At 35.6% G+C, this 72,089-nt stretch overlaps 3 protein-coding genes across 4 annotated transcripts in view; 1 reads left to right on the top strand and 2 right to left on the bottom strand.

Annotated features, from left to right (window-relative positions):
- Positions 1 to 19, bottom strand: part of LOC131155840 (uncharacterized) — a 915-nt gene extending 896 nt beyond the window's left edge. Inside the window, exon 1 of the mRNA XM_058109287.1 lies at positions 1 to 19. This exon is cut by the window's left edge and continues 896 nt beyond it. Coding sequence (XP_057965270.1) covers positions 1 to 19 — 19 coding nt within the window.
- Positions 20 to 8,557: 8,538 nt separating this feature from the next.
- On the top strand, positions 8,558 to 13,719 carry LOC131155251 (4-hydroxy-3-methylbut-2-enyl diphosphate reductase, chloroplastic). The gene is made up of 10 exons (XM_058108253.1): positions 8,558 to 8,973; positions 9,516 to 9,712; positions 10,747 to 10,926; positions 11,083 to 11,214; positions 11,356 to 11,430; positions 11,526 to 11,631; positions 11,714 to 11,808; positions 12,765 to 12,950; positions 13,051 to 13,137; positions 13,457 to 13,719. Exons 1-10 carry the CDS (start codon positions 8,700 to 8,702, stop codon positions 13,520 to 13,522), a joined length of 1,398 nt encoding a protein of 465 aa, XP_057964236.1. The 5' UTR covers positions 8,558 to 8,699; the 3' UTR covers positions 13,523 to 13,719.
- A 20,417-nt stretch (positions 13,720 to 34,136) lies between these two features.
- On the bottom strand, positions 34,137 to 37,231 carry LOC131155250 (protein DETOXIFICATION 33-like). Of its 2 annotated transcripts, none has more exons than XM_058108251.1 (7): positions 36,775 to 37,231; positions 36,014 to 36,555; positions 35,846 to 35,932; positions 35,688 to 35,744; positions 35,177 to 35,415; positions 34,867 to 35,072; positions 34,137 to 34,461 (listed from the first exon to the last, which is right to left on the bottom strand). In XM_058108251.1, the coding sequence occupies exons 1-7, from the start codon at positions 37,036 to 37,038 to the stop codon at positions 34,369 to 34,371; spliced, it is 1,488 nt and encodes a 495-aa protein (XP_057964234.1). In that variant the 5' UTR covers positions 37,039 to 37,231; the 3' UTR covers positions 34,137 to 34,368. The 2 variants fall into 2 exon arrangements, with proteins under 2 accessions (XP_057964234.1, XP_057964235.1); XM_058108252.1 differs by having other exon boundaries at positions 36,014 to 36,558; positions 36,775 to 36,910.
- Positions 37,232 to 72,089: the final 34,858 nt, after the last annotated feature.

Here is a 72,089-nt window from a genome sequence, read left to right as displayed (position 1 = left end):
ACTTGCAAAACTTAGACATGTTTCGTTTATGCAGGGGAGTTCGCATAGGTTCAGGCCATGAGACATAATCTTTTTTTATTATCTGCATCTGTACTTCAGAACGTAGTATATTCAGAGGTGTATAGGTGGAGAACTTACTGGTTTGTCATCTCATGTTAGGGCTGGCGAGTAGCATTGCATTCTCATGCCTTTTCGCGGACCTGGAGGATTCATTCATCTCCCGGCTATTCCCTTTCCTCTTCAACTCAATGCGACTTCCCCTAGTGTCCATCATCTCTTCCAAGTTGATGTACTTTTGCGCTCTGGCCATCAGCTCCCCCATATCAACCGGTGGGTTTTTCCCTAACGAGTACAGGAAACTTCCAGGTTGGAGAGCTGTGGTCAGGGCTGCCAATGCCACTCCCATGTCAAGATTGCGGACCTCCAGGGTTGCGGCTTTGAAGCGATGCATGAATTTCTTTAGTGTCTCCCTCTCTCCTTGAACCATGCTCATTAGGTAAGTTGTTGTTTTGACAATCCTCCGACTGCTGTGGAAATGGTCGGTGAATAGTTGTTCCATCTTCGAGAAGGAGCCGATTGATCCGGGTTGTAGGGTCCGGTACCAATCTCTAGCGCTACCCTTGAGGGTTGCTGCAAAGGCTCGACACATAATGACATCAGGAGCGCCTTGCAGCTGCATCAGCACCCTGATGGTATCCAAGTGATTGATTGGGTCGGAGAGACCCTCATACCTCTCAAAGGTGGGCATCTTGAATCTGCTGGGCAGTGGGATCTCCATCACTTCTCTCGTGAAGGGTGGCTCCGAGGACCGTAGAGACGCTTCTCCATAGAGGAGGTTAGTCTTGCCCTCTTTCCTCATCTTTTCTATCTGCTCTATCTTTTTGATCCTCTCCTCCAATTCTGAGGATCTTTTTTGTTGGTTGACGTCTACGCTATTCACGTCTTCTATCTTTTTGGTTGGGAAAGTTTTTTTCTCGCTCTCCTTTGTTTCATTTGTTTTCTGGGGTGGATCCAGACTCACCTGTTGTTGAAGTGGGGCCCATGCTTCCTGACTCTTTTGGCGTAAGAGCAAGGTTGAGCATGTCCTCCATTTTCTTTTGGAAGGTGAGGAACTCCTCCCTAGTGACTCCTGATGGATCTGCGGGTGTAGAACGAATTGACTGGGATGACTCTTTTCCAACGGGGCTAGAGCTAAAGTCGTGTGAGGTGGACATTTTTTCACGTTAGAGGGGGGAGCAGGATGAGTGCCTCACTAGAGTGGTTTCCCACAGACGGCACCAACTATTGCGAGGAAAAATCAGTGACGACCAATAGGGGTGCTCCTAGATCTTCGGTGACCTGAAAAGGATAGAAAAACAGAAAGGCTTGGAGGACTCGAGGTGTACTCTGGGGGATCACTCCGATGCCTAAGTAAGAGGGGTGCTTTAGAGAGGCTGAATGCAACAGTAGAATAGGTTGAATCACTTACTTTGGCCTCTTCTCCAGATCCTTTCTTATAGGGGCTCGAGTTGATCCTTGGTTGATTTGTCTTTATTGCGTGGGGGCGTGAATCCCTCCTAGGTCATAAAGTGTTTGCGCCCATCACTTAACTATTCAAGCCGTTGACGTGGATCTCTCCTCCTCTTTATTGGACTAGAGCTGATTGCTCGTCAGAATGTTTGACCCGGAGGAGGCGTGGGCCAGGTGTTGACCTGCTCTTATTGGCTAGATTATTTTGGGCGTGTCAAATAGTTACGAAAAATTACCGGTATCGCACATGACATTATTTGAATATGAATGACTGTGTTATTGCTCCATTATTTATTTTATTGCAATGCGATGTGATTTCTCTTCTAAGATAGGAAAGTTTGAATTAATATTTTAAAGAATGACACCTTTTTTTTTTTGGATTACATAGAAACTCCAGCCACCAACGAGCCCTTCGGATCCCCTGGTGCAACACCAAACCTACAGATCAGAGTCCTCCGTCCCTATGTTTCACTGATCAAGGTAAAGTCCGGATGCGGACACGACTTCTGTGCATCAGTTGGACGTTCGACCAACCCGACCCTCGGGACACATCTCCATTACCATCTACGATTTCCGCTGGCTCACCGAGAACTCTCACCATCCACGGTCCAAAGAATGACACCTTTTCTATCAAGTTTGCTTGCCATCACCTCCTCACCCATTATTATCAGGACTATTGGGTTTTTAGAAATTGAAAACTTAAGTGGCTCAAGAACTCAATTGCATGCCAAAATTGAAAATGTTCTTGTGAAAACTTCTTATGAACATACTACCGACTAGGAGCACAACATTCTCCTCCAGCCTATTAGTATCGTATGTGTCCTATGCGGAGATGTGAAGGAAGATTTGCAGCCATACTCAATACATTTGGTTTGCCTCACCTCTTGGTCTTGAACATTTCTAGCCATCATGGTTGTTCATGAAGCTATCATCTAAGAGAAAAAATGAATCTAAGAAAAATTTTGATCTTCTCTAATAGTAAAAGATTGATAAATGATATCAACAACAAGTGCAGCTCCAAACCCACAAGGGTGGAAATATTATCGTCTGCCCATTGATGCACTTCTGGTAATTCACCGTGCAAACCACAAGTGAAGAATTGAATTCATGACCTTGAGGTCACCAAAGTCACAAATTCGCCCTTATTTAACTTTATATTTATTACACCTAAAATTTTAATTATGAAAACACAACCTTATAATTTTTATAGAATTTAATATTTTCCAAACCAAAAATTACTATTTTCATATGTTATTTATTAAAACTAAAGACTTAGTTCAAAGCGAAAAACTAGTTTAAAGCAGAAAAAAACACATTCAAACATCAATTAAAAATGTTCATAAAAATGTTTATCTAAGCAGTGATTATAATTAAGAATATTGATAAAATAATATTTCTAGCATTTTAATAATTTATGCCAGTATATAACTATGAATATACACTTATATAAACTAATTATTGTTATTAAATGAGAAATTTTATCACAATATCTTCTTTGACATTTGGTTCACATAATCAATTGCATCACTTTTTTATAATCCCATAGTATAATAGTTTCGATGGACGTTACTATGTTGGCATTGTTGCGAATCAAAGAACCATAATAATGTTTCGAGGAGAATCAATTAACAGGTATTTTAAATAAATCATTAGTTATAGTCATATTTTTTATTATCTTTCAGAGGGTCGTTTGGTATCACTGTGAAAATTTATAAACAAAAACCAACAATGAAAACTAAGAATAAAGAATAAAAACTAAAAATCAAAGATAATTAATCTATTTGGTTAATATTTGCATAACTAATAGAAATTAAAATTGATTGAATGTGTAAAGACCCGGAAAATTAAAAAGGATTAAAATAATTTGAAAAATAAATAAATAAATAAAATAACAGATAAATAAATAAAAGAAATGACGTGGGAAAAAAAATTAAATTAAAAAAAATAAAAATTTAAGAAATTAAATTAAATTAAGATAAATTAAATAATTAAATAACTAATTATTAAATTAAATATTATTGTATTGGATTTAAAAATAATAATAATTAAAATAATATATATATATATATATATATATATATATATATATATATAAGTAAGTTAATATATATATATATATATATATATGTAAGTTAAAGTAATATATAATATATATATATATTTATGTAAAGTTAAGAATCTGACAGAAGATAAGAAAGAAGAAAGAAGAAAGAAGAAGAAGGAAGAAGTAGAGCTGCACAATGCCCCCCCCCCCTCTCTGAAAAATTTCCTGTGTTCGTCTCTGTCTCTCTCATTCTCTCAATTTCTTGGCGAGTTTGCGACGGATCGGGAAACGGAAGGTGCCGTTGGAATCCTGGTTCCGCTGCCGACATTTCTACTGGAGCAGATTTTTCGTGGGAAAGGCTTAGGTACTGCTCTTGGGGAAAGGTAATTTTTTTCCATTTTCTCAATTTTGCAGTTAATATGTGATTAAATCAACGAACGGACACTACCACGGGGTCCTAGTCGTCGTTACCGTCATTTTGACGTATGTAATTTTCCAATTGGGGTTTTCTAAACCCTACTCCAAAGCGAGAGTGAGATTTGAGAAATTTGTCAATTTGGCTAAATTTAAGGGTATATTTATTTATTTAGGAATTATGGCCCTAGGAAGTATTAAATTAATATTTTATTCATGAATAATTTATTGGAATTAGGAATTTAATTTCAAGGTTCGGGTGAGCGCCACAGGTATTTATCAGAGTCCCTGTTGGCGTAGTTCAAGAAATCAGGTAAGGGGAAAAATATATATTAAATCAGAATTTTTATGAATTTAATGAAAAAATAAATTGTGTTATATGTATGTGTATATGTTTCGATATGGGTAAAATGTCAACTGTTTAAATTATATTTTTTTCCAAGTTTAGGATTGTTTATTAGATATATATATATATGCGAAAATGAACGGATGAAAGTAAGAAATATTTTCAGGATAATTAAGTAAGAAATGAAAGGTATTTTTAGTATATAAATATTAAATGTTGGTTGGCTTATTTTACAAGCAATGTATGAATTTTACTATTAAATTGTGTGGCATGAGATTCTATGCAAATATATGTTAAATGTATGAGATGCAGGCTAAGTAAATAAAGTAATGAAAATAAAATATGATGTGGACAATATTGCCTATGTATGTTAAATGCAACCATGTAAATGTAAGACAGTTGAAAGAGAGTCATGTTAGCAGATCTAGTACATTTCTGTGTAGACTAACTGATGACAGCTAAAAGGAACTGTGTTAGCAGATTTAGCACGTTTCTACGTAAACTAACTGATGATGGCTAAAGACCAGCTGTAGTACGAAGTAATGAAATGAAATGTTATGCAATGAAATGACAATGAAATGAAATGAAATGACAAAGGTAAATGATGTAAATGTGAAAGAGTCACTTAAAGTGAAACGAAATGCAAAGTTAAGTTATGAACAGGAATGAATGTGCATGAATGTATAATGACAGAAAAGAATAATGTATTATGATATTAGAAGTATGTATGTACGTAGAATATGTTACGATTGGGTGAGGCGTACCTTTCGCCTGAGGGCTTGCTGAGTAAGGCGAGTGCACTAGTAGTTTCAGATGTGGCAGTAGCTGCATATCGTACTAGGGTAGAGGGAACCTACTTGTATGGGCGAGTAGATTTCCCTATCCTTAGGGCCTTTGTCGATAAATTATTGTTGAATGCGTGAGTACGAGATCAATCTAACACTTAAGGGCTTACTGAGTAAGGTGAGTGCCCTGGTATGCTTAAATTGTGACCTTTGGGTTGCCTAAGTATCAAAGCAGAGGGGTGCTACTTGTATGGGCGGGTAATCACCCCTATCCTCGGAAAATCTCGTGGGTTAAACATTTGCATGTGTTTGATTAGGATCAGGGAATGCTTTTAAAAATTATGTTAACGATTTTCAAATGTTAAATATTATGTTATATACAAACTCATGTTGGCCACACACTGCTTTAATATATGGTTTCTTCCCTTACTGAGATGTGTCTCACCCAAATATGAATGTATTTTTTTTTTTTCAGGATTTCCTCGAGATCGAGCTTAGAGAGCTCGAGGTTTTTATAGCGTTATTGGGGAATATAAAAGAAAATGGTATATTTCTATGTTAATTTTGAGATGTATAAAATTTATATTTTACGTCCTTATATTTTAAGTCTGTGGAGAAAAGAAAGTTTGTAAACATACTGAATTATTTTGTGAGTTATGTAAATTTATGGAAATGCAGGTGTTGGATGATTTAATATGGATTATAGTTAGAATTAGTAAACTCTGGTATTATGTTATATGAAGATTATGATCATGTTTTTCCGCTGCGTATGTTTTGGAATATGATTTATGAGGATATGATCAGGTATAACGCGTCGAACCCGAGATTAAGGGTTCGGGACGTTTCAGAATGTATACTCATATTTATTCACAACAATTAAGAAATATGACTGAAGTAATAAAAATACAAACTAAAAATATTATTATAAAAATATCCATTATTATATTATTTTACTTGATTATTATTTTACAGATATTTTCATTTTGATTATGTTTAAATTAATTAAATATTTTTATTATTTATATTTTAAATTAATGTAGTATTTTATTTTGATTTTGATTATAATTTATATATACAGTAAATCATTTAATTCATAAAAGTTAATTCTTCGTATTAAAGTATTTTAGCAACAAGTTGGACAAATAACTAAAAATCATAAAAATCTATTTCTCAGTTTTTTTTAAATAATTAAAACCAACAATAAAAACAAAAATTCAAGCAATACAAGTATATTGTCATAATTTATTTTTTAAATAATTTTTAGATATATTTGATAAAATTAAGCATTAAGCGTTAAAATGCAACTCTTGATTTTTAAATTGAATTTTAGAATTTCATTCAGCTAACAAAAACTAAAAATTTAGTTGTTTAGTAAAATGTAAATATATTTGTAGAAATATTTAAATAAAATAAATTACTTAATACATTAAAATTAAATTATATACCATTTGTCTCTTGAACGATATGAATGCTCTAATTCTAAAAAATGGTGATTTTAATATACCAATGTTGAAGTTTTTCTTAATTCCATAATTTCTACAATTAGATTTAAATAATTTAGACTGAATTTTAATGGGAGATGAGAAAATTGGTTGATAATGACATATGCATATTTTATACATCTTCTAAGTATTTATTAAAAAAAAAAACTTAAGCAGCGGCAATAACTATTTTTTTTTTTTGTTGAAGAAATGACATATTATTTTATGAGTAATATTTTTTAATATTTTAGTGAATACTCATATTGAATTTGAGCCTTAATTTATTATGGAAATAGAATATATATTTTGTTGACTAAATCAACAGGATAAAATGTAATTTTATTAATAATATAAACTATTTTTTACATTGACTAACTATGAAGTAACAGAAGGTCATTTTTTGTTAATAAATTATAATTTAAGAGTTTTTTTTAGTCTCAAATTTAAGGTTTAATTCATTAATTATGAGTATAAGTAAGTCAAATTTACTCGCGAACTATTTAGACTCAACTCAGCCCTTAACTCAGTTCAATTTTATTTGAATTTGAGTCGAATTTGAACTACTTGAGTATTTTAACGAATATAGTTTGAACTCAGTAATAGTGCTCGAATCGAGTTCCAAGGTTAATCGGACTTTTTAATTTTATTATTTTCATATTATATATATTATATAATATATATTTTATAAATATATTTGATATTATATGTACATTATATATATATATATTTATAAATGTATTTAATACTAATTTACACTATATTGGAGCTTAATTGAATTGAGTTTGAGTTTTATAAACTTATAATCGAGTCGAGTTAAAGTTTAATAATTATGAAACCAATCAAATTTAAGTTGAGTTTGGAACTTAATATTTTTTTTTTATTACATAAGAACTCCAACTACTAACGAGCCCTTCGGACTTCATGGTGCGGCACCAAACCTTCGGATCAGCGTCCTCTGCTCCCAAGTCTCGCTGATCAGGGTAAAGTTCGAATGTGAACAAGGCTTTTGTGTATCAGTTAGACGTTTGGTTAATCCAACTCTCGGGACACATCTCAATTACCATCCACGGTCTCCGCTGGTTCACAGAGAATTTTCACTATCCACAGTTCCCGCTGGCTTATAGAGCAAACTCTCACCATGCACGGTTCCCACTGGTTCACAAAGTAAACTCTCACCAACGAGTTGAGTTGAGTTTAAATATTTTACTGTATCTACATGACTCGACTCAACCACACTCCTATCATAACTATGAGCCATTAAATCCTAATAATAAATACATTTGTATGGTTTAAGACAACAATTATGAACTATTAAATCTTGATAATAAATATGTATAAATATATTTGTGTATATAAATAACAATAAATACTTAGCATCACATGCACATGACTATTAATGGTATTACAATAAAAATAATTTGCTACTTTAAAATTTAAAATGCAAAAATTTTCAAATCCAGACATTTTTCCTTTTTTTTTTTTTTTTAGGGTCCCAAAGTTTCCCAAACACAATAAAAATCTTTAAAAAGGAAATAGTTATGAAAACCATAAAAATTAATGTCGATCACACCTTCATTTTCCACCTTCATAGATTATATCCCTTCGTTTTCTATCACCATAAATTATGTGTTATTCTTATTATCTATAAAATGCCTAAATAGAAAGGATGAGAGAAGAGAAGAGATAGAAAGAAAAGAGATATTTTATACAAGTTCAATTTTAAATCATTTTATAATTTCTTCTGAGATAGTGAGATTTTTTTTCTAATCCGTCTATAAAATTTTTTCTTGTCCCTGTTTATTTTTCTACATCCTCTACAATAATTCTTTTTTTTTTTTGTCCTTTTTAATTAGAGGTTTTTTGCAAAGCCATGTTATCCTTGCCATTTGGAGTACAGACAACCACGTGAATCACAAAATCTAAAATTTCCCATTCCTTAATACAAAGCGACAAAACATAAATAAATAAAAATAAATATGATAATTAAAAATAAAAATTAGAAAAAAAAAAAAACGTAAAAAACATGGATCATGAGATTGAACTCCATGGGTATAAAGTGCGCACAGGAGGTGTCACCACCACAGCTTTCCCAAACATCCTGCTAACGTGCGCATCATCCAATGGCATTCTCTCTGCACTTCTGCCGTCTCTCCACCCCCACCGATCTGTCCTTGCATGAAGCTCCGGCGGGGATCGCGAATTCCCGGTGCCGGAAGCCTCTGTCCGTCCGCTGTTCCGCCGAATCCCCTGCTTCTCTCTCGGCGTCGGTGCCTGTCGACGCCGACTTCGACGCGAAGTTGTTCCGGAAGAACTTGACGAGGAGCAAGAACTACAACCGCAGGGGTTTCGGACACAAGGAAGAGACTATGGAGCTCATGAATCGCGAGTACGCCAGTGAGTTCTCTGCTGGAAGAGCGATGAGCGTAGCTTCTGATTGTCTTTTTTTTTTTTTTTTAGTTTCGTTTGCTTTCACTCTTCTGCATATACAGCTGGCGCAATGGCTGAGGGAAATAAGCCAAATTGAACGGATTTGAAGTTTTTCAAGTTCCGATGTTCGTTTCGAACAGTTCAAAATTTTCTTTTCTCTTATGTGCCTCTGTTTCTCGATAGCCAAGCGGAGCAATCTCTCTATTTTAAACAAAATTCTATGAATTTGAATTCGTGGATAATATGACTTCAAATTCATATTATCTTCGTGTTCAAATTCGCAGTTAATATTTAGCCAAAAATCGTCGATAATATGCGGAGTTTTACAGCGGTTCACTTACTTCGACGGAGATGTTGGTCCAGAAGGCTCGACCTAATTTTAGTGTTAGTTGTTGTTTATCTATGGTTTGATTCATGAAAACGTGTGGTGTTTTAGTTTCGAATTTTGTTTATCGATGGCTGATGGAAAGCATGGTTTCTGTGCTAATTATTGTGTTGTCAAATTCTAGGTGACATCATAAAGACTTTGAAGGATAATGGAAATGAGTATACATGGGGAAATATTACTGTGAAACTGGCGGAAGCATATGGTTTTTGCTGGGGCGTTGAGCGAGCTGTTCAGATTGCTTATGAAGCAAGGAAACAATTTCCAGACGAGAAGATTTGGATCACTAATGAAATTATTCACAATCCAACTGTTAATAAGGTATATAAACATTATAGTCTTTGTCTCTAAGATGAAATAAATCAGAAATGGATTTCAAGGAGATGAACATAATAAAATATAGAATTTGAATTCTTCTTTTAGCTATTGTGATTATCACTATCCGAATTTCACTCCTTGTCCTTATTATTGCCTATTTGCTTATAGAGGTGTTTATTGGAAGGGGGGGGGGGGGGGGGTGGGTGTGTTTAAGATTGCTGGATTGGATCAATTTAGGTTCAATTTGGATCAAGAATTTTTTGAAAGAAAGGGAAAAATAATTAATTTTATTTTCTCTATAACTAATGCTGTTAAAAATGGAAATTTAGTCAAATATGATTGCAAATTATTGAAGGCTAATCACATGTAAAATAAAAAAAATTTGTCCATTGATTTAAATTCTATTTTTATCCTCATTTTCCTTGATAAACAAACAAGAAAAAGTGAGTTTCTTCATATTTTTCATTTCTTTTTCTTCACGTTTTCCAAGTTCTGAACAGAATATTAAAGAGAAATAAATTCCTATTTAGGGCATAGTCCTTTCTTTCTTTCCCAAGTTTATTGTGTTCCTAGTTTACTTTTTGAGGAGGGACTTTGCATCTATATTGAATATGCATCTGTTTATTTCAACCATCTGTCATGTGCATATGACATCTTATTATATTTCCTGAATCTGTGCTTTATCTTGATGTCCAGTTACAAAATTACAGTTTTTTGAATCCTCTTTCAGTTGACATCATGTATAATTTGTTGACAAATGCCTATTGTATGTCTTCTTCTTGTTGTTCCACTTCATTCCTGCATTCTTTTTTAAGTGTATTCTTATCTACAAAGCTATGCAATAGTTTGGTCTTTTGCTAGAACTTATCCATGAAGTCTATGAAATTGCTCATATTGGTCGAAATTACTAAGCATGTTTCATCTTTGATTGTGTAGATATATTTGCCATATTTTGTGGGGTACCCCTCTTATAACACATACTTTTCTTTAGATAAGATTTATAATGATTACTAAAGCAATTATGTTCTCTATGGCAGCAAATGGAAGAGATGAAAATCTGTACTATCCCTGTTGAGGATGGGAAAAAACTATTTGATGTTGTTGACAAGGGTAATGTTGTGATTTTGCCTGCCTTTGGAGCAGCAGTTGATGAGATGTTCGTTTTGAATGAAAAAAAAGTACAAATAGTAGATACAACTTGCCCATGGGTATCTAAGGTATCATCATATCTTGGGACTTGCCTGCCGTAATGGTCCCGACCCTGGTGCTGCCGCCCTGGTCGCTCCTCCTATTTTATGGATTTCTGGCCTGCATTTATGTCTCTCTTCCTCTCTCTCTTTCTCATTATTTTATCTTTGTTAACTTGTTTGAAGGTTTGGAATACTGTTGAGAAGCACAAGAAGGGAGACTATACGTCTATAATTCATGGTAAACATTCTCATGAGGAGACTGTTGCTACTGCATCCTTTGCAGGAAAGTATATTATTGTGAAGAATATGGCGGAGGTATGTCCTGAATGTGTCTGCTATTTTCTTCCTTCTATAAATTAATATTTTGAGAAATGGCTTTACTTTTATGGAAGACAGAAAATAGATATTTATAATTATTAAACCTCAAATTATGATGATTTGTTTTACTTAATCCAGGCGATTTATGTCTGTGATTACATTCTTGGGGGTCAACTAGATGGATCTAGCTCAACCAGGGATGCATTCCTCGAGGTACAGCTTTTTGTGCTTCTATCTTAATTCTCACATATTTTTGGGAATAAGGCAAGTTTAATAGATTTAATGAGATAATCTGGGTTTGCCTGCAGAAATTTAAATTTGCAGTTTCTAAAGAGTTTGATCCAGACACTGACCTTTTGAAAGTTGGTATTGCAAATCAAACAACGATGCTCAAGGGAGAAACAGAAGAGATTGGTTAGTTGCTTTTTTATGTCATTCCATCCTTTGCCTATAAATCTTTACTTTCCATATTTAATTTAATCCCCCCATCTTTCAGGGAAGTTAGTAGAGAGGACTATGATGCGCAAGCATGGAGTGGAAAATATCAATGAGCACTTTCTAAGCTTTAACACAATATGTGATGCTACGCAGGTGTTTTTCTCTTCCCATTTTGTTTTGCCATAGTTGTTGTGGTGAAGAGTACTAAAGTTAGTTTCTTCACTCGTGTATAAACCCAAGTACCCAACCAATTTTTCTATGTGGCCCAATAGTGTGAGGTGTAGGGACCATGCTGTTCATCCTTGCCAAACCCTAAGTTCACATTATTTATTGTCATTTAATTAAATTACTCATCTTGCCCTTCATCTTTTAGAAATGATACTTGTTTGTTGAAACCAAATATGGTGTTGGGGCTGGGTTTGGAAATTTTAGTGAGTTCAAAAACTTCTTTAAAATATTTACACTCAAAAACTTTTTTTAATAGAACATAAAACTGTTTAGAACATGGAGATAAGTTTTAGAATGCTTATTTAGATTTAAGTCTATTCAGAAAAAATGGGTTTGAAAGCTACAGTTGTACCCTGTAGCTGAGCAGGTTTGTTGGTTCAGTTTATACTGTCATTGATATCCACATGTTAAGGTGCTGGTGAACCTGCCAGGTTCCCATGTTTGCATTAGAAAAGAGGAATGCAACTTCCTGTTGAGTATATCAAGTGTATTAAGACTTCTAAGATATAGCTTGATGGTGGTGTTATCTGAATCTTGTTCTTTGTATGATGAGGGACTATTTATTACTGTTTTACGAACATTGTTAAAGTGATTTATAAATATCTTTCTTATCAGAACTGGAAATGTATTAGTTTGGTCCTTAAATGTGATTAACGAATTGGGCTGTTTTATTCTATTCGCAATCTCCGTTCCTGCTTCATTGGGTTAAATATTTACTTTAATTTTTTGTTCTATTTGCACATTAGGTGACACCAGTCCCGCTAATACACACACATAAATAGAAGCCGATTCAATATAAAATTAAATCAAAATCACTTCATGTCAACAGTTTGCTAGTATGTTTTGGCTTCATGATATTCCTTTCCTACTTCCTTTGTCAGGAGCGACAAGATGCTATGTATAATCTGGCAGACGAACATTTGGATCTGATGCTGGTAGTTGGTGGGTGGAACTCAAGTAACACCTCGCACTTACAAGAGATTGCTGAGGCCCGTGGCATTCCATCATATTGGGTGGACAGCGAGAAGAGACTAGGTCCAGGAAACAGAATAAGTTATAAGCTGAATGTGAGTATGTCTACATAAATTTTTCATTTTTCTATTTTTTGTTTCTCTTTAAATTGTGTTCATCATTTATATTCTCTGAATAATTAAATTATTGCAACAGCATGGTGAGCTGGTTGAGAAAGAAAATTGGCTACCAGAGGGTCCTATCACAGTTGGGATTACGTCTGGTGCCTCAACTCCGGATAAGGTAATTTTATTTAAATGATGAAAGTCCTCAACAGCTCAAGTCCTTCCTTCTCAGTTCCTGTTCTCTCAATTTATGCTTTCATCTTCTAAGATCTACAATTATAACTAGCGATCCCAGAATGATGCATGCAAATTGAACACGACTAAATTCTCACCAAACACTGAATGAAACTGTAAACAGCTTCCTCACAAGCTATGTTAGTTTGGAGTGTTGTGCACCTGTAGTGCATTTTTGGCACCATTAGCTTCGAGTATCGATTTTGTGCTACTTATATTAATTGGGTTTGGGTCGATATTAAATGGGTTTGGGTTTCGACCAGGTCGTTGAAGATGTCCTCATGAAGGTATTTGACATCAAACGTGAAGAGGCCTTGCAAGTAGCATAAAAAGCTTAGATCTGCCTGCAAATATCAGAGGATGGTGCAGGTTTGTTTATACAAATTTGTGAATGCATCATGAGGTAGAGAGGCTATTAAGGATATACAGCCCCTTGTACCCTATGATCTTTATTATAATTGTATGTATGGACACAGGCTGCGATAGTAAAGATTAAGAAATGTAATAATGTATGATTTGCGTCTCATATCTGACCAAGGCCTTGGAAAAATAGTTAAGAAGTTATTTTTTGTAGCCCATGTTTTTCAAGCACCAAAAAGAAACAACCAACAAAAAGAAAAAAAGAAAGAAAAAGAAAAAGGAAAGAGCTTTAGGCTCTGTTAGGATCAAGATTTTGCTTGGTGAAGGCAAAGGAAAATAATAAATAAATTTTTATAAAGCCGTTTCGTCTATTTTTGTGAATAGTAGCTCAGGATCGGATGAGTTTGGGTTTTCTTTTTATATTACTTGTTGGAAGATTATTAAAAATGATGTGATGGATGTGGTAAGAGATTTCTTCAGAGGTGATATGTTGTCTCAGTATTTTTGTTTCTCTTACATAGTGCTTATCCCTAAGGTAAATGATCCTTAGTTTTTTGATAAATTTCGGCCGATAAGCTTTTGTAACGTAATCTATAAAATTTTCTCTAAAATCCTTGTTGGTAAGCTTTCATTGGTGAAGGGTGATTTAATATCTTTAAAACAAGGTGCTTTTGTGAAAGAGAGGAGTATTTTTGAAAATATAACGCTTACTCAAGAGATAACAAAATTATTATATAGGCGCGTGAGAGGAGGTAATATAATACTAAAACTTGATATGAGCAAAGCGTATGATCGAGTGGAGTGACAGGTGGTAGATCAAAATTTTCAGGTTCTTGGTTTTTCAGATTGGTTTTGTAAGTTGATTTAGAATTGTATTTTCATTCCATAGTTTTCTATCATGATGCATGACACTTATAAAGGTTTCTTCAAGTTTAAAAGGGGCTTGAGGCAAGGGAATCCGTTGTCGCCGTATATTTTCATCATGGAAGAAATTTTTTCTAAATTAATTAAAAAAAAATTGTCTGAAAAGCGGATTTTACCTTTTGCACACCTGTATGGTGCATCTATTATATCACATTTAATGTACGCAGATGATGTTATTATTTTTGCTAATGCTGGAAAAAAATTTGCTAGTCAGTTAATCGAGGTGATTAAAGAGTATGAAAACTTGACTGGCCAAAAGGTGAATAAGATAAATCAGCTATTTTTTTCTCAAACAAGTTAGGTGTTCAGAGGAAATGAGAAATTCTTCAAGAGATTGGTTTTATTGAGGGTAAATTTTCTTTTACGTATTTTGGTGTGCCAATAGTGGATAGTAAATTGAAAGGCTGTCATTTTAACCTTTAATCCAAAAAATCAGTAAGAGAGTTGAGGATTAGAAAAGTAGACTGTTGTCTCAAGGAGGTCGTCTTGTTTTGTTGAGACATGTGCTTTTAAGTATGTCATTGCATCTGTTAGCTGTTCTAAATGTACCGAAACTGGTGATTAAAAAGATTCAAGATATGTTTGTTTCTTTTTTCTAGGGATTTAAGGATGGAAAAGAAAAAATGAAATTGAGAGGTTGGAAGAAATTGTGTGTTCTTGTGGAGGAGGGGGGCATAGGAGTAAGGGACATTTCGGAAGTGCAACGGTCTTTGTTTATGAAGTTTGGTTGGCATTTATTAGTGCAAAATTCTTTATGGGCTAGATTTTTTAAAACTAAATATGTGAAAGGAGGACATATTGCTCTTTGCAGATCGCATGGATCAGATTCTTCCTTTTGGAGGAAAGTTTTGCAGGGTATGCCTGAATTGTTAAGTAAATCTAAGTGGAAGGTTAGAGAAGGAGATGTAAATTTGTGGTATGATAAGTTTCTAAATTCGGGACTGTTGCTTGCAGATTGTCCAAATGGTGCACAATCTTATATCAAATTAAAAGATTTGGTTATTAATAATGCGTGGGATGTAAAAAATTTGCAGAGGGTTCTGGGATTTAGTAAAGCGGATGAAGTGATGGAAAATGTTGGAAATCTTAGAAATTCTTCGGACATTTTGTTGTGGCTTCTGAAAAAGGATGGTTGTTTTAATACAAAATCCGCATGGGATGTTATCAGAGTTAGAGCTCCAAAATTTGATTGGGTTAAGTGGGTTTGGAACAAATGATTACCGAAGAAAATTTCTATCTATAGGTAGAAGGTTGCTTTTGAGTGCCTAAGTGTTGATGAAAAGGTGAGAAGGGTGGGGGTTTCACTTGTTTCGGCGTGTAATTGTTGTGAGATGAGGCAATCAGAAGATTTGGAGCATGTGTTAAAGAAGGGAGACCTTGCTTCTGAGGTTTGGAGGAAAGTTTCGGTGGAGGTAGGTGTTCCTTTCCTTAAGCAACAAAGTTGGAAAGAAAGAGTTCAAATGTGGTTTAATAGGGCTTCCAGGTTCTCTTAACTGGGTTCTTTGATGGGTTTGATTCCTTATTTAGTAGTTTGGAGGCTGTGGAGCAGAAGATGTGTGGCTAGAATAAGAGGAAAATTAGAGAGTAGCAGTGATGTGTGGCTCTCCATTAAATATTGGGTGGGGGGTTTTGAGTAGAAACATGATAGAAATGGTTCAGTTAAAGGATGCGGATTTTCGGATATTGCAAAATCTGGAAGTGCAAATTGTGAATAAAAGAATTAAAACTATGCAAAGTGTGAGATGACTAAAACTGAGGCAAGGGAGGTTGAAACTAAATTTGGATGGGAGCAGCCTGGGGAACCCTGGGCTGGCGGGTGGTGGTGGTATCCTTAGAGACCATACAGGTTCTTTTGTGATTGGTTTTTCAAAATATTTTGGTACTTGTTCAAATAATGAAACTGAATTGAGAGCGGTGTTGGAGCGAATAAAAATTTGTAAAAATTTGGGACATACCTGTATCAATATTGAATGTGACTCGAATATTGTAGTTAATTGGATAAGAGCCAGGAAGTGCTCCTTGTGGTATTTGTGAGATTTTTGGAAGCAACTTATTAGTTTATTGGAGGGAGTAGATTTTTCGATAAATCATTGGTATAGAGAAGGGAACAAAGTGGCAAGTGCCTTGACTCGATAAGGTGCTATGGGGAAGAATAGTTTGTTTACAAATAGTAGTCAACTCCCTAGAGTTAATAATGGTTTGTATAAATTGGAGAAGATGGATACGGCTTATATGAGGTATATTTAGCTGTTTTCCTTTTGGTTTTAGCTTATGCTCTATGTTGTTTATTTTTTGTTTTGTTTTGTTGCGTGGGGTTTGTTTTGTAGGTCCTATTTTGTTTTGTTTTGTTTGGTCTTGTATCTCGATTTTTGGTTGGAAGTTGATGTTGTTCTTTGGTAGATTTTTAATGTGTTGTCTTTTATTATCTCCCATTGATTGTCTTATAACCACGGTATTCCTCCGTAAAAAGTGAGGGGTTATCAATAAATAAATGGAGGTGTCGTCCTTCTTTAAAAAAAAATAAAAATAAAAAATAAAAAATAAAAAATAAAAAAGTATTTTAATATAATTAAAAATTTTAAAAAGTAAATATTGATAATGTGTAAAATTGAAATTTTATTTGTAAATTTATTATATTTTTGTATTTACTTTTTTTATTTATTTTTTACTTTTTTTTTATTATTGAACATAAAAATATAAATTTTTAAAATATTTTTTTCCCTCAAATTCTTCCAATTTTATGGGGATGAGTTTTTTCTCATTTTATTATTATTTTATAATAATATATTAAATAATATTTTGTTTGGAAAAGTTATTTCTATAATGATGTTCACGTAATCTCCCTGCTTGGTCAAACGAGATTTAAACAAATTTCCCTAAACCAAACAATGAGATTTGTCACATGTCAGGATCGGACTATTTCGCAAACAAATCTTGTCGAACCATCCAACGAGTGACACTTGTCACTTTTTAGGACACTCATTAGTCTCCTAGTTTTCTAAAAAGCAAAATTTCGTAACCTTATCCACAGTCGAGGTTGAATATGTAGCTGTTGGGAGTTGTTGTGTACAAACATTATATATAAAACAACAACTAAAAGACTATAATTTGGAATATGCAACAATCCCAATTAAGTGTGATAATACAAGTGCTATAAATATATGCAAAAATCCAGTGTCTCACTCAAAAACAAAACATATTGACATTAGACATCATTTCTTGAGAGATCACGTACAAAAAGAAGAAATAACCCTTGAGTTCGTTAATACAAATAATCTACTAGCTGATATTTTCATAAAACCACTTTCAAAGGATCGTTTTGTATTTATGAGACAAGAATTAGGGTTGCTACATGTTCGTGAAGTTGTTTAGGAAAGGAATTCATAAAAAGCCTGCATGATAGGCGACTGCCACCTGAAAGGCAGGCACCTACCAGGCTACTGCCTGATGAAAATAGGGTCATCAGGCGCCTGACTCCTCGAGTGGCAAGCACCTGACTCGCGGCGGGTGGCTTCTTTAAAACTCGAAAAACCTTCATTTTATCTCCCACTAGTCGATTGACACTACTTCTAACCTTCCAAAAACACCTTCTCCTTCTCAATCAACCTTAGCTCTTGACAAATTCTCCAAATCCTTGGTGATCCAAAGCAAACCCTTCCCTCTCCATCGTAAAAAACAAGTTAGGGTTTTCGGTTTTTCATCTTCAAAAATCCCAAAATCATGCCACGAACCAAAACAACTGGGAACAAGGCTTCCTCCTCCTCTCGATGTGTTGACAACGATGAAGTGGAGAAGCGGCTTAACACCCCTCATGTAACGACCCGAATTTTTAAATGAAATTTAAATAATAAAGAAAGGAAATTTTGAAAAAGGGAAAAGAGGGAAGCTGCCAAGCTTCGTCGACGAACACAGGGTTTTGTCGACGAAGGCTTTAAAGATTTCGTCGACGAACACAGGGTTTCGTCGATGAGAAAATACCGAGAAGGGTTCTGAGGTAGCCTGAATTTCATCGACGAATACAGGGTCTCGTCGACGAAATTTATGAAGAACTCGTCGACGAATATCGGGCTCGTCGAAGAGTTTCGCCGCCTATAAATATGAAAAATTCGATTTTAAATTCATTTTTAAGTTTCCTCTCTCTTTCTCTCTCCTCTTCGGCTCTCTCACTCTCTCTCTTCGATTTTGGGTTAGTTTTACGTTGGATCGAAGATCTGAGGCTACCATGACGCTCCTAGCGAAGTTCCCTGCAAGTTTGTCGGAGCGGATCGTCGGGAAAACGAAGTTGGAAATCATTCCAAAGTTGAGGTAAGACTTTTTAAGCCAAATTAGACTTCATGGTAGTTATAGAAATTGACGTACGCATGAAAATACTGATGATTAATACTGGGAGTTTTGAGTTACAGGATATTGAGTAGGAAATCCTACGGGGGGTCAGGCTAAGATTTTAGGGGGCTTTCTCAGTAGTCAGGTAAGGGAGTAAACTAAAGCAGTTCTTTTCCATGCAAAATATTATTGATTATGAGTAAATTTATTTTCAGAAAAGCATATGATATACCTGTATATTATAGATGAAATGTACGTTTGGGAAATACTGTTATTATGATGAAACGTATATGTATGTATGAGATGATAGAAAAACATGATTTTAAATTATGAAGTATGACTTTTAATAGAGCATGTGTAGCATGAATATTATTTTACGTGAAATGAGATAAGATATGAATGATTTTACAAGTAAAATACATTTTTAGATATTATGAAACGATGAGTTATATTGTGATGGTTTTGACGATTATATGATGAACGATGTATTTTCAGAATGTATATACCTGAAACGATTTGACGCGAGGCCATATTTTATATTATTGGCACGAGGCCGTATTTTATGTTATCGGCACGAGGCCGTATTTATATTATTAGCGCAAGGCCATATTTACTATGATTTTGGGGTGAGGCCATAAGTATGATTTCGGCGCGAGGCCGTATCTATGTTTTCGGCATGAGGCCGTAATGATGTTATGTATGATCATGTATTATATGTTTTCACAACCAGGATGTTAATTTAGCTCAGACCAGGAGCTCGGTACTGTAGCTATGAGTTGATTTTGGCACGAGGCCTTATTAGTGCTACCGTCCCACGAGGGGATGGGAGATGGATAGTCGATGAGGCTTTCAGTAGAGTGTAGACGTCCACCTGGCAGTCCAGACCAAGGTGCGGTGGGCCCATCGTACTTACAGACATAGTTGATTCGGCAGTGGTCGGCTAGCCATTGTCGGGTCCTGCCTTCGGGCTGCACAACCCGTCATGGGGGGTAATACATGACATTAACTAGCTATTCATCTTGGGTTGATTTTCAGTATTATGAGTTATAACAGATGTTTATGTATGTTATGATTTATTAATGTATATGAAAATACATGATTATCCAGCATGATATTATGATTATTTCCAAAGTTATGAAATGTAATGTATATGTATAAGCACTTTAAATATTCATGTTGCCACACAACTGTATTTAGTTTACTTTCCCTTACTGAGAAGTGTCTCACCCCCATCATTGTTAAATTTTTTAGGAGCCCCTGAGAGACCGGCGGGTTAGGGCCGCCGTTGAGATAGAAAGATTACCCCGTGAGGAGGGTAAGATTTTTGTACTAGGGTTAGAGTTATTTTGTGTGACCCTAGAGATATTTTGATGTATATAGATATGTACAAGAGTATAGTATTATGATGTTAATAGAAAGCTCTGGTATTATGTTTTATGAATGGATGTATGGATTTTTATGTTTAATGTTGTTAGGTTTTCCGCTGTGTATGATAGGAGTCCCCAGTACCCACGGGTTCGGGTTGACCATTTATTTATTATGTTGTATTTTATTGAGGGACGTTACACCTCAAGCCAAGACACTCAACCGAAATCAAATCCAATCGTCGGATCCAATACTTGGTAAAGTTTTTGATGTCTCATTTTTCAATTCAGACTTTCCTGAAATTATTGCAATTTTTGAAGATATTGATTGGAGAAGTTCATCACATGCCAAGCAAATGGACATTATCCTAATTTGGTTAAGCTATTTTACGCAAATATGGAGGAACAAGAAATTGGTTTTACCACTAACCTATTAGGGCAAACCATAAGCATCACACTGTTATCACTTAGGAAACTTATTCGTGTCAAGCCGGGAGACTTTGAATGTAAACCCGTAGAAAAACAATGGATTATAGAGCAGGCGTTTTCTCCATAGGACTTCCTACCACTTGTAATGACCGACACACCTGTTTACTTTGGAAATCCCCCGGTTTACAAAGAGTTGAACCTCCAAGCGTTCATTTTGTACAAACTCATCACTTACAACATCCTGCCCCGCACCGGCTCACATGATCATGTTTCTTTCCTTGATTGTTTTGTCATGTGGTACATTTTGAAAGGTAAGAAATTGGACCTGCCAAGTCTTATCATAAAATGGATGATCATGAAAGAAGAAGCTCCTCGCATCATTCTTCCTTATGCTGAGATGTTGAATCTGGTCTTTGCTCATCATCACATCCTTACACCATCCTTTAACTTTGTTAAAAAAGACCCATTATGACATTTTTTTAGCCACCACTCTTAAGTTGACGGGTTATAAAAAGTACACTCAAGGTTGGTTTCATAAAGGTCGTAGGCACCCGACACTTGAGCCTCCTCCTCAGCCTTCTGAGCAAGCTCCTTCCATTCCATAGGATGCCGATACTCTTTCCTAGTTCCTGCTGTTTTATTATGCAAACTAGGTTGGATACTCTTCAGGGGAAGGTCAACACTGTGGAATCTCAATATTCTTCCATTACTTAGCATTTGGACACAATTGAGAAGAACTTGACCAGCTCCTCAAAAGGTGCAAAACCTATGGATATCGGCTCTACTCCTTCTAGTGACGCTGCATCTGAAGAAGGTTCTGAGAAAAAGGAAGATGATGAAGAAGCATCTAAAGAAGAATCTGAACACACTGCTGATGATGCTATAGATAAAGATGATGATTGATCTTTTTCTCTGTTGTTGTTCTAAGATGTTCTTATCTTAGTTTTTGGATGTACTAAACACTTGGTGCTATGTTTGCTTTTTGTATTGCTAATTGGTACTTTTTCTTCTTGGCGTGTATCTCTAGCATTTTGATTATGCATGTCATCCTCTGGATGGCTATACTACTTTATATTACATTCTCTGTTATTGACTATACTTGTTTATTTTTTCTTTTTGATTGATGTCAAAAGGGGGAGAATGGTGTGAGATCAAAAGAGAGCGAAAGAGATATAATGCTAAGGAAGCAAAATAAATATACGGTTATGAGAGATAAGGCTAAAAATAAAAAGTAAATAAATTGTTAACATGAATATTATTGATGGTATGATTAGACTACCTTGTTTGACAATTTGAATGAGCTAGCAAATCTATGCTTGAATATTGAAACTTTATTACATATGTGCTTATTGTAAGGGGGAGCCTTTTTAAGGCATCCTCTCTTTCTGCTCCGGATTTGTCATCATAAAAAAGGAGGAGATTGTTGGCCTAACAAGGCTTACGACTCTTATTTTGATGATAACAAATCAAGGTAATTTGATATGCTTTCAAGTTGATATGTTTCAGGAATCAAAACTTAGATAACTCAATGGAAATATGCAAACAAGTGGCTTAAACTAAAAGGATGTTAAAGCTTAAAGATTGACATATTTTATGAAAGCTTGAGGGATTGAAGCTCAAAGTTTGTTTAAAGTTCAAAGAAAGGACTCAAAGCAAAAGAAAAGTATGAAGACTCCAAGAGGTGAAAGATTTGAAGTCATTAAGAGAGTCTTGATGTAAGTACTTCAAGTAAGACTATATAAAATGGTTGAAACTCTTTAGGACAAATCAAAATCTAAGAAACCATTTTTTTAAAGACCTTGAAATATGTTTTCTAAAGTTATAAACTATAAAGGTTTCAAAAGGAAAAAGATTTCAAAGTCAAAATCTAAAAAAAAAAAAAAAACCAAGTTTTTGAATGCCAGGCGCTTGCCCAAACCTCCCAGGCAACTACCCAATTTGTTTTTTTTTAAGAACTGGCAGACAGAAAGGTGTCAAGCGCCTGACAAGCGCCTGCCTGGTCTTCCTAGGCGCCTGACTGTGTTTTGACAGGCGATTGCCAGTGTTCCGACTTTTAATTTTGAACTGAAACAGGTGCCTGCCATGTCGTGCTAGGTGATTGCCACTCGGAAGAATTTTTTTTTTTTTTACCAACGGGAAGATTTTTAAAATTGATTCTAGGGCTCCAAATATTTTGTAAAGTTGACCAAACAGTCCAAGTCAACTTAGGGAGTAAGGAAAACTCTATAAATAGCGCCCAAGACATGAACTTTTCATTGACCTTGAAACATATTCAGCATTCTAAGACTCTCACGTGCTTTTAACTCTCAAAAGCATTCTTACCAACATCTTGCTACACATTCTATTGAGTTCTTGTTGATCCTCACACCAGAATTGTGCTTTTAAAGTCTGAACCTTTCAATCAAAGGAAGATTGATTCGGTGATAAAATTTTATTGAGTTTCAATTAATTTACATTGAATTACTTTGAAGTATATAGTGCTGATTTGTAATGACCTCAATTTCTTAAAATAAAATGTAGCATGATAAATAGAAAATCAACCCGAACCCGTGAGTAGTGGGGATAGCCTGACATAAACAGCGGAAACCTAAGCAGCAGTAAAAATAAAATCTCAATCATCCAACCATAGAACATAATACCAGAGTTTACTACATCATCAAAATACTGTACATATATATATAATCTCCAAAAAGTCAAAATAACATTAGGATCATACAACAAAAATCTTCTGATCCTAGTTCAATGCTTATCCTTCTAGTAGGGAAGCTAAACCCACTCAACAGCGGCCTTGATCTGCCGGTCTCTTTGGGTTTCCTAAAAATCATTTAATATTCAGGGGTGAGACACTTCTCAGTAAGGGAAAATAAACTAAATACAACTGTGTGGCAACATGAACATTTAAGGCAATTATATATATACAGTACATTTCATATTTTCGTAAACGTTCATCATATCATATTGAATAATCACATGCTTTCATATTTTCTAATAAGTCATATCGTACATAAAACATCTGTTATAACTGATAATACTGAAAACATACCCAAGATGAATAGCTAGCTAATGTCATGTACTACCCCTATGACGGGTTGTGCAGCCTGAAGGCGGGATCCAACAATAGCTGGCCGACCACTGTCGAGTCAAATATGTCTGTAAGTACGATGGACTCGCTGCACCCTGGTCCGGACTGCTAGGTGGACGTCTACAACTCTACATTGAAAGCCACATCGACTATCCATCTCCCACCCCCTCGTGGGGTGGTTAGCACAAGTCTGAATATAGATATCTGATCTATAAATAGTTACGGTACCGAACTCCTGAACTGAAATAAACTAACATCCGGGGTTCTGATAGCATATATTATATAATCATATAGCATCTTTCATAATTACATAAATATGACCTTGCGCCAAATATTTCATATATCACGGCCTTGCGCTGAACTTTTCATAAATTACGGCCTTGCGCCGAACATTTCATAATTTACGGCCTTGCGCCGAACATTTCATAATTTACGGCCTTGCACCGAACATATCATAAATTACGGCCTTGCGCCGAAATCATACATACATACGTCATTCTAAAAATAATCATTTAATCATATATTTGTCAGAATCATAATGTAATGTATATTTTCACAACTTCTTAAATCATACTGCATTCATATCATCATCATATCATAATATTTTTCCACGTAAATTAATATTCATGCCACACATTTGCTGTATAAAACCATACATTGCATCTTATAATCATTCTTTCTAGCATCTTATACATAAATATACATTTCCACATATTAGCAGTATTTTTCTCAAACATATATTTCCTTTGTAATCTATAACTATAATACATGCTTTCTAGAAAATAACTTTTCTCATAAATAATAATAATTTGCCTGAAAATGACTTTTTTAGTTTATTCCCTTACCTGACTACTGAGAAAGCCACTAAAATATTTTGGTCTAACCCCCGTAGGATTTCCTGATCAATACCCTGAAACTCAAAATTTCCAATATTAAACCTCAGTATTTTTGCGTGTCTATAATTTCCTGTAATTACCACAAGACCAAATTTGACTTAAAAAGTCTTACCTCAACTTAGGGATGATTTCCAACTTGCTTTCACCAACGATCCGCTCCGGCAGATTTGGAGAGAACTTCCCCAGGAGTGTCGTGGTGACTTCGAATTTTCGATCCGGGGTAAAACTAGCCCAAAATCAATGTGAGAGAGAGAGAGAGAGAGAGAGAGAGAGAGAGAGAGAGAGAGAGAGAGAGAGAGGGCCGAAGGGGAGAGAGAGAGAGATGAAAGCTTGCTTAACAATGAAGTTAAAATTCGGATTTTTCTATATTTATAGAATTGGATTCGTCGACGAGCCACCCCATTCGTCGATGAGTCCTTCAATGATTTCATCGACGAAATCCACTCCTCGTCGACGAAATTTAGATGGTTCAAAAAGCCCTCTCGGTATTTCCTTGTCAACGAATTCTCTTAAACCTTTGTCAACGAATCCCCTATATTCGTCGACGAAGCCTTGATGACTCCCCCTCGGTTATTCCTTCCAAAGTGTAATGTCGTCGACGAACGCGAAGCATTCGTCAACGAAGTTGACTTCCTCCTTCTGTTACTGTTTCCATTTCCCTTCCTCTTTATTATTTAAATTCCATTTTTATTCAGGTTGTCACATGATTAGTGTACTAACCTACTCTATCTGAGAGTGTCTCTTGTCGACAAGTTATTTTCTCTTGTTTCTTGTCTTGTAGACGATTCAGGGCTGTTGGATCATTGTTACCAAGCATAGGATTTCGTTTGTATCTCTGCCTGTAAAAAAAGGAAGTGTAAAAGGTTTGTTCCGCCCGGAAAAGAACAGGTTTAGTGAAATCCTTAGGTGATTTGCTTAAGGCGAGGATGTAGGCTGGGGATAAGCCGAACCTTGTAAAAACCTTGGTCTCCTTCTCTTTCCCTTACTCTCTTTTATATTTCAGCAAATATATTAGCTGCGTGAATGATTTAAATTTCCTAATCATAAAAACTACGTGGTTTGGATTTTAAATAAATTGGAGCTTAATTTGTTTTTGGGACTTGCAGAAATCGAAAGAGAGTACGTTAGTTGATCAATAATTTGTGAAAACTATAAGGGAGTATATTGATTGGTCAACACCCTAAAACCTATTAACTGAAGGATTATTTGAAATCTAAAATTTGGAAAGAATGTGAATGTTATATTTTTTATCATACAGAGAGACCAAATTCATTTTTCACAGGGCTACATACAACCAAGCTGAGAATTGCCAAATGAATTATATAGCATATCTTGATTGAACACATTGTGACTGTTTGATTGGTTGATTGAAATTTTTGTTTAACTTGTGTGGTTGTGGATTGAATAAAAAGACTTCATTTTTTGTGTGATTGCTAAATCAACAAGAAGTCAAGAATTCATTGAAAGAATTAAAAGAGGTTAAGAATTTATAAAATAAAAAAGGGGATTTAAAAGAAATTTTTAATAACCCAATTTACCCCCCTCTTGGGACTACACCTTGATTTTCATCTGCTAAAACCCCTTTTTATTTTCCCTTTCCTTCTTTTTCATTTATTTCTTTATTTTTTGGATTCGGGTCTCTACAACACCGCCTACACTTTCGGGCTAATCGGTCTCCGACCCACACTTCCTAAATAGTGTGGTTGCACTGTCAGCTATACACTAATCTGGTCTGCCCAGCCTACTCACCGACAACCTCTGGGGGTCAGCACACAGTGGGTATCCTATTACACCGATCGCTTAGCTAGCTACAGTACCGTGCTCTTAACATACATAACCATCCGGGTTCTGCTACTATATAATACATTTCACATAATATGTATTTCTGTTTATAAATTACATTTTCATATTTCTGTAAAAAAAATCTAGCTTTTACATACTACTGAATAAAAGTTGTCATTTCATAATTTTTGAATCATATTATCATAATAAAATTGATCACTGCATCTATGCCAATTGTCATATCACCGCATCTGCGCCGGCTATACAATCATAGCATCTGCGCTGGCTATACAATCATAGCATCTGCGTTGGCTTACATATCATAATATACCATTAATGCCTTGGCTTTGGTACTATTTATAATTTTTCTAAAAATTACTGTAAAATCATCCTTATTTCATGAATAAAATCATACTCTGACATACTATTACTCCATTAAATTTATACTCATGCCACACATATGAGTTCTACTCTGGACTATTCTATAATATGCTATAAAATATGTTTCCTCTATTCATCACCAGTATTCCCAAAAACTACAATAATTCATACATAAATTTCTGAAACATGTACTCATAATAAACATTAAATTTTTGAAAATCTTGACTTAATCTATTCCCTTACCTGTTTCTTGTTAAGCCTGCTGACACCCTAAATCTACGCCCCATGCCATTCGAAGCTTAAAACCCTGAAATTATATTTTCTCCAAATAATCAACTCAATCTTCAGAATAATGACATCTAATATATTTTCTGGGTTCAGAAATCCTAAATAATCACATTAACCCTTAAATTACTTTCTTACCCTGATTTTGAAATGGCACTTAAGGACTCCAAATCAACAATCTGCTCTGGTTAAGTTATAGAGAATCTCCTCAGGATCATCGTAACAACTTCTAATCATCGAAACAGGGAGAAATGGGGTCGAATCGAAGGAGAGAAGGAAAGAGGGTCAAATTCTAGAGAGAGAAACTAGACGGCTGGCCACGTGGTTTTGTCGACAAGACACGTGTACTCGTCGATGAATAGTGGAAAGGTGTTTGTCAAAGAAGATAATGAGTTCGTTAACGAACCCTTAATGACCTAAATTTCTTACTCTAGGTATCTTCTCGTCGACGAGACACGTGTGCTTTGTTGACTAGATCTAAAAGGATGTTTGTTGAGGATGACCCTGGGTTCGTCGACGAATTCCCGCTGAAGTCCCTTTTTATAGTTCAATTTCCTTTTTTTTCTTTTCCTTTATTTTCCCCCTTTTCCTTTATTATTTTATTGTTATCATATTTCTAGATCTCTACACCCAACTTGGTCCGGACTTCTAGGGGGCACACTAATTACGCGTCAAAACTACGTAATTGTGCATCTTAACCCAGGTTTTACGGTTTATATTTTTAATTAAATGTCCAAAATTTTCCAATATTTTAATAAAGTGTCAAAATCATCATTCTTGAACTTTATTGTACTATTTATGAAGTTTTGGTAATTTTTTGTTGCAGGAAAAATCTCGGAAACCAAAACCGATACCTGTTCGTATTTCATGCATAACGTTTCCGTCCAAGCTCCGATTGAGACGATTCAAATTTCTGGAGAAAGAGGAAAGGATTATCTACAACTTTCGTGTTTTGAATTTTGCGAGAAACGGGCTCCAGAAGAGTCATATTTGCGATGAACAGAGAATGAAAAAAATAAAAAAAACAATATAACAATTCGGGTCAACTCCAATTGGGTCAAGTTGCTGGGTTTGTTGGATCTGGATCTAGGGCTTTCCCCCCTATCCTTAAATTCCCTTCTCTTCCTTCCCCTGCGCAGGTAGCCCCGTGAGGGCTCTCCTCTCCTCTCCTCTTCTTCTTCTTCTTCTTTTTCTCTTCTTCTGTCCCTTCTCTTTTCCTTAGCTTTTCTCTGTCCTCTCTCTTGTTCATTCTCTCAGTTCTCTTCCCCTGTTTTCCCTCTTTCACTCTCTGCTTCTCAGTTCTTTTCTCCCCTCTCCGGCCACCCACAGCAGTCGTCTGCTGCACAGCACAGCAGCCACGGCTGAACACAGCAGACCCTGTTCATAGCAGCTTCTCTGTAGCCTCTACAACCGAGCCTCCGGCAGCAGCAGCTTCTTCCAGCCACCAGAGCAGACCACACCAGATCAGCAGCATCCCGGAGAGCCTCTGCAGCAGCTCCCTTCTTCCACAACAGCAGCTACCACGGTCAGTTCCTCCAATCTGCCAGTACCCGAAAGTTTTCCTGCACAGCAGATCCTGGAGTAGCATCAGCAGTAGCTGCATCTACTGCCATCGCCGAGCTCTCATGCTATCTCTCTCTCTCTCTCTCTCTCTCTCTCTCTCTCTCTCTCTCTCTCTCTCTCTCTCTCTCTCTCTCTCTCTCTCTCTCCTTTTATTGCAATTGAATAATGTTTTTTATTATTTATTTATTACAGATTATTGAAAAGTTAGAGTTTGGATACTTGTTAAGTGATTTTAATTTTTTTCATTTACTTATCTTGTATTTAATTCAAGTTGCTTTTAGATTTAATTTAGTAGTTTTTATTTATCATATGTTTAATTTAAATCCCGTTTTAATTTAGTTGATCTTTTCAAATTTAAATTTTTTGTCGAACTTTGTTTTAGTTTAGGGTCAAGTCGTATTAAAGTTTTCATTTTTATTGTGTTCAGTCTAGTTTAGGTTGTTAGGGGTAATTTCTGTCTGAGTTCTTGGTTGCCCTTGAAGTTTGGTTTTGATCCAATTTCTTAAGTTTGTTAAATGTTTGATTTTTACTGTTTGTGAGTGTTTAATTTTGATTGCATCTCCATTGCGTGTTTAATTCCATGATCAATGTTACCATTTTTAATTAGTGCATGTTTTGATGACTCCTTAGGTACATTAGAGTTTCCATTCGTACTCTTTAAATTAAAGCATGCTAGTTTTAGGACTTTAATTTAAGTTTTTGTTTAAGTCTCCAAAATTCTAAAAATCCCGAATCTGAACTGAGTTTAGTACCTTTTTAATTTTGATTGGAAGAACGTTAAATCTGAGATTAAAACGCATTCCCTGAGGAGACGATCTAACCCTTGGGCTTAATATTACACGACAGAACTCCTATACTTGGGATAGCTTTCGAGCTGCTCATTTTTTGAGTGAGTCACACACTACTACATTGGGCTCAATCGACTATCCAACTCCCACACTCTATCTAAGACGTGTGGTAGCACTATCTGAACTAAATAGCTACGATACCGTGCTCTGAAACTAAACTAAGTCATTAGGGTTCTGCTATCATATAGTATATTTCATAAATAACTGTAATATTATTGTTTCATGATTCCTGTATAAAATCTGTCATATATATATATATATGTTCACGGCATTTGGGCCTGCTGAAAAATCACGGCATCTAAGCCGGCTAAATAATCACGACATTTGAGCCGACTGAATAATAACGGCATATGAGCCGACTAAATAATCATGGCATCTGAGTCGGCTAAATAATCACGGCATCTGGATCGGCTGAATAATCAAGGCATCTAGGCTGGCGGAATAATTAAAGTATATGGAAAATATCATAATTTTTGTACTGTTTATAATCTTTCTAAAAACAGTTAACAACTCATGCTTATTCTGTGAAACCATAAAATATTCTGACATGCTATTATTACAGTAAAAATGTATACTCATGCCACATGAGTGAGTGTTATTCTATATTATACAATCTGTTTGGGAAAAGCATATTTTACTAAAAAATATTATCAAACCTATTTCTCGAGTTTTCTCAGTTCAAACATTTGTATTCCCAAAAACCACATTAAATCATATACATATATTTCTAAATCAAATACTGTATATTAAACAATAAATTTTTTGAAAATACCTGACTAAATCTATTCCCTTACCTGTTTCTTGAGAAGCCTGCTAAAACCCTTAAATCCACACCCGCGGCGTTTCGGAACTCCAAACCCTAAAATCGCATTATCCCTAATTCAATGAACTCAACCCCAGTATATTTATCATTTAATACATTTCTTAGGTCCATATATTCCAAATAATTAATTAAACCCTAAAATATCTTACTTACTATGGTTTTGGAGTGGTGCCCAAGGACCCTAAATCAACAATCTGCTCCAATTAACTTGCAGAGAATCATCCCCAAATCCTCGTGATAGTTCTTGATCATCGAAACAGGCTAAAATGGGGCCGGAATCAAAGAGAAAAGGGGCAAGAGCGGAAAGTTAAAGAGAGAGAGTGAAGAGAGAATGAATTCTCGCTGGAAAAATGATCTTAAGCCTTTATATAGACAACTGTCTATGTGTACCTATCGACGAGACACGTGTACTCGTTGACAAGTCACAGAAGACCGTTCATCGACGAGTCACAGAAGGCTGTTCATCGACGAGTCATAGAAGGCCGTTCATCGACGAAGATAATGGGTTCGTTGACAAATCCTTAATGGCCTAAAATGCTCTCGAGAGCTCCTCGTTGACGTGCGCAGGGCGCTCGTTGATGAGTCCTTGCTGATGCCCCTTTTCAAATTTATTTTCTTCTTCTTCTTCTCTTTTTTCTTTTTCTTTTGCTTTTTCTTTTATTATTTCATAAATTAAATTTTTCGAGTCTCTACAATGGGTAGATTTATGGAACAGTAAAACTCTGGTATTGTATATATGGTTTGGGGATTTTACGTTTTCCGCTGCTTAGATAGTATGTATTGATGGACAGGTATCCTCGGCGTCCACTCTGGGTCCAAGATGTTACTGTGGTTATTATTATAGGTATCAGAGTAATTCTATGTTATTATATATATATATATATATATATATATATATATATATGGTAGTAATTTGGGGTTGTTACAGTAGGTCGACTATAATATCAATCATGTAGGGTGATCATAAAAACCGTATATAAACATAAGTAAAAGGTAAGTGAACTATACGTATCTGGTAGAAAAAGACTATAATGTGTTACACTTTAATCAGACTATACCTAATGCTCCTGGTGTATATCTAACTCGAACCTGTACCAGGGTAATGTGTGTTGCGTAACCGACGGCGACGGCGCCCTCAATTCATCCTTCCATTTGTACGAAATAAAACGTAAGATAATAGATATAATGACTAGTAAGTATTACGAATTAGTATTCATAGTATTTATAGCATGAATGCACTGTAAATGAAGTTACTAACCGGAATCAAACAATGAGATTTAAATGGTAATCTAATCGAGTGTCGACACGTAACAATAAAATTTCGCTGGATGGTCCAGCAAGATTTCCTTGCGAAATAGTCCAATCGTACGCATGACAAATCTCGTTGGATCAAGCAGCGAGATTACGTGAACATTATTCTGGAAATAGTTTTCACGAATAGACTATTATTTAATATATTATTATAAAATAATATTAAAAAAACTCCTAAGGGGAACCATATAGTTTGACTAGACCTGCTCATTTTTTTCATTACGGCAGAGAGACACACAACAGATGAAGAGGTGGAGGTAATAAGGCTGGGTGGGAGGAACCTTCCACCAAATTGAATGCTGGTTGTCCAAGTAGAATGTGAAATGAAAATTAAGCTGGCTCGGCAGCTTGATTAAATACGATTAAAAATAAAAAGTTATTTTAATATGATTAAAAAATTTTAAATGTATATATTGAAAAATAGTAAAATTAAAATTTATTTGTAGATTTAGTTTTTTTAATTATCAAACATAAAAATATAGATTTTTTAATATTTTTTTCCCGTAATGGTCTTCCAATTCTAAGGGGAGCCATAGTTTGACGAGTGGGATTCCCACCAACTCTCCTGATTTTCTGTTATGAGAGAGAGAGAGAGAGAGAGAGAGATAAGGTTGGGTGGGAGGATCTTCCACCAAATTGAACGCCCGTGCCAACCAGGATGGATTTACCAAGAAGAAGAATGTGAAATGAAATTAAGCTGAGTCGGCAGCTTCCTCTTTTCTCTCCATTCCCTTATTAAAGCCAATGAGTTTCTCCTCTTTTCTCTTCTTCTCTATAAATTTCTCTAGCCAAAGACAGCGACGAGACGTAGGGGCGGAGGACGCTGATCCTTAGCTTTAGTATCACGCTAGGGGGTTTGAAGGGATCGTTAGTAACTAGAGTTTCTATGCAATAAGAATAAAAAAAAAAAAAAACAGCGACAAGAAAATGTAAAATGAAGCTCCACACTACATGTTTTCTGTTACAAAAATGGCATCATACTTATAATTTAGTTTACAAGAAAAAATATTTAACCATCATTTGAAACTTGAAAAATATTAAGAAAAGAAGAGGAAAATATCAACGAATTCACATTTTTATGTTCAGTTATGTAGAAAAATAAAAAATAAAATAAAAGATACACCGAATCTATGAAAAAAAAAAGATTTTTTTCTACTTATCATTAATATTTAATTTTTTTTTTATATTTTTAACCATATTAAAACAAACTTTTATTTTTAGTAGTATTTAATATAGAAGCAAAATATAATGAAAAATGAATTTTATCCTCTTTTCCTTTTCTTTCCTTTTTTCCAAGTCAAATTCTTGATTTAAGTGCATCCTTAGGCTCTTTTGGAACTTGGGAAACACTAGGAAAAGGAAAAGAAAAAATAAAAAAAAATACATTTTTTATGTTTGGTTACCAAAAAAATAAAAAAATAAAAATTATAAAATAATATTTTGATTCTATACATCATTAATATTTAACTTTTTCATATTTTTAATCATATTAAGGTTTGTTTGGAACATGGAAAATATGAGGGAAAATAAAAGAAAACATAAAGGAATGTTTGATTATCAAGAAAATTTAAAAAAAAAAAAAATATCAAATCAATAAACAAAAAATTGATTTTATACACCATCCATGCTTAAAGAATTCTTTAGATTTTAATCATATTAGAACAAACTATTATTTTTAATAGTATTTGATATAAAGAGAAAAATACAATGGTAAATGAATTTCCTTTTCATTTTCTTTTGTTTTCCTTTTCTCGATAAAATCCTTTATCCAAATGGACCCAAGCCTTTTAGGATAAATTGGTGCTCGCCTAATGTATATCAATTCTACCCATGGACTCCTCTAAAGCTAACAAGTAGTATCAGAACCCACAGTTCATAACTATAAACAAGCAAATATCGTAAAAGTTGAGATATGAAGCTAATTTTCTTGACGTGCTAACAGTTAGACGACCAAATGTGTGACCGAGACCAATAAAGATCTAGGTTTGGAAGATGAATCTGAAAAGAGTCAAGAAGTCAAGAGGTAGGATTGGTTCGAAAACACATGAAATACAATCCGAAACACGTAAGATGCAATGGTAAAACTTAATTGAGTAACTATTGAAGAATTGGACTTGCTCTCATGAGAGAGAGACAGTGGGAGTGATTGAAACTCACAAGTGAGAGGAAGATTGGTAAAAAATTCACCTATGAATTTGTCCCACATTAGAAAAATAGAGTTGATGATGAGTGTTTATATACATGGTTGGACCCAAAACCTATGTGCATCAAGCCTATCCATAGATTTTTTTGATGCTAACAAATAAAATAAATTTTCATTTTTAAAAATACTTAATATAAAAAAAAATAAAATACAGTGGGTTTCCTTCTCCTTTTTCTTTCCTTGAGTAAAATCCTTGATCCAAATACACCCTTGAAACTTGTAAAAATTGAACGTCTTGCTTGTTTGCTTGTTTTTTTCATTTTTTTTTGGGGTAAACGATTGGCTTTGATATATGACCAATGAGGGAAAAGGCATTGAGCCATTCTACAAGAAATTAACGTGAAAAACTAAGACATGGCACATGGGATAGAACTGTATAAAACTGAAACTAGCATTGATGGTGGAAGCTCAGTAGAGCAGTTACTATGAGCCCAAATGCTTAGGTTTGAGAACAGAGGAGTCCATTACAGCAATCGTCTCACTTCTAAGGGATTCTTCTGTTATTTTTCGCGGATAGTTGAAGTGCTCATCTAATGTTGCATCAACATTCTTTTTTCATAGGGAAAATTTTGAGAAGGTTTAATGATTTCCTCAGTTTGCCTTAATTGGATGTTCTCAAAACCATTTCTGCTCCATCAGGTTGGGCCTCTGGTGAACCACCCCACGCTCGCATACGCTCCTTAGCCTGCAAAGCCTGCAAACAGTCCCAACAACAAAGGTGAATAAGTGAATTACCACCTGAAATGGTTTTGAATAAGATATAATCATATTCTCTTAAATATTTACAAACAGTCGCTCGAGATCAAGAAGCTTTGGGTTTATTCCATGGAAGTGGGAGCATTTCATCTTTCTTGCCTTAGGATTTTAAGGTTGTCTATAGTATATTCTCTTAAAGTTCCTGCACTGAACTTGTGGACTAAGCTCATTTCCTTGAGAAAAGCAGTGGAGAGGTAAGGATTCAAAGGACTGGATGAGCTTTGCTGGTCATTCAATCCAAATTCAAGTAGATTATACGATAAGTCCTTTCAAAGCTTTGCTTTAATCAAACTAAGATAGCCTTGCTTCATCCAGCCATACTAATTCTGTAAAATATACTGACCTCTTTATGCCAGTTGGTTCGGAACATAATTAAGATTAGAACAACTGTCTGCACCAAGCAACCAGCTAACATTCCCGACCAGATCCCCTTAGCGCCAAGATCGAACTTGTAACCAAGCAAAGCACCAACAGGAATCCCAAACATGTAATAGCACCCACCGTTTATCAATGCAACTAAAGACTGCCAGCCAGCACCCACTGCCACCCCTGCAATTTCAAAAGAGAGTTTTTGGCTTTGGTTTACAATGCAACAGAAACTGCCCTCCATTACTTATTTTTGTTATGGATTAGCTAATTGGAAAAATGATTACCATGAAGAACGGGTTGGATGCTATTCAGGAAAATAGTTGCAGCCAGAAAATATCCCAGCTTGGATGTTTCCCTTATTAAATCAGGTTTCCCGGTGAACATTTCCGGAAAGTAGCTCTTAGCTGCTAGAATTGCAGCTGTGAACACAATTCCAAATAGGGTTGAAGTTACAGTAGCCACCACTGCTGAGAATTTTGCAGCATTCGGATGTCCAGCTCCGAGTTCATTAGAAACACGAACACTGCAAGAAAAGCACACAATCTTAAAAAGACTAAACAATATGGTTACCTTTGACCACTGATCATCAGCTAGAAAATTTGAATGAAATATTAGCTGAATTATAGAAGAATTCTTTCTTTTGAGTGCAGAGTTCCATTTTTTTTATGCAATGATGAATAATTTCTGTATTTGTTCACTCAAAATTTGAAAGTTAGGAATAAAGGATAAAATCATGAACAGGCTGCTAAAAATATAATAGCCATTACAAGTGTTTGACAAAGTGAAATATCAAACCTTACTGCAGCATTGAAACCAAGAGTAATCATCAAAGTCCAAAGTTGCAAGTTCATGCTGCACATAAAAATAAAAAATAAAAAATAAAAAATAAGGACCTCGAAGCATGGTTCGATGCCAGCTTAAATTTATTAAGAAGGAGAGACCAGATGCCTAACCAGATTGAAATGGCATCCACTGCCATCTCTGGATTTCTTAACCAGCCCACCATGAGGATCACAAGAGTGTAATACCACAGCTCCAGGCTGCCATAAAAGCATATCATGGCAGTGACTGATAAAATCTCACAAATGGGTTCTTCCAAGATTGGAAATTCAAGGACTTACCACAACATTATGGCTGAGGTAAGGGAAAGCTTCACAAAAGCAGCCAAAGATTTGAATGCCAGAAAAGAAAAACCAGTCCATGCATCTGGGAAAAACCCAGAAGCCACATAGACCATCTGAGCCAAAACCACAAGCCACCATGAGATGTCCCCAGCAATGGCAGCCCCAGCAAGGCCATGGCCGAGCTTGGTTACAAGAACCCAATTGAGCAAAACATGAAACCCCAAAGCCACCACAGAAATTATAGTCATGACCCAGATTTTGCTCTGAGCTTGAAGAAATTTCTGTATGGGAAAGTTGAAGGCATACGCAAACAATTGAGGGATCACCCAAATGGTGTACTTCCCGGCGAGCTCCGAAATGGATTTATCCTGATGAATGAGCTTCAACAATGGCGATGTGAAGACATAAACAGGGGTTAGAAACAACGCTGTGATTCCGGTGATGATGAATGACCTCTGCAAGTAGATTCCCAGCATATTAACCTGCCCAGCCCCCACCGCTTGCCCACAAAGTGTCTCCAGAGCACTTCCCATCCCAAGCTACTACACGCAAAAAACCACAAGGAAAAAAAAAAATTCTGAGTATCGGTAGAGATTGAAAATGGGTTGGATGCATGTTTTTAATCATGGTTACAGCTTAAATTTCACGCATTCTGCTCTAGGTCTGAAATTTCTCGGAGTAATTTCGTTAAATTTCACATGCAATCTGGGAACAAAACTCAAGATTCATTCAAAAATGAATGAATCCCCATTGCGTACCATGATCCCGTAGACGAAGCCTTCGATTACGTTCTGAGAAATGGAGATGGCGGCGAGTTCGGTGTTGCCCAGGTGGCCGACGAAGGCGGTAGTGACGAAGCCAATGGAGAACTGGGAGATGGCAGTGAGAATAGCAGGGGCTGCGATCTCCCACATATGCTTTGATTCAATCCGGCTTTTCTCCGCCGCCTTCCGCAGGCGACCGCCCTGAAGCTCAGTTTTCGTGCGCCTTCCCATTTCAGTTTCCGGCGTATTTTCCTCCATTGAAGAATTGAAGCTTTTCGGCTTCCCCTGCTCTCTCGACCTACCTACTGCATGCACACAGCCTTCCGGTTGATCAAACACATCATTTAATTTTTATTTCTGTTGCCGCCGCACTGCATCAATTGTTTTTTTTTTTGGTAAAAGAGGTGGCACCTACTTTTTTATACTCATGGCGGATGAATACTGTACTTATGGTTAAGGAATACCGTGATTCCAACCTTAAAACTTGAAAATAATAAAATTAAAACCCAAGAATCTAAAACTAACTTAACCAACTTAATTAAAACTACTAAACCAATGACCAACAACCAAACAAATAATAAAAACTAAACAACTATAAGAGGATGGAAGGTGTTTATTAAAGTACGATCATACGTGGAGAAGTGTTTGATACTGGATTAGTTTTTTAGTTGAGAGTTATAATTCTTTTTGAAAATTGAAGATATCAAACATTACTATTTTGAAAGAGTTTCAAATTCAGCATCAAGAAGTTTGCGTCAGGTTTGGAAAAATTATTTCATGGGTTAAACTCCCAATAAGGTAGATAAAACTTAATTTTGATGGGAGCTATAAGGGCAATCTGTGTTGACCCACCCATGTAGGTGCATTTATTGTTGCTTGGACACTGCTTGGTAAAATTGAGTGTGTGAATAATTTACAGAGTAATGAAGAAGAGTAAGTTGTGGGCAGAGAGGTTAGTTCAGAGAGTTGAGTTGAGCTGTGTTACTCCTTTCTTGTATCTCTCTTACTGTTGTTATAGTGAGATTTCCTCTCTCCCGTGGATGAAGGCCGAGTTTGGCCGAACCACATAATTTGATTTGTGTTCTGTGTGATTTGTGTGGGTGTATCTGTGTATGCTAGTTTCCTCCCCTTTCCCCCTAACAACTCGTATAAAAGTTGGAAAGGTTGAGGAGCGTGATTTGAGCTTACCTTCGGGTTCGGGGTTTGGCGACGTCGAGTTGAAGCTGCGACCACAAACCACGTCGCAGAGGCATGAAGGGAATTTTCTTTTACGCACTGTCATTAATTCCAGCCCCTCGAGTTGCAGCATTTGGTTGTCTGTGTGTGAAGATTAGAATTTTTTTTTTGAAGGAGATGAAGTAGAGTGTCTCTGTACAGAGACAGAGCCAGGAAGAAGAAACTCTAATTCTTCCCCAGCAAGTCACTAAGGAGGTTTTTTATTATTAAAAAAAAAAAAAAAGGTGTTGTCACTTCACCTTTTCTTTACAAAAGTAAGGTGGGAGATTTTTTTTTTCCTGTACCAATTTATTGAAGCTACAGAAGAGTGTTGAAGTGCATGCCACAATCAAAGTTTTTTTTTTTTGCCACGTCACGAGGGGGGCCCACCTTCCACATCATCTGTGGACCCCACATATATTGGGTCAGACCTATTTCTAGCTATTTTAGCCGTTTCAGACGCATTGGTGTAGTCGATTTTCCCAAAATCAATATCTAAGTTGTTATTTTATAATGGATGACAATTTACCTAAGTTCGGTGTAGAGAAATTTGACGGTTGGAACAATTTCTGTTTATGATAAAGTATAGTCAAGGATATCTTGATTCAGCGTGACTTGATCAAACCGCTAATTGGTAAAAAGTTAGAAAATATCAATGATGATGATTAGGCAGAAATGGAATTGAAAATGGTTAGTACTATTCGTTTATGCTTGTCAAATGAAGTTAAATATTTTGTTTTAGATGAATCATCACCTGTTGAGTTATGGAATAAATTAGAACAGAGATACATGTCAAAATCTCTAACAAACAAACTATTTTTGAAGAAGAAACTCTATCAGCTAAAAATGTAAGAAGGGGTAAATATTATTGACCACATAAATGATTACAACAAGAACATGACCCAGTTAATGAGTTTTGGTGTAAAAGTTGAAGAAGAAGATAAAACACTTCTTCTCCTAGCATTTCTACCACCTTCTTATGATAGTCTTGTCACAGCATTACTTGTTGGTAAGGAAACATTGAATTTGGAAGAAGTAATGACTTCACTACAAGATACTGACACCCTCAGAAAGTTAACTGTTAACTTCCAAGGGCGTACCTTTGTCACACAAGGTGAGAAACAAACTAGGGGCAGAAATCAAAACAGAAATCAAAACCGTGGAAGATTGAGAAGCAGACTGTCCAAATCAAAAGCTCCAGGAAATTCCAACAACACTCAGAACAAAAGGCAGATCGAGTGTTGGAATTATGGCAAGATTAGCCACTACAAAAATCAATGTCGGTCCCAGAAGAAGGAACCAGGAAAAAAGACCGAAGAAAATGTCGCCTCTTCTTAAGGAGAAGAAGATGCACTATTATGCTCTTTGGAAAGGAAGGAAGAGTCTTGGGTATTAGACTCTGGAGCCTCGTTTCACGCAACAGGCAATAAAGAAATGCTTAACAAGTATGTACCCAGTAATCTTGGCAATGTTTATCTTGGTGATGACAAACCTTGTGAAATTGCAGGAAAAGGAGAAGCAAAAATAAATTTGACAGGTACCACTTGGAGTTTGACTAATGTAAGATATATCCCTGATATTAAGAAAAATTTAATCTCTTTGACAGCTTGCAAGTGAAGGCTACTCTACAACCTTTTGTGGCGATAGTTGGAAAGTTTCCAAAGGCGCAATGACATGCTTGCGCAGTAAGAAAACCGGTACTCTTTATATGACTACAAATGCTTGCATGTTAATTTCAGTTGCTGCAGGAAATGAAGATTCAAACCTATGGCACCAGAGACTCAATCATGAGTGAGAAATGTTTGAAAATCATGAACTCAAAGGGAAAGATACCAGGTCTCCAATCAGCTAATATTGACCAATGTGAGAGCTGCATCCTTGGCAAACTAAAAAGAGTCAGCTTTCAGACATTTGGTAGAACTCCAAAGAAAGAAAAATTAGAGTTGGTGCACACCGATGTTTGGGGACCGAGCCCAGTTTCATCCATTAGTGGGAAATCCTATTTCATCACCTTTATTAATGACCATTCTAGGAAGGTATGAGTTTATTTCTTAAGACATAAATCTGAAGTGTATGATGTTTTCAAGAAATGGAAGGCCATGGTGGAAAATGAAACAAGCTTAAAAATCAAAAAGCTGAGATCAAACAATGGTGGTGAATATGAAGATAGAGAATTCAAAAGGTTTTGCTACGAGCATGGGATCAAACTTGAAAGAACCGTGTCAGGTACACCCCAACACAATGGCGTAGTAGAACGAATGAACTGAACCTTGACTGAGAGAGCCAAAAGTATGTGATTACAAGCAGGTTTACCAAAGCAGTTTTAGGCAGAAGCTATCAACACAGCTGCTTATCTTATCAACCGAAGTCCATTAGTACCACTGCAATTCCAGTTACCAGAGGAAGTATGTATGGAGCAAAAAGGAGGTAAAACTTTCACATTTAAAAGTTTTCGGTTGCGTTGCTTATGTACATATAAGTGATCAGGCTAGGAGCAAGCTTGATCCAAAATCTAAAAAATGCACATTTCTTGGATATGGTGAAGATGAGTTTGGTTACCGCATTTGGGATGATCAAAACAAGAAAATAATCAGAAGTTGAGATGTTGTTTTCAATGAAAAGGTTATGTACAAAGACGCGACATCATCTAGTAATCCCGCACTATATAACCCTGATATTGTAAAGTTGGATGATTTCACTAACATCGATGTGGCACAACAGACTATTGATAATTCCCAGATAGGGGAATCTATTATAAAGGAGTGCTCTAAAGCACCACAGACTCCAACTCCGACTCCTACTCTGACACTAAGGAGGTCTTCTCGACCGCATGTACCAAATAGGAGATATTTGGATTATTTGTTATTAACTGATGTAGGTGAACCAGAGTGCTATGATGAAGCATGTTAGGTGGATGAGGCTAGCAAGTGAGAACTTGCAATGAAAATGAGATGAAATCACTCACCGACAACAGGACTTGGGAGCTAGCTAGGTTGCCTAAGGGAATGAAGCTCTTCAAAACAAATGGGTGTACCGCATAAAAGAAGATCATGATGGTTCGAGAAGATACAAAAGCAAGTCTCGTGGTCAAAGGTTTCTGACAAATATAAGGTATTGACAACTTAGAAACCTTCTCACCAATTGTGAAACACACAACCATTTGGACACTTTTTAGCATTGTTGCAGTAGAGAATTTACACCTCGAGCAATTAGATGTAAAAACTATTTTCCTCCATGGTGATCTAGAGGAGGAGATATACATGCACTAACCTGAAGGTTTTGCAGAGAAAGGCAAAGAAAAACTTGTTTGCAGGTTGAATAAGAGTTTGTATGGTTTGAAACAGGCTCCAAGGCAGTGGTATAAGAAATTTGATGGCTTCATGCAAAAGAATGACTACCGCAAATGTAACGCTGATCATTGTTGCTATTTCAAGAGGTATAAATCAAGTTACATAATTCTTTTGCTTTATGTTGATGATGTGCTAATCGCAGGATCAAACATGGATGAGATCAGAAAATTGAAAAGGCAGTTGTCCACTAAATTTGAAATGAAAGACTTGGGTTGAGGAAAGCAGATGTGTAACGACCCCGACCCGCCACGTGGGCCGGAGTGCTACTTTAGTGACGTTAGTGTATCTGATACCTTATTCATCAAATATAAAACACACATACGCAGCGAAAATAAAATATAAAATCATCAAATTACATTACTAGAGTTCTAACTATCTTTATACACGAATATATCCATTTCCACATAACTATATCCCATAAAACTAAACAAAAATAAAATCTCTATCTACACACAACCTACATAAAATTTACATCACTAGCCCAGCTCCTCTAGCCTGCTAGACCCGATCTCTAGGATTCCTTGAAAAGACAGTTTGTAAAGTAAGGGTGAGGCACAACTTAGTAAGGGAAATACTAAGTTAATGTCAGTGTGTGGCTAGCATGCATTTAGTGTACAGAAAATAACCAGTTCAATAAGTAGATAAATTCATTTATGAAAACATTCTTATTTTACACTCACACACACAATTAGCCGAGGATAGGGAAGATTACCCGCCCATATAAGTAGCTTCCCTCTGCTCTAGTACCATTACTGCTACCAAGGCACTCACCTTTCTCAATAAGCCCTCAAAAATATCTTATTAATTAACCGTATTCATATAAATTAACAGATATGCATATAAGACACTCCCTGTGACAAACACGCCATTTACATCCCTATGGCACGGGTTGTGCGGCCCGAAGGCTGGACTATGTCTGGGTGATCAACCCAAACAAAATCAAAAACAACATCCTCTGCAAACACATTTGCAGGCATCCACAGCAAAGTTTCAAGTCCGATGCCCTTACTTCAACCTCACGCAGGCAGTCGGTTGGACCCCCTACACTTCTATTCAGACAGTGTGGGTGCACATGGTCTAACTAGCAACGGTACTGTGCTCACAATACACTGGTCTCCAAGGTTCCTAAAACATATCATGCAATTTAGATAATAGAAAATATCATTCAAAACATTAATTCACATATATTCTGTGTTATTCCAAAACCTGGCCCCCGACTACAAAATACAATTTGACATGTAGCCATCAATTCAAACTCGGCCCTTAACTGTCAAATAATAATCCTGACCCTTAGCCAATCAAACAATACCCGGCCACTGGCCGTTAATTCAAACATCTGCATTTCATAAACAATTCCAGTATTTTCACAAGCATTTCCAATATTTCTCAACAATTCTAGTATTTCTCAAACAATTTAGTATTTCAAAATCTCAAATCCAGATATACAATAATCCATACAAATTAAGTCATCTCCCATACAATTTCTCATATTTTAACATATCCATATAAATAAACAAGCTTTTCACCGTTCATTTTATTCAAAAATACCATACCATATATCCTAGGTTTGTAAAATCCATTTCAAACAGTTGGTTTTCAAAATAGTCTTTAAATTCCCAAATGAATAAATAAATAAATAAATAAATATATTTGTATAAACATAACAATTAATTTGATTCAAATTTCATAAAATTACTGACTTAACTTAATCCTCTTACCTGATTCCTGAAAAAGCCCGATAACACCCCGGCCTATGCCCTAGGTGTTCAAAAATTTCTGAACCCTGAAATTCAAATTTCACCATATTATTCGTTATAATTCCTATAGTAACTTTTTCTAAAATTTCCCTAAGTTTTGAATACCCTAAATAGCCTAATAAAAGTTTAAATTATCAAATTTACCCCTGATTTAGGATTGGTACCCCGGAGCTCCGATTCGAAAACTCGCTCCGGCTAGATTGTAGAGAATCTTCCCACGAGTCTCCTGGCAATTTTCGTTCGTTAATGGGGCTTATAGTTTAAAAGAAGTTGAGGTAAGTTTGAGATTTGACATTTCCCCATGAGATATGCCTACGCTGCTCTCACAACAGATCTACTCCAGTAGAAATGTCAGTGGCAGCGAGTAGAGTCCAATGGTATTTTTGGATTTTCGATCGACCGAATATCGGAGACGAAATTGAGGAGAGTGGGAGAGAGGAGACGGAGACATGAGAGATGCCCTTCTTTGTTTCTTTTCTTAATCCTGAAGGATCTTAGGATCCTTCAGGTTCTATATATATATATATATATCATTATAATATTATATTATTATTATATTATATTATTTAATTAATAATAATAATTAATTATTTTTTAAAAATTTTAATTTTAAGTTTTTTAATAATATTTTTTTAAAAAAAATTTTATGATAACTACATTCTCCCCTCCTTACAAAAATTTCGTCTTCGAAATTTGTTAACTATTACCAATCACATTCTTAATTCACGATCCCTGTCTGCAGAAGAGCCGGCAGCCACCCACATAGCGGCCCCGTCCCAAATTTATTAACTACCCTCACTTATGGCGGAGGAGTACCGTGGTTACAATACTGCCTTTGGAAAATTACAATAATCATAACAAAGTTTCCCAAAGACTATCCATAATTAAAACTACCAACAATTAACTACACAACCTACTCTAATTCCTCCATATGCAACCACACTCTTACTCGTCTGGCACTAGCCCTCGCTGAACAGCTGTGGGTATTTCTGGCACATTTCTGTTTCTAACTCCCAAGAAGTCTCCTTAACTGCATGATTTCGCCATAGCACCTTCACTAATGGTATATCCTTAGTATGCAGTTCCTGTATTTTTCAATCCAAAATCTGAACTGGTACCTCCTCGTATACCAGAGTATCCTCGATCTCCAATGACTCATAACTGATCACATGTGAGGGGTCTAGAACGTACCTCCTTAACATGGACACGTGGAGCACGTCGTGTATCCTCCTCTCATTCTCTCTCCCTCTCTTCAATTTTGTGGCGAATTTTCGTCCTATCAAAAATTGGAAGATACCGCTAGACTCCATTTTCCACTGCCGTCATTTCTACCGGAGCAGATCGGTGGTAGGAATGATGTAAACGTATCTCTTGGGGTAAGCCAATTTCTCCTTTTTCTTTAATTTCTTGCAAATTATAAGCCCGATTGACGAACGGACACCACCACAAGAATCTAGAGATGATTCTCTACAAATCTAGTGGGGCAAAATTCTCGTGGGGTCGTCGTGGGCAAAACCCCAAATTTGGGGTACGGGGGTTATTAAGGTGTTTATTTTTAATTAATTAGTATTAATTTAGAAATGTTAAAATGTTGAGCATCTGGGGTTGAAGTTAGATTTTTGGAATTTAGGGCTCAGGTGAGCACCGCAGGTGTAATTTTGGGACCCGCAGGCAAAATTCAGAAAATTAAGTGGAGCTGTTAAATGTTAGTTTAAATATTAATTTGAGGTATATAGAGCCTAGGGAAGGTTAGATGGGTATTATTTTGGAGAAATAGATTAATTAATCTGGGAAAAATGTAAATTTCAAGAGTTGAATTTCGGGCGCCAAGGGCGTAGGATTTGGGGATTTAGCGAGACTCTCAGTAAGTCAAGTAAGGGGAAATAAATTATAGCAGTATTTTAGAATTACTGTTTAAATTAATATGTGAAAATGTGCTTATGGTATTTTATCTGGAAATTATTCCAATATAAATATCAGATAAATTGTGTGGTATTTGAGTAATTTTAAATTGTGATATTTTGGAGTATAAAATATAACGATGAGTAATTTCTGAGAAAATATTGAAATGAGAATTATTGATGTGATTAGTGAAAAATAATGAAATATGGTATTTATATGTGTGTAGAAATGTTTTGCCTGAAAGATGAGATTTTGTGAATTTCTGATATTGGAAAATAATGAAATGTGGTATTTATTTGTGAGTGGAAATTATTTGCATGAGAAATGAGTTTGTACAAATTATTGATATGAGTATTTTGGAAAAATGTGAAAAATACGTGAAATACGATATATGATATTACGAGATGATGAAATGTGTATAGAAAATGATAAGAATATTTATATTAAACTGAATTGTGATATACTGAAACATGATTGATGAAATGTCAGTACCGTATAATGATTGCGGGTATGTGGTAGTGAACCTTGATGGATGGTGATTACGTGTCAAAACTGCGTAATTGGGCACTTTAATCCGGTCTTTATGGCTTATATTTTTAATTAAATGTCCAAATTTATCCAATATTTTAATAAAGTGTCATATTTACTATTCTTGAATTTTATTGCACAATTTATGAATTTTTGGTAATTTTTTATCACAGGAAAATTCCCGGGAATCAAAAGCGACACCTGTTCGTATTTCATGCATAACCTTTCCGTATGAGCTCTGATCGAGACGATTCAAATTTTTGAAGAAAGAGAAAAGGATTATCTACAACTTTTATGTTTTGAGTTTCGCGAGAAACGAGATCTAGAAGGGTCAAATTTGGCGATAAATAGAGAATGAAAAAAATGAAAAAAAAATAATATATAAGGATATGTGATGTGACCCGTCCATGCAAACCGGGTCAGATCCAATTGGGTCGGGTTGAATCCATGTGCTATGCGTGTCTAGGTTTCCAGTCTCCTCCCCCTCTTATTTATTTCCTAGTTTTCCCCTGTTCTAGGTGTGCCTCCGACACCGCCCCTCTCCCTTTTTTCTTCCTTCAAATTTCTTCTTCCAACTCTCTTTTCTCTCGGTCTCTCTTTTTCTCTAATTTTCTTTCTTTCAGTTATCCTACTCTCTCCTTTCTTCCCTCTCTGTTTCAGTTCTTCCTCAATCCTCTTTGTTTCCCTATCCTTTCTTTCCTTGTCCCTTCTCGGGAACACCCCAGCCAACTCTCCTTCTAGCCACAGCCTATCAACAAACCACCCGAGAGGATCCAGAAGTAGCAGTAGCACCTGAGTGGAGACCCGAAGCCACAGCAGCTGGCTACAACACCCATGCACACAGCCAACTCCACTACCAGCCCTCTCGGCCACTCTAGCACTTTGCCAGCACCAGCAACCACTTCCTTCGCAGCACACAGAATTCCGGCAGCCTCCACAACATGCACAGCCACGGCCCAGCTCCAGTTTGTAGTTCTACCAGCAGAAGCATTCGAGCAGCCACCAACGGCCATCTCTTTCTCTTTTTCTCTCTTTTTATTTTCTCTCTTATTATTTCTTTGTTCTCCTTTATACAGTTAAATACTCTTTTATGTAGTTTTTGTTATTTTATTTTAAGGTTTAATTTTACTTCTCTTTCTTTTGTTTTTATTTATTTATTTGTTACTTAACTGAATATTAGTATAGTTTTATTTTATTTTTCCTTAGTAATTATTTTTAATCAGATTAAGTTTGGGTTCATTCTAAAAAAAAAAATTTGCTTGTTTTTAATCGCAAGTTCAATTTAATTTAGGGTCGGTTCTATTCAAAGTTCGTATTTTTTTTATCGTGTTTCATTGTCTTTTGAATGCTAATTTTTCGTTCATGTTCATGGTTGCATTAAATTGTGATTTTGTTTCAAGTTCTTACTTTCATTAAAGTTTCGATTTTTATTGCATGTGTGTGTTTGGTTTAGCTTCCATTGTGTGTTTTTAATTTCATGTTCTAGGTTTCCATTTTTAATTAACGCGTGTCCCAATGTTTCCTTAAGTAGGTTAGGGTTTCCATTGTTTGCTTCTTAGTTCCATGTATGTTAGTTTTAGGGTTTCACTTTGCGTGTTATTTTAATTAGTTTGAATAAATCTCAACAACTTTGAAAATCTCGAATCTGAACTAAGTTTAGTACATTTTTGTTTTCGACTAGAAAAACGTAAAATCTAATATTAAAACGCATTTCCTATGGAGACGATCTAGCCCCTGGGTTAAATATTACACGACGTAACTCCTATACTTGGGATAGCTTCCGAACTGCTCATTTTTCGAGTGAGTCAAGTTTTTGACTCCGTTGCCAAGGAATGTCGGTCTTAGTCTCAAATTAACATTTTTCCCGTCATTTTTATTAGTTTTATGAAAAATAAAAAAGAAGCAGAAAACAAAAACAGAAAAAAAATCAAGTTTTGAAAAATGGCTGCACCTGCACCGCACACGATAATGAACTTTTTGTAGCTTGAATATGTCACTGCATCCTCTTCCACTGTTTTGCCTTATGACGAGTTTAATTTCATAATGCAGCGCTGGAGGACGTCATTGCTACCCGAGTTCTACAGGATGGAATCTGAGTGCCCATATCAACACTTAGCAGAGTTTGAATTAACTAGCAATATGTTTTTCCCTCATGCTAGGACTAATGAATCTATTCGACTGAATTTATTTCTTACTACTTTGCATGATAGGGCACAGATCTGGTTTCATTCCTTGAGACCTCACTCTATTACTAATTGGTCTGATATGGAGTATGAATTTCTGCATGCATTTTGCCTCTCACAGAAAACTCAATTTTTGCAGGAACGGATTCTTAATTTTGTGCAATAGGATGACGAGACATTTCGGGCTTGTTGGGAGCAATTCAAGGATCTACTACGCACTTGTCCACATCACGGGTTTGACTCATGAAGGTTAGCTGATTGTTTTTATATTGCTCTTACCCCTGATTGCAAGTATTTTTTCCAGACCATGTCTAGTGGAGAGCCTGTCAGCGAGGATCCAGATCAGGTATTATCATTTTTTGATTACTTAGCTGACAATATCCCACAATGGAACACACGATACACTCAGGAACCCATGACTGCATACCCTATCAGCACAATTAGTGGTGGAGATGCATATTAGCCACCAAACTACCCAGATATTCCTCTGCCTTAATACTAGCCACAGCAGATTCCTTAGAGATGTACGCCGTCAAAATTTTTGGAGGATAGCATGAGACAGATGGCGAACATGCTCCAGCAGTTCATGCAAACTCAAGTTAATCATAATCATGAATTGCGGGATACCATTAACACGATGAGCACGCAGTTGGACATCTTAGAACAAGAGGAATCACTTGCGGAACCTCAGCCTAATTCTCAAGAGTACCAGCAACAACAACAAACGAACGATGTTCTCTTTGAGACAACAGAGACCTCCATCACCTTGAGAAGCAAGAAAGAATTTCCCTAATCTGAAATGCTCATCGTCAGACAACCAGTTGTCCTAGCACTAGAAGTCACGGCTGAACCAGAAGAGGTCAAAGAAAAATCAGAGGAAACAGGCCCAGAAGCAAAGCAGTTAGTTAATGAGGAGACTGATACCAATAAGGAGTACCAACCTGTGGTCCCTCACTCTCAAAGCCCATAAATCATGGAACCATCACTCTCGCTTGAATTAGATGTCAAGGAGCCTAATATGGAGGCAGAATTTTGTAGTGTTAAGATGAGATGTACACCCGATAAAGAGGGTGACCAGTTTGGTGAGAATCTAATTTTTAAGGAACCAGGTAAAGCTTTTAATGTTAATGCTTCTGAAGAACTACAGGTAATTGCTCCAATAACTTTCCATCACACGTTAGTTTGTAAAGAAGCAAATTTCCTAGACACAATGTTGAATAAAGACCCTTTCTTGTCAACACACGAGGGTCGATCTGCACACATATTGTTTTTTATTTTAACGAGTATTAATTCATTTGAGACTGATTTTCGTGCAGGTTTGAAGACTGATCCACTGTGGCGGCCCAAATTTGGAGACCCGCTGGTGCAATTTATAGACTTGTGGCCACCAGACGAAATTCCTCCTGAGCCTCCGCCAGACAATTATGATGTTTTTCTTTCCCTTATTTTCCTTTTATTTTATCTTATTTTATTCTTAGTTAGCTTTTAGGTCCATTTTCTCATAGTTCGATCTTTGTTTTCCATTATTTCGCCACCTAGGCACGCCCTACTTTTCCTGTGCACAGTATTTTCTCTTTCCCCTATGCTTTCACATTGAGGACAATGTTCCACTTTAGTTGGGGGGGATGAGCATTCGCATGTGACATTGTGCACGTACACGTACTGGGTTTTATATGGGTTTTATATTATCAAAAAAAATAATCAAAAATAAAAAAAAATCAAAGAGAGAGAGAGAGAGAGAGAAAGAGGAGCACTAAGGAATTACACTGCACTATGCCATGTGTAACACTGACTCATACCCTTCACACACTTGCATATAACTTAAGAATGACACACTTGAGTCAATCATGCGTAGTTTCTCTTTATATGATTTTATGACTCCATGAAGAATCGATTGGTAGTACATTCGTATTAATTTGGCCATATAATTTCTCATATTTACACGTTATCTCACAAGGCTGAATAAACACATACACGTGATTCATTGCACTTAGGGTTTCCTGTGAGCACTGAAAGAACACCCGTGACGACTATGACACCTTTTGAGGTATTGTTGAGCCAATTATCGTTCTTTTGAGTTTTTGACGTCAGCTCATAGTTCATGAAACTCAACTTTCCTTTTTTTTTTTTGCTGGATATCCTTTGTACACTAGTCTATGTTTTGATTTGCTAGCCTAGAGGTGACACTTAGTGAGGAGATAGAAATCTAGGTCTTGTAGCCTACTCAAGATGTGAAGGCTGAGCCACCCCTAAAGATAGACTTAGTTCATAGACCACTATTCGAGCTTAATTCCCATTGATGGTATGAAGATTACAGAAGAAGTGTTAAGATTGTCCTAATTGATAAAAAAAAAAAAAGCAAATAAAGAATGAGTAGAAGAAAGAACAAGAAATACACATGCGCATGAAATGAAATGTCAATGCTGGTCCACATACATATCACAAGGACACGACACATATTTTCCACTTATGAAGATGCTTCAACCAGTTAATGCCTCAAACGTATTCACGACAAGTTTGTGAATAAGTTGATCTAGGGTGGTCTCGGTTGGATATGGCGAATAGGTGAGAAGATGCTAGGGTGAAGGACCCAACACCTCATAGATAGGCTAGATCCTTCTCAAACTAGTCCACTCCGTATACCTACTGTTGTTCCTTTCAATATGTGGGATGTTTGATCGCGACACTCTTCCTCACATATGACGAGTGAACCCATTTTCTTTAAGTTTTTTTTAGGGTATTCCAGTTAGGCCAAGTCAAAGCGACCGTTCTGTAGGTTTCCATTGGTATCCTAGGTGTACTGAATCACACACATCACACACACCTCGAGAGTTTACCGATTTATACTCGTACTTATTTGACTGCATTAACTCTGAATGTGCCACTTATTAACTTCATATGAGTATACTGCTCTTAAATGACATATAAAAGATGAAACTTGCATGAGTGATGTGCTTTGGAGTTGTGTATACTGAATATGAACAAGCTTGTGTGAAATCCAGTGGTATTCCTATATGTGAAATGGTATGGTTGTGTCACATGTGCATTGATTTCATGATCACTAGAGTTTGTAGTTGTAGACACCGCCCTGAGATTCATTCACGTCATTTGCTAGAGACAAGCAAAACGTTAGTTGGGGGTGGGATTACACGTCAAAACTGCGTAATTGGGCACTTTAATCTGGTCTTTACGGCTTATATTTTTAATTAAATGTCCAAATTTTTCCAATATTTTAATAAAGTGCCATATTTATTATTCTTGAACTTTATTGCACAATTTATGAATTTTTGGTAATTTTTTATCACAGGAAAATTCCTGGGAATCAAAACCGACACCTGTTCGTATTTTGTGCATAACCTTTCCGTCCGAGCTCCGATCGGGACGATTCAAATTTATGGAGAAATAGGAAAGGATTATATACAACTTTTGTGTTTTGAGTTTCATGAGAAACGGGCTCCAAAAGGGTCAAATTTGGCGATGAACAGAGAATGAAAAAAATGAAAAAAAAATAATATATAAGGATATGTGATGTGACCCGGCCATGCAAGCCGGGTCAGATCCAATTAGGTTGGGTTGAATCCATGTGCTATGCATGTCTAGGTTTCTAACCTCCTCCCCCTCTTATTTATTTCCTAGTTTTCCCCTGTTCTTGGTGTGCCTCCGGCACCACCCATCTCCCTTCTCTCTTCCTTCAAATTTCTTCTTCCAACTCTTTTTTCTCTCGGTCTCTCTTTTTCTCTAATTTTCTCTCTTTCAGTTATCCTGCTCTCTCCTTTCTTCCCTCTCTGTTTCAGTTCTTCCTCAATCCTCTCTATTTCCCTATCCTTTCTTTCCTTGTCCCTTCTCGGCAACACCACGGCCAGCTCTCCTTCTAGCCACAACCTATCAGCAAACCACCCGAGAGGATCCAGAAGTAGCAGCAGCACCCGAGTGGAGACCCGAAGCCACAGCAGCCAACTGCAACAACCGTGCACACAGCCAGCTCCACTACCAGCCCTCTCGGCCACTCCAGCACTCTGCCAGCACCAGCAACCACTTCCTTCGCAGCACACAGAATTCCGGCAGCCTCCACAACACGCACAGCCACGGCCCAGCTCCAGTTTGCAGTTCTACCAACAGAAGCATTCGAGCAGCCACCAGCGACCATCTCTCTCTATTTTTCTCTCTTTTTATTTTCTCTTATTATTTCTTTGTTCTCCTTTATACAGTTAAATACCCTATTATGTAGTTTTTGTTATTTTATTTTAAGGTTTAATTTTGCTCCTCTCTCTTTTGTTTTTATTTATGTATTTATTTATTTGTTACTTAACTAAATATTAGTATAGTTTTAATTTTTTTTTCCTTAGTAATTATTTTTAATCAGATTAAGTTTGGGTTCATTCTAAAATAAATAAATAAAAAATTGTTTGTTTTTAATTGCAGGTTCGATTTAATTTAAGGTCGGTTCTATTCAAAGTTCGTATTTTTTTTTTATCGTGTTTCATTGTCGTTTGAATGCTAATTTTTCGTTCATGTTCATGGTTGCATTAAATTGTGATTTTGTTTCAAGTTCTTAATTTCGTTAAAGGTTCGGTTTTTATTGCGTGTGTGTGTTTGGTTTAGCTTCCATTGTGTGTTTTTAATTCCATGTTCTAGGTTTCCATTTTTAATTAATGTGTGTCCCAATGTTTCCTTAAGTAGGCTAAGGTTTCCATTGTTTGCTTCTTAGTTCCATGTATGTTAGTTTTAGGGTTTCACTTTGCATGTTATTTTAGTTAGTTTGAATAAATCTCAACAACTTTGAAAATCTTGAATCTGAACTAAGTTCAATACATTTTTGTTTTCGATTGGAAAAACGTAAAATTTGATATTAAAACGCATTCCCTGAGGAGACGATCTAGCCCCTAGGCTGAATATTACACGACGTAACTCCTATACTTAGGATAACTTCCGAGCTACTCATTTTTCGAGTGAGTCAGATGGTTATGATATTGAGCACGGTACCGTTGCTAGTGGTGTAAGTGCAACCACACAGACTCTTAGAGCATGTGGCGTGACAGTCGACTGAGCCATTTTGTAGGGTTGTTGGGCCCCCTAAGTCCGGATCTGGGTTATAGGCCGGCCTGTCGTACTACAAACGAGATATGTGATATGATATTTGATCTAATCAGGTCGGCCAACCGCGGTTAGATCCAACCATCAGGCCGCATAACCTTGACAATGGGGGGAAGCATGGCGTGGATAGAAAGATCCTCAGGGTGACCATGAGTTATAGACACGATATTGGTATTTGATACCAAGGATACTCATGAGTCGGAAAGTAAAATGAAAATGAAAGTGAAAGAATGATAAAATTTGCTAAAATGATAAATGAAAGAAAGAATAGAAATTGAGAAATAAAGAATGTTAAAATTGAGAAATGGAACTGTGTGAGTTAATAGTATACATATTTGAGGCGAAGTGAAACTCTCTGCCTGAGGGCTTACTGAGTAAGGTGAGTGCCCTGATAGGTATCAGATGTGGTCACACCTAACTACATAACGTCTTAGGGCAGAGGGAAACTACCTGTATGGGCGGGTAATCTTCCTTATTCTCAGGAACTTCGCAGATAATTATGTAATGAAAATCATTGAATTTAATAAATGACTTTTAAGTTTATAAAAACTTGTGTTGTATATCTATATGATTATAAGAATGTGTATATCAGTGTAATTTCTCAATTGAACTGATGATTTGAAAAGTAAAGTGTATTATAATTGAACTCATATAGCCACACACTGTAAATAATTTATTCCTTCTTACTGAGATGTGTCTCACCCAAATTATCTAAATTTTTTAGGGAACAGGAATAGACCAGGTGATAGAGCTTCGTGATCATAGGGGGCTGGGACGCTAATATACAGAGTGAGTTTGGACTAGGGAGGTGTGATTCCCTAGGGTTGTATTGTTTTTGGATATGAGATAGTATTGTGTTTTTATGTATGTTGATACTCTGGGTATTGTATTCCAAATGATATATATATATATTGTCTTCCGCTGTTAGGTTGTATAAATAAAATGACTTTTTACCCGATACCCAATGCGGGTCGGGTTGTGTGAATGGAAATAAGATTGTTGACGTGGCCGATTTGTGGATGTGGTTGATGACTTGTAAATTATTTATTTATTATTGAAAAAAAATGTACGAAAATCGGGGCGTCACACGGCTGGTGGTGGTGGCATCCTTAGAGACTTTATAGGTTCTTTTATTTATGGTTTTTCAAAACACTTTGGTTCTTGTTCTAATAATAAAGCTAAATTGAGAGCAGTGATGGAAGGAATAAAGTTTTGTAAACAATTGGGCTATACCAGTATTGACATTGAATGTGATTCGAATATTGTAGTAAATTAGATAAGTTCCAGTAAATGCTCTATATGGTATTTGTGGGATTTTTGGGAGCAGTTTATTGGTTTATTGGAGGGAGTAGATTTTTCTATAAATCATTTGTATAGAGAAGGGAATAAAATGGCAGATGCTTTGGCTCGACAAGGTACCATGGGGAGGAATAGTTTGTTTACAAATAGTGGTCAACTTCCTAAAGTTATCAAAAGTTTATATAGATTGGATAAGATGGGTACGGCTTATATGAGATATGTTTAGTTGGTTTCCTTTTGGTTTTGGTATATGTTTGTTTTCTTCTTTTGTTTGGTTTAATGCAGGGGGTGTTTTATTGGTTATTTGTAAGCCTCAAGTGTCCTTTTGTTTTCATGGTATTCCTTCGCCACAAGTGAGGGTTATTAATAAACTTAGGACGGGACTGTTATGTGGGTCGCTTCCGACTCTTTCCAAAAAAAAAAAAAGGTTCAAGGATGAGTTTAGGATTAAATGATATATAGTGTGAGATTGATTCCCTAAACCACAATCTTGTGCAATGGACAATGTATGCTTAACTTAAGAATTATATATTCAAGCATGGATTAAGCATTAAGAATTTTATACCAAGCAAGGATGCTTTTGTCCATTTGGAAGTGGATTTTAATTTAGTAAGTTATACCTAATGTTTTCACATTTTTATCAATCATTATGACATATATGTATTAAGTTCAGATTGGATATATTACATGTATTTCCACATTGGTGTGATTCTCTAATGGTTCTTAGTATAACAATATTATATAATGAATGCAAATACTAAGTTTTTACATTTTAAGCTGAACCACTTCCCAAGCCTTCGGTCATTACTACCCCTTATAGCTAATCCTATGCTCTAAGGAAGAATAATTATTTAATTTCTATTTGAACTCTTCCTTCCTCTTGTCCGATGGGATTAGCCATCATAATTACCCCTATCATTTCCTTATCTAAGCCTTTAGCACTTCTTGATGGATAAGTAAGCTGAAAGTGCCATTTCATTTTTCGACATAAGCAACTTTTGTATATCTGTGAAGGATCATGCTTATTTGTTCTATTTTTGCTCAATGAGGCATTTTTATGATAGTGAGACTTATAATATGAACCCTTTTTGAAAATATTATTTCTTTTGACTCCTAAGGGTTGCTTTTGGTTATCTCTTTCATTTGTGGGTTTGAAAATCATTTCAAAATAATCTTCATTTTTTCTCTTCAAGTAAATGATTTTCAAAACCTTCTTAATCTTTTTCTTCTCAAGGATAGTATGATGTTCCTTTAATTCTTTTAATTGTTTAGTTATCCCCTTATTCTCATTTTCAAAAAAAAAAAAAAAAGAATTCTATTTATTCATCCTAACTAGAAGCTTATGCATTTTAGATAAAGCATTTTCCAGTTTTTCACACGAAGACATGCCTTCATTTATCAATTCAGCACATGATTCATTACAGGAATTATTATAATCATTAACAAATGAATCATTACATGTAGTAATATCATCAGAAATAATAGATGATTCATCATAAGTTATATCACAACATTTTTCATAAGAATCATCGCATGCATTATCAACAGAACTATCATTATATTTAATAGATGATTCAGTGCATAATATATTCTCGTATTCTATATGAGAATCATCAAGTGCGTCAATAACAGTATTATCACAATATTCAATATATGATTCAGCATATGAAGCATCAATCAAGTTAGAGTGAGAATCAAATACCTCCTGTTCTGTTAGTGCAATATTCCTGTGATTTACCACTTCCAGATCATTTGAGCTTGATGCTTCTGAAGTGGTGGTATCCATTTCCTGGGACTCTCCATATTTCCTTTCAAGCTTCTCCTAGATTTCCCTCACATTTTTACATGTCATAGTTTCATGGAAAAATATGAGAATCTAAAGCACATTCTATGGCATGTGAATTTGCATGCACTAATTTAACATCATTTCCGTTTGTTTGCATACAAGTTCCTTTATGAATCACCTGTCAGGCCTTCCAGTCCATTGATTTTATAAAAACGCTCATTTGAATTTTTCAGTGGGTGTAGTTTACACCACAAAACAATGGAGGACTAGTAGGTGACTATCCCTCTCCGAAAGGGGATACACTAATTTGAGTCATTGCAACCTTTTGCCAAAACGTTTAAGTCTAATGCAACGAGACTCTGATACTAATTTTTGACTTTGGTGTATTCCCAAATGGGAGTGAATTAGAAATTTAAAAATTATTTCTTCCTAGGTATAACTAATCCAACAGCAGTATATCACAACCTAGGGTCTATCTAAAACATATACCAATGCAATAGATAAGCTACTAAGCATATATATAAGTAATTAAAGCAAACTTAGTATATCAAACATTTAGAGCAATAAATATTAACATACAGGTGCAAAAAGTAAATTGCAAAAAATAAAACTGACACTAGATATGTTATCAGAGTTCGGCCAATACTGCCTATGTCCCCACCTCAAACTCACAAGTAAGAGGATTCTACTAGTTTGCTCACTTGCGGGTGGAGTGACACTGTTTACAATACCTTACAGGATGGTGCATCTTATTCTCCTAACTGGGTTTGAACCAGTCCAGTGCTCACCTAACCGAGTCTGAGCAATTCGGGACTATTCACAGGGCTAGTCTCCCTCTCCCAACAACACGTCGGGAATACAATAGATAATCAAATAAAATATTTTGTACAACGAAATGATTTTTACACTAAGCAGATGTGTACAACAATTGAAGTACAATGCCCTCACGTATGATATGAAATGAAGTTCAATGTGAGTGTGTGATTTTCACAAAAATAATCTTTGAATAAAAATGTGTATAATGAGTGCTCAAAGATTTTATTCCCAGATAAAAATTTTTATTTCCAAAAATATTTTCTAAATCACGTGCTGGAGAATCAAGGCTTTTGGCTCAAAGATATTTTTGCAAGTACAAGCAAGTGAGCCTTTGAATCTTGCAATGGATGTGCAAGACTCACAAACAAAGAAATAGTTTTTCTCCAAGGATATATATCAATGAAAATATATGGAGAAAACTTTGATTTACTCTCAAAAATAATATATGATACTTGAATAAGTTATGAGAGTAAAAGGGATTTTGATTTGTAAAACAAATGCCCTAAAAACAAAGCCCTCTCGAAAAAATTTTCAAAGTAATAGTAAAGAGAGGATAAAAAATAAGCTTAGGAAGATGAAAATATGTTATAAAAATTTGAGATGATTTTCTAACTAATCATCTTGCTAATTATGAGTTATGAAGAGGTATATATAGAGTTGGGTAAAAATTTTACCATTGGGGACACAGAGGTCTTTTTGGAAAAATTTTAATTGCGTTTAATTAATTTTAACCATGTCTTACCAGTGGTAAAATTTTAAACCCGAGAGGTTCGGTCACCCGAACACTCACAACAGTTTTTAAGGATTTTTCCAGTTCAGTTGCCCGTGGCCACAAATCGATCAGCTGAGTTAGGTGATTTTCCAAAGCTTTGAGCTTTTGGTCGCCCAGTGAGAGGTTTGGTTGGCTGAGCTACGAACTACGGTCACCTGAGCACAAATTGAACTAATATTTCGGTCAGCTAAGTAAAGTGAGGATGGTCACATCCAATGTTTGGTTGACTGAGGAGAGTCAGTTCAAAAATCGTTCGGTTAGCCAAGATTTGGTCAACTGGTTGACCTCCAGCCAGTTCGGTCGACCAAGGCATTTTATATTGCCAAGGGGTCGGTTGACCGGGCCCCTTGAAAGATCATGGTTATGCCTCTCTTTGACCCTAAAGATATTTCAAAAATATTTGTTTAATTTTATCCTTTTAGAAAAATATTTTTGGTGCTATTGTTGGGTCCCCTATGGTCATTCTAAGGTCGACCTGAGCTCATCATCCACATCATGCATGTCATGCATTATTACAAACCAAATTATAAACTAAATGCAATACAATAAAATTAAATGTCTTCTTATTAATCTTTTGCTCTTCACTTCATGGAGTATGCCAAGTTTATGTGCATTAAGATCCGTCTTGGCCTCCATTTCTCTTAATCTTTATGTGTATGCCGAAATATTATCCTGTTCACAAACTAAGTACACACATAAGATACTGATGTTTTGTCAGCATCAAAACAGAGATCGGACTCAAAAAGCTAACAAATCCCAACTTTGGTAATACATACCAAAACTACTAGTTTCTTTACTTTAGGATTAGTCTAGAGACCAATCAAAAAGTAGTATTAGGCCAACTAACCACACCTAGGATCGGAAAATGACAAGTTAATGGTGACTCCATCAAACCTTTATTATTATTACTCTTTGCTATTTCGAACCCCTTTTTTGGGTTATTATGTTATAGGACACCATTGTCCAATCTAGACCTAATCAAAAAAATCGGGTTGAAAAACTTATGGCCAAGTAAGCAAACTATCAAGTGAAAAAGGTACAATTAATATCTGTCTCAATTAAGTGCTTAATTTATTATAGTTTGGATAAAAAAATCCGTATATGCTGGCAGATAATCTGGCACGCCCATCTATCATGGTCTCATATTAGACGTGTATTAAGGAGATATTGGACTTATAAGGAGGGTTTGGGCTCCAACTAAGGGAGATACTTTTATAGAACAAACATGTGAGGTCACTAGGTCAAAGCGAACATTACCTCACTGGAGTTAGGCCCAAGACCATTACATTTGGCATTAGAGCCACCCTAAGGATACTATCATGTGAGTGGATTCTACGCAGGTGTAAGCCACTTTGACGAGGATGTTAGAGATCGAACAAAAGAGCCTAACACAGTCTCACATCAAATGTATACTAAGGAAATCACGCTAACGAGAACTTAGAGATTGGATGAGAGAGCTCATCATGGTCCCACATTGAATGTGTACTAGAGAGGTCTTAAGGGTTATAAAGATGGTTTATGCTATAAAAAGGATTTAGGCTCCAACTAAAGGAGATGCCTTTTATAGGACAAACTCATAAGGCGAGTGGACCAAAGCAGATGATACCTCACCGAAGTTAGGCCCAAGACCGTTACACCATTCCAAGTATTAATATTATTTTTTACCATTTGATAAACAATTTATTTCGTAAGTTATTTTTTAAATTATAATTTGGTAAATTGTTAAACATTTGATAACCTATAACAAAAGTAAAAACCTATACCCGATGTTTGGAGAGGTTTTGTATTTGGAGTTGTGTTAAATTTGGATAAGATGTAGCATAAAGTTGTAATAATCCCAAAAAGAGATATAGAATATTAGTGGAGTGATTCCCAAAAAAAAAAAAATTTTGTTAATCGGATTTATAAAAAAAATAATAATAATAATAATAATTAAAATTTATTTTTATTTTTATTAATAAAATATATTATTATTAATATTAATTAAATATTTTATTTATTTATTTATTATTTTTATTATTATTATTTTTATTATTTTTATTTTTATTATTATTGTTATATATGTTCACCTGAAGCTTCTTTAAGAAGCTTTAGGATTTGTTGAAGATTGTAGAGGCCTTCTCTGCGCAACAAACCCCCCCCCCCACTGTAACCTCTTTCTCTCTCCTCTCGTTCCCTCTCCCTCTCTCTTCAGTTATGCGGCGGATTCTCGCCCGATCGAGAATCAGAAGATACCGTTGAGCTTCATTCTCCGCTGCCGTCATTTCTACCAAAATAGATCGGTGGTAGGAGCGGCGTATACGTATCTCCTGGGGTAAGCCAATTTCCCATTTTTCTTTAATTTCTTGCAAATTATAAGCCTGATTGACGAACGGACACCACCACAAAAATCTAGGGATGATTCTCTACAAGTTTAGCAGGAAAAAATTCTCGTGGGGTCGTCGTGGGTAAAATCCCAAATTTGGGGTACAGGAGTTATTAATGGGCTTATTTTTAATTAATTAGGATTAATTTAAAAATGTTAAAATGTTGAGCATCTGGAGTTGAAATAGAATTTTTGAAATTTAGGACCCGAGTGAGTGCCGCGAGTGTAATTTTGGGACTCACAGGTAAAATTCAGAAAATTAAGTGGGGGTGTCAAATATTGGTTTAAATGTTACTTTAGAGTATATGGAGCCTAGGGAAGGCTAGATGGGTATTATTTTGGGAAAATGAGTTAATTAATCTAGGGAAAATGTGAACTGCAGAAGTTAAATTTCGGGCGCCAAGGGCCTAGGATTTGGGTCCTAACGAGACTCTCAGTAAGTCAGGTAAGTAGAATAAATTATAGCAGTATTTTTAGAATTACCGTTTGAATTAATATATAAAAATGAGCATATTGTATTTTGCCTAAAAATTATTATGATATAAATATCAAATAAATTGTGTGGCATTTGAGTAATATTAATTTGTGATGCTTTGGAGTCTGAAATTAATATATTATGAATATTAGATGAAAACTGTGTGGCACATGACGTGTTGAAAAACGTGAAATATAACGATGTGTATTTTCTGAGAAAATATTGAAATGAGAATGATTGATGTGTTTAGTGGAAAATAATGAAATATGGTACTTATATGTGAATGAAAATTATTTGCATAAGAAATGAGTTTGTACAAATTATTGATATGAGTATTTTGGGAAAATATTGAAATACGTGAAACACGATATATATTATTATGAGATGATGAAATGTGCACAGAAAATGATGAGAACATTTATGTTAAAATGAATTGAGATATACTGATATGAGATTAATGATGTATATTGATATGAAAATACTGAAATATGATTGAGGATATGTCAATACCACATAATAATTGCGGGTTGATGGTATTCCTTTCCTACTGATGCCGTTGGGGAGGTATGCTTAGTATGGAAATTGTGTGTGTGAAATTCCTACTGATGTCGTTGGGGAGGTATGCTCAGTACGGAAATTGTGTGTGTGAAATTCCTACTGAAACCGTTGGGGAGGTATGCTCAATATAGAAATTGTGTATGTGAAATTCCTACTGATGCCGTTGGAAAGGTATGCTCAGTATGGAAATTGTGTGCGTGAAATTCCTACTGATGCCATTGGAGAGGTATGCTCAATATGGAAATTGTGTAGTGAAGTTCCTACTGATGCCGTTGGGAAGGTATGCTCAGTATGAAAATTGTGAATGGGTTGAGAGTTAGAATGAAATGTGATCTATTGTATTATGTAAAGTACGTAAATGTGAATTTATGTATACATAAATATGTAATGAGTTAGAATGTAAAATGATTATGAGATATCAAAGAGTGTGTGTTATATAACATAAATAATGGAAGCGAAGTAAAACTCTCCGCCTAAGGGCTTACTAAGTAAGGTGAGTGTCCTGATAGGTATCAGATATGACCATTCCTGGCAGCATAACGTGTTAGGGCAGAGGAAAGCTACCTGTATGGGCGGACAATCTTCCCTATTTTCAGGAACTTCACTGGTATTATGTGTGTTGGAAATGAATAAACTTGAGAAATGGTTTTAAAGCTTATAAAAGTTTGTGTTGTATATCTATATGATTATGAGAATGTGAATATCAATGTATTTTCTCAGATGAAATGTTGTTTTGAAAAAAAATAAAGCATGTTATAACTGAACTCATATGGTCACACACTATAAATAATTTACTCCTTCTTACTGAGATGTGTCTCACCCAAATTATCTAAATTTTTTAGGGAACAAGGATAGATCGGGTGATAAAGCTCCGTGATCATAGGGAGTTGGGATCCTGACACACACAGGTTGAGTTTTTGATGGACTAGGGAGGTGTGATTCCCTAGGGTTGTATTGTTTTTTAGTATGAGATAGTATTGTGTATATGTGTATGTTGATACTCTGAGTATTTATTTTTGATGACATAAATATATTGTCTTCCACTGTTAGGTTGTATAAATGAAATAACTTTGTACTCGGTACCCAATGCAGGTTGGGTCATATGACTGGTAATAGGGTTGTTGACGTGGCCAATTTATGGATGTTGTTGATGACGTGTAAATTATTTATTATTGTTTATAAAAAAAATTGGTACAAAAATCAAGGCGTCACAAAAGTTGTATTGAAAATTTTCCAAATCCACCTAAATCTAAATCACTAACATATTACTTATTAGCTATGATTAACATTTAATAACCAATTACAAAATTTATATATTATTTAGATTATAAATTTAACGCTTTTGTTTTTATCTCAATAATTTGGTATGTGTGTGACAGGCTTAGAAGCGCAAATAGTAGTGTAAGAATTGGGAGAATAGGACTAGGTTTTAGCCAATTAAGCTTAGGCTAGCTAAGCTGGTCTGAAAGCATGGATATTATAGTTATCTATGGATTTAGACATTAGTCTGTATAATTTGACAAATATCTATTGGATAAAACCTAATATCCACCAATCGGCCCATTCAGGAGTGAATAACTTTTTTAAAAAAAATCACATATGATTTATTTAATTTGCGAATGGTTTATGAGTCAACTTAAGTGCGTCAAATTTGAATTAACGAATTTCAGTTTGTTTTATCACGACTAATCAAAGTAGTGAGGACAATTTGGTGTGAAAGGTCAGATTTCCACGAGAGAGGTGGAAATGAAATTTTCATATTTTGTGCAAATCTTTTCATTCCCTCCACATTTTTGCCCTAACAAAATGTTATGGACATTAAGGGTCCCTTTGGATCAATAATTTCGGTGGGAAAAGGAAAAGAAATGAGAATGAGAAGGAAACTCATCTCCATTATATTTTTCTCTCAATATCAAATATTATTAAAAAAAAAATTTTCTTCTAATATGATTAAAAATTAAGAAAAATTAAACCTTAATTGTGTATAAAATCAATTTTGTGTTCATTAATTTGATATATTTTTTATTTTATTTTAATTCTTTTTTTAATAACCAAACATGAGACATTAGATTTCTTTATGTTTTCATCTCCTTCTTCTCGTATTTTTCATGTTCCGAACGGAATGTAAATCTTTTTAAAAAATCTTTTAAAATGTCATGAACCAAATGCCCCTTTGATTATTATATTTGTAAATGATGCTTTTACGACTTTATTTTTTTGAATTTTTTATTGTTATGATTGTTTGTTGAGTTTCAAATATGACTAAAATCAGCCGACTTGCTGTAGAAGAGCAATATGACAAAGGCCGAAGTCACCAAACTCACAAAGCACTCCAAAACAAAAACAGAAATGAATTAAAAACAAAGGCAATTGCAAGTTTGCAGCACCTCCTCACCCACTCCTACCAGTTCTTGCATGCTTTACCAACAATAAGTTGGTGGAGGGTTGAAATTCATGCATTCAAAACACATACAAACATAAATTTTAGTCTCTCTATGGCCCTCAAATTTTTTAATATTTAGAAAATGTGAAAGCTTATTAATTTCTTTTTTTTCTCCTTTAGAAAAGATAGTGAGTGTTTCAGAGAGATTTTAAGAATTTATAATAAAAAATATATTACTATTAAATGATGATTTGTGGATGTCAAAGCCTCTTCACTTGTGAAAATATATATATAATTTTAAATTTTTTTCTAATTTTCCACTTTGTATGAAAAACATAAGGTCTATTTGGATCCATGATGTTGTGATATGTGACTAGCAGAATGCATGCACAAAGAGAAAACATGACAAAAAATCAGATGTTGGTGTCAGTAGGGCAAATCGTTGACCGTAGCCATGTAACCATTGACGGTTTGGCCCAATTTCAGGGATTTTGCTCTTTATCTAAAACCATACATGATTTGCCTTGGGAACCTAGCGCAGATTTCAAATTTCGAATAGGGACGTTAAGTTTGTTGGGATTTGGAGAGAAAACCTTCGGGAACTTTATATATACGTTGATTATGATGTATTTGTAACAGAGTTCGTGTCTTTGACACAAGATAGTAAGAAATATTGTCGATTGCTCCCGTGTATGTAGGCATTGGCGAACCTAGTAATTCTTTGTGTCTTTTGTTATTGCTTTCATATAATTAACGTTGTTGTGTTCTTCTGCATTTTCACCGTTGAGTGCTACGTTATATGTTTGGGTTATTACGCTGTGCATTCAATTTTATACAACACATTATTTTGTTTAGAGAAAAAAAAAAAGGAAAATAAGAAGAAAATTCATTAATATGGTTAAAAATTAACAAAAATCGAACGTTAATATGGTTTAAAATTAAATTTTCATTGATTTGTTATATTGTTATTTCTTTCTCCTTTTTTTTACGATAACCAAATATGACAATATAAATTCCTTCAATTTATTTTATTTTTTTTTTTGTTTCCATAATATCAACACGGTAGAAAATGAGGTTGCAATTTTATAATTATATAAAAGTTGAAAATGAAATGAAATCATACTGAACAGACACTAAGGTAGTGTTTGAGAGTATGGATTGGATTTGGTGAATTTAATCTAATTTTAATATAATTTTATATCACATCATATTTAAATCTAATATAAATTTAAATCAAAAGGTGATTCAAAACATAGGGTGAGGATTATTTTTTTTAGATGTAAAGAAGAAAGATTATTATTGAAAACTTCTTCATTTTTTAATAATGACAAAAATAAATATCTTAGTAAATTCTTACTAATAAATGTCAACCATCTCAACATTTCTTTTCGAAGAGATAATGGCGGCGCATAAATAAAGTGAGTTTATGCAGTGCTGTTTTCAAAGTCCAGGATCATCATAATTATCCAGTAATAAAGATAACAAATTAAATTCCTTTAATTAAAAAAATATATATTCAGAGTTTGAAATGCTCTTGATCTCCGCCAGACCAACTTCACCTTTTAATAATCATCGTCTCTTTCTTTTTTTACTTCTGCACATTCTTGATGTCTCTGTTATGTGACCAAATCCAGAAATTCTCACTCTTGAAGGACCAAATGGAGAATTGCTGAAATGGGTTGTCATCTGTTTAGCCTCCCTATTTGACTCAGACTCGTTGGATTTTAATTTTCTAGCCACTGTGTGTTGGCCATTTGATAAGTGAACGTAAAAAGTAAAAGAGAGTTGTGGAAGGCTGCCAAGAGGCATGAATGCCAATCTCATGTGTAGGTAATTTCACCATCTCATGTAAAAAGGAGAGGGGCAGGTGATGAAAGAGCAGGAGATTTTTTTTCATGGTCTGGAGTTGGTGCCTCCAAGCCCATACATAATCTCATGGTGTGATGTCATCTTATTCTTATACAACTTCTTGTGGTTTCCCTCACTTTCCCTTCAAGCCCAAAGTGTGCAAACAGAATATGGGGGCGATCATTCTCCAAAACAGTGACTACAGAAACTTGACAATCATTTCATTCCTTAAAAGACTGTTTGATTACCAGGAAAATGAATAGAAAAGCATAGGCAACCAAAAGGCGCTTTTTGGGGTCAGACAGAACAGCAGTAATGAATGATGCTACACTCCAGAAATGCTGTTGTACTTTTGATGTACAAAGTTCATGAATTCATATTTCAGAGTGATAATGTTTAGAATAACAGTTGGTGAATACAAGATGAATCCATATAAAATTTCATGGCATTGAGCCATAAATATCAATGGGAAAAATGCTAGTTTCTGCACACAATTTCAAATTAAAGGCCAAATTCTAAATAGCAGCTAAAACTCAACTTCAAGTGCTGTTGCTTCTTTATGCCTTCGCGATTCGCTACTTGTCTGACCAGACTCTTAGGTAGGCGATTAGTCGATTATCTAGAACCCGAACAAGCAACCAGTTCTTCCCATCAGGAAATTCACATTTTGCTCGGGGTTAGTCTTTCCTCTAACAACCACCATGGCTCCATCTTGTTCAGCCTGCATGTTTAGGTTGGGCTGAACAGAAAATGCATGAATATGTGATAAATAAGCGGCACATTTCCAAGCTTTCTGAACAGTTGTAAATGGTACAAGGACTGTTCTGTTATGACAGCCTCATGTTAATTACAATCTGTAAAAAGAATATAGGAGGGATAAAGGAATGTCAAAATGCATGTCATAGTCGTCAGGCAAAACTATTACTATGCAGTCAGGAGTTCGCATCAGATAGAAAAAACAATTTGAACATTGACAATGTAAATAAGTGTTGAGTTATGACTCATATTCAAAGGGTTATCCACTTGAAGCTAGTTACATATAGGAGGACTCAAGGGCCTGAAGAGTATAGTACACTTCTGCCAGGGCATATTATAATTGTATTATCATACGAGGGTATTTTGGAATTTTTCATATGGGGCTATATATACATATTGTAGCCAACAGCTATAATTCTAAGGCAATTTTCATTTGATAAAGGGCAGCCTGGTGCACAAAGCTCCCGCATATGTGGGATCCAAAGAAGGGACGGACCACAATGGGTCTATAGTACACAATCTTACCTTACATTTTTGCAATTTTCATTTGATGATAGTGAAAGTTTGCGCAAAAGCTTCATAGACGTAGGTTCATTGCCGAACCACATAAATTCATAGTTCTTCTTTCTTTTGATTTTCTCTATTGTTCGTAATTTATGTGTGTGTGTGTGTGTGTGAATAATCTTAAGGCATGATTTCACAACCATTGTATTAGAATATCAGGTTTGTACTAGGTTTTCTAGGGCTTGCATCTGGACTATAGCAAGGATGAGTGGGGTGACGACTAAATTTGAAAAGTTCGATAGTAAAGGAAACTTTAGCCTACGGAAAATGCAGATAACTCAACCAAAATTTTATAGTACTCTGACAGGAGATAAACCAAAGAAGATGGATGAACATGATTAGATGGAACTAGAGTACATAGCCTTCAGTATTATCTAATTTTGTTTGGAAGATTCTATCATATTCAATGTGATAAAGGAGAAAACTATCAAGGGATTATAGATGAAATTGGAGAGCTTGTATAAATTGAAGAGCAATACTAACAAATTGCTCTTGAAGAAGTCATTGTTGTTTCTTCGTATGCCCGAGGGTGGGGATTCGAATTAGCATATGAATCAATTCAATTAGATTCTCAACGATTTTCTCAAAGTGGATGTGAGGATTGAAGATGAACATAAAGTGTTGATGGACACTACGCTATGGAAATCCACTCTAAGCTATGAAAAGGTTGCTGATGTTAGTTTTGGTACAAACCCAAGAGGGGGGGTGAATTGGGAATTTAAAAATTATCGCCTAGGTCAATCAATTTAACAACAGTATTACACAACTTAGGGTCAATCTATACGATCAATAAATAAACATACACGTGCAATAAAAGTAAAATGCAGAAAAGTAAACAATACACGTAATATGTTATCGAGGTTCAGTCAAATTGCCTACGTCCCCACCTTGACCACACCAGCACAAAGATTCCACTACTGCTCACTTAACAGGTGGAGCAGCACCGGTTACAACCAAGTCAATTCACAGGGCTGACCTCAACCAACACGTCTTACCAGGATGACACACTTAACTTTCTTAACCAGATCTAAACCAGTCCAGGACTATTCAATAGGATTAGTCTCCCTCTTCAAGCCTGTGCCTGGAATACAACCAATGTATATAAAATTTGTACACGAAAATACGCTTCTACACAAACAGATATGTGCACCAATACACCTCACTCAATATTACAAGCACGGATGATATGTAAATATGCTCAGTGCTCTAATGTGTGCTAAACACTCAATCAAGTATAGATTATCAGTCCAAATGTAGAGTATATATCAAAACAAGATTTGAAACACAGTATGTGAATGACACAAGATCATATCAGGGTTTCAAATATGTTAAGCAAGTTGATTCAAACAATCTCAGCAAAATATCTCAATCTACAAAAGCACAATGGAGTGTTTGAAAAACTAGCTTTTGAAAAGGATTTTGCACACAAAAATATAGGTTTGCGTATCTTACAATGACAATGCAAGAACCACAACTCTCAAAGTCTTCCCACACAAGATTTATCAAATGAAATCGGTGGAAGAACTTTAATGCTAAACTTTCAAAGAAAATCAAAGCAATAATACAAGTGAGAGTTCTAACTAGTAAGATTAAGCACAATAGCCTTAGAGATACTCACAACACTTGAAAGATAAAGGAAAATAAAGTGTATTGGTGTTTTGCAGGAGTATAGGCTAAAAAGAGAATTTTGAATTTGAGAGAATTTTGACTTTAATCAAATTGCTAATCTTTGCTAATTATGACAAATGAACAAGTAATTATAGGCAAGAAGGATTTTTTGACCGTTGGGGACTCAATGTGAATAATTAAATTTGTTTTAAAATCCATTAAGAAAATTAACCCAATTTACCCCATTAAAAAATCGATAAAAATTATTTTAACCCGCAAAGTTCAGGCGCCCGGCCTGAGGTTCGGGTGCCCGAACAGACAATCAAAAATTCATTTTAAATGCTTCAGGTGCCTGAAGAAACGGTCGATCAGCTGAACAAAAGTCAGTAGCCAATTGTTCGTAGATTTGGGTGTTCGGTTCCAAGTTCAGTTAACCAAACTAACCAATTCAGTCGCCTGAGCCCATTTTGAACATGATCATTCTGCCGCCCAGGTTGTTTAAAAGGAACCTGATACAAGTTTAGGTGCTCGAGGGAGATACGCTCAAAAGTGGTTCAGGTGCTCGAACACCAAGTCAACATATTGACTTGTTCGGTCGCCCGAGCTGTTTTACACGGCTTGAGTTCAGTCGCCCGAACACTCTCAATATTTTCTATTAAGTTCATTTTTAGCCTGAATTAATTCCCCTGATATAATAAGTGATGTTGGGGACTTTTGTACTAAATGTAGGTACCTAAAGTCCAACTAGGGTCTGTTATGAGTATACTTACTATAACGACCCAAAAATTACACCATTTTTTTGAAAAAAAATATATATCACTCTGATATTCCTGTTATACCTGTTATAGCATCTCAGGTCTCATATGGGCACTGAAGAATCCCTGTACATAAATTGACACACCTATGCAGCGGAAAACATAAAGTCATACACCCATATATATATACAATACCAGAATTTAGTGTTTCCAAACCATATACACATATTTACACATCTCCTCGGTACCATTTACTCAAAACAATAACCTCTGAATACACTTACCCTATAGGCAGGGAAAAACAAAAGCTCTCTATCTGTAAGTCTGATCTACTCACCTAACTAGTTCACCTGAAAAATGTTAGATTAATGGGATGAGACGACACTCAATAAGTGAAAATATGCTATTACTAGTGCGTGGTGACCGAGTTGCATAAATACTATAATATTATCTGAGACAGTATAAGCTGGTAAATTAGTAATAAAGTATATTTTACATTCATCGTAATTTAAAACGTAACCGTATCATCGGAGTTTTCTACTTTTCATACTTCTAATATCATACTATACTTATTAAATTCTGTAAATCTGTATACAATATACATAACTGAGATTTTTCCCTAGAAAATTGTATGTCATGATTTAACCCCTCATGACAGGGTTGTGCGGCTTGTAGGCTGGACTTAACTCTGGTTAACCTACCAGGTAAGTCAACTGTACTCTACCCTTCATCAGTCTGGCCAAACTGCGTCCTCTCCTAAGCATGGAACTAGAAAACTAGCTCGTCAAACCGAGCCCCCTTAACCCAGAGTTCTGGGGAGATTGCAAACTCTCCGAGCGCGGTTGACAGACTCCACATACTATCTGAGATATGTGGTTGCACTCTAATCTGAAAATAGCAACGGTACCATTCTTTGCTGACTGAATCTGTCTAAAATATTTCATCAGGGATCTGATACTGTATATATACTATTACTATAATTACCCTACTATCTTCATCATGTTTCCAAAATAACAATAATGCTATAAATCTGAATTGAAAATACTATAATATCTTAATAACATAACTGTAGTATCTGACTGTTATAACTGTATGTATGACTGTAATATCTGACTATATAATCTGTAAAATCTAAGTGTTATGGTTTTAGGAAACATGGCATTCTGTAATTACTATAACATACTGGTCTGAAAAATATCTATAATACTTGTCTGATAAGTATCTGTCGGGTAAATATCTGTCTATATATGTATATACTGTAAATCATGATATTCTAAAAAAAACTATATAAATTCTATATCATGCAAATATCCACTCAGGCCACACAAATATTAAAACTCATGTTCTGGAAAAACTGAATGATAAACTGATATATATAAAATTTTCTGATAACCTTACTAAAATTCCTAGCATAGCATATTTCCCTTACCTAATTTCTAAAAAACCCCTACAAAGTCTAGCTTTGCACCCGCAGGGTTTCACGTTCAATATCCTGAAAACAATATCTCCCTGAACAAAACTTTAGTATTTCTTTAACTACTACATTTTCTACAACTATGGGAAAGACAAATATTAAATAAAAAGTCTTACCCTGAATTTGGGATGGAGTTCAAGTCAGTCCCACCAACGATCCACTCTGGCAAACTTGAAAAGAACTTTCCCAAGAGTGTCATGGTGGCCTCGGATCATCGAACCAACGAGAGACGGAGCCGAAATCAAAGAGAGAAGGGGAAAGGGTCGATTTTTAGAGAGAGAGAGAGTGGTCCTGCGCAAATTTTCTGCAAAAAAAATCCGACTTTTGCTTACTTATAGATCTGGATTCGTCGACGAGACATGTCATCTCGACGACGAGTCTATGAAGGAAGTTCCTCGCCGAACATGAACCCCTCGTCAACGAATTTCAGACTGTCAAACCCCCATCTTGGTATCTTCTCGTCAACGAGACACTTGTCTACGTCGACAATCCCCAGTAGAATACTCGTCGACGAAGTCTTGCATTCGTCGACGAGACCCCTTTAAGCCCTTTTGAAATTTTCCTTTCTTTCTTTATTATTTAATTCCAATAATTTTCTGAGTTATTACATTCTCCCCTCCTTATAAAATTTCGTCCTCAAAATTTACAATCTGTGTTGAACACCATCCATTAAGGAAAATAGGCTACTTATTTTATTACTTATCCTCACTTATGGCGGAGGAATACCATGGTTACATCTAGGGTTCTAGAAGATTACAACTATATTTATAAAAGAAAATTTCCGCAAAACCAAAACATTACCTATCCTAATCTAAAATTCAACTATATATTCATTATCCTATACTAAACAATATAAAACTACCATTACTTGAACTTTACAAACCACTACTATATCCCACTAAATAGATGTGGGTATTTCTGTCTAATTTCCTCTTCAAGTTCCCAAGAAGCTTCCTCCACCACGTGATTCCTCCACAGGACTCTTACTAGTAGTATTTTCTTACTGCACAACTCCTGTTCTTTTCCGTCTAAAATTTGTACTAGAGCTTCCTCATAAGTTAGAGCGTCACTGAATTCTAATGCTACATAACTGATGATATGGGAAGGATCTGGGATGTATTTCCTTAACATAGAAACATGAAATACATTATGTATTCTGTACAAAGCTGGTAGTAAGGCTAGCCGATAGGCAACTAACCCAATCTTCTCAAGTATTTCAAACGGGTCAATAAATCTAGGACTCAACTTACCCTTCTTCCCAAACCTCATGACTCCCTTCAGTGGTGTTATTTTCAAAAATACATGATCACCTACTTTAAATTCTAGTTCCCGGCGGCGAGTATCTGCGTAGCTTTTCTGCCGACTCTATGCTGCACTGATTCTATCTCTAATAAGTCGGACTTTATCGTACGCCTGCTGTACTATTTCTGGACCCAAAACTCGCCTATCACCTAACTCATCCTAATGTAAAGGAGAACGGCACCTCCGACCATAAAGAGCCTCGTAAGGTGTCATGCCTACGCTGGTTTGATAACTGTTATTGTAGGCAAACTCAACCAGCGACAAATATTAGGTCCAGTTACCCCCAAAATCTAATACACACACTCGCAGTATATCCTCAAATTCCTTAATCGTTCTCTCTGTCTGTCCATCTGTCTAAGGATGAAAAGTGGTGCTAAATGCTAACTGAGACCCCAAAGCTTCCTGTAAGCTCTTCCAAAACCGTGTTGTAAAGCGTGGATCACGGTCTGAGACTATAGACACTGGCACTCGTGGGGTCAAACAATCTTTTGAATGTAAATCTCTGTCAATCTATTCATA

This window comes from Malania oleifera, chromosome 5 (genome assembly GCF_029873635.1).
Source record: "Malania oleifera isolate guangnan ecotype guangnan chromosome 5, ASM2987363v1, whole genome shotgun sequence".
Taxonomy (NCBI): Eukaryota; Viridiplantae; Streptophyta; class Magnoliopsida; order Santalales; family Ximeniaceae; genus Malania; species Malania oleifera.
This window is presented reverse-complemented; position numbering and strand designations above follow the sequence as displayed.

What these genes read in the sequence shown, in the direction of transcription:
- LOC131155251 (XM_058108253.1), top strand. Translation starts at nt 8,700, where the DNA reads ATGGCATTCTCTCTGCACTTCTGCCGTCTCTCCACCCCCACCGATCTG. An exon ending in TTGTGAAGAATATGGCGGAG is followed by an intron (nt 11,215 to 11,355) that starts GTATGTCCTGAA and finishes TACTTAATCCAG; the next exon opens with GCGATTTATGTCTGTGATTA. An exon ending in GAATAAGTTATAAGCTGAAT is followed by an intron (nt 12,951 to 13,050) that starts GTGAGTATGTCT and finishes TTATTGCAACAG; the next exon opens with CATGGTGAGCTGGTTGAGAA.
- LOC131155250 (XM_058108251.1), bottom strand. Translation starts at nt 37,038, where the DNA reads ATGGAGGAAAATACGCCGGAAACTGAAATGGGAAGGCGCACGAAAACT. An exon ending in GCTTCGTCTACGGGATCATG is followed by an intron (nt 36,556 to 36,774) that starts GTACGCAATGGG and finishes TGCGTGTAGTAG; the next exon opens with CTTGGGATGGGAAGTGCTCT. An exon ending in GGTTTCAATGCTGCAGTAAG is followed by an intron (nt 35,416 to 35,687) that starts GTTTGATATTTC and finishes CTTTTCTTGCAG; the next exon opens with TGTTCGTGTTTCTAATGAAC.